Consider the following 72,089-nt stretch of genomic DNA (forward strand, 5'->3'; position numbering starts at 1 on the left):
GCCACCAACTACTGGGTTTGTGGACTGCTACCACATGCCACTGAACAATCTATCCCATTCATCCCTTTACCGTTCTCCGTTCATGGGTCTTGCCTTACCTGGATGATGCTCCTCCAAGTAAATTACAGAGACAATGTCACTTCTGGAGAAACAATTGGTCGTTTCTACACCGAGTTCTGGCTGAACAAAAGAGGAAGAACAACAGCTCCGTTCTGTCCTCACTCCACCAGTGTGACATTCCTAATAAATGTCCCTTCCAAAGAGCAAGTGGAAATCCAAGTTTTCAACAATCCTGTCAGAACCACGTTTGCTACCTCAAGAAAAGAACTGCTGCAAGGCTGACCGTGGCCCGGTCTGTGATGAATGTCCTAGGCCTTGTAAGCATCAAAGGCCATGGGACTAAAAATGTGGTACACAGCACGTGCAATATCACAAGGACTCTGAACACTGCCGACCCTCCAGCATTTGTGACCTCACCCAACATGTACTTTAACTGCGGAACCAAGGCCTACACCTGGCTCCCACAGGGCTGGGGAGGCACGTGCTACATTGCCTTTGTCCTACCACCAACCTACACAGCCCCTGCAGAGCATCATCGAGAAAGGCGTTCCAAAGACACTGACCAAGCAGACTTTGCTGCATCACAATTCCTCAACGCAGCGAAAGGGCTCGTTCCGCTATGGGGACCAATGGCAAACATCCGAGCTACTAGGCACTGACTCAGGCAGTTGAAACTGCCCTGAACATCACGGCTGGCATACTTGCCAACAACACTGCCGAGCCTTAGGCAGTCCGTCTGGTGGCTCTACAAAATCGTATGGTCCTAGACGTGGTACTAGCGGACCGCGGAGGAGCATGTTGCTTCATCGGAGCCAGCTTTGCACATACGTCCCTGTCACATCACCTTCTGTTTTTAAAGCTACTGAACATCTCCACAGACTGTCTTTAGAAATCCATCAAGGAACAGAGACTTGGACACTTGGAAATTGGCTTTGGAGCATCTTAAGGGAGTGGGGTTGAAAGGTATTAATGATCCACTTGATCCCAGTGCTGGCAATATGTGGTTGTTGTTTATCTGTACACTGTATACCACCTCTGTGTTCCCTTTTTATAAGCACCTTGCGCCCTAAGACTATGGGCACTCAGCTGACAAAAATGAGAGTACTACATGAACAAGAGATACAGGACATTATGGGGATCAAAATCAACTGACAACTGGCTAGTCATGTTCAAAGGACAGACTGTGAAACCTGGGCCGATGATCGTGAACATTACCTGCGCCATCTTGCCGATTGGTCCTTTTCTACACACACATAGGCTGCAGCCATTTTGATCGACCGCAACCATTTTGTGTTCTGTTGTTCACCCCTGTTTCACCTGCACTTCTACAAGTATCTGTATGACCTTCTGACCGACGTGGTATGTGTGCTAAAGGCCATAATTGAGCAGCCATGCCCATGTTTGATGTTAGCTTAAGAACGACAATCTATTGCCGCCGCAAACATCTCCATTCCTTGTTCCTCCCCATCCCTGTGCATGTAACCAAAGATTGCTGATACCAAAAGGTCCTGCACTAAACCTGGTTTATTGCACCCCAAAGAATGCACTTCCCGATGGACAATGGAACTTGTTTTCCTATCAACAGTAAAAGACGTTAAACCCTGACCAGTCTCACATGTTCCCGACCCTGAGGCAAAGGCCAGCTGCCTGATAAACATCATATGTCCGACTGTTTATGATTGGGAGGGTACGAAACAACTTGTCCGAAATGCATGGCATCTTGTCCAGTGCGGGGTACCAAGCTTACGTGATACTGCTCATAAAGATTGTATTGTTGAAACACTGTATAAAAGTAGCCTGTTGAAGAGTTGAAGTTAGAACACCTCCCTGAGAGACATCCCGGTGTCTGCGGTAGACGTGCTCTCCTCTAGAGAAATAAACCTCGTCTCAAAGGGTGCTGCTTTTCATCACCCCTACCCCCAACTCATCTGTTTGGATAATGAATTCTGTGGAGCACTTAGGACTTTAAAGAATTGGTGAGGTGCACATGGCCTGCTGCAGGTCATCAAATGCCTTTTGACAGCTAACTGTCCACTGAACTTTCTTTGGCATTCATTTAGAAGTTAAGTCATTCAGGGGTGTCCCAATGGAACCATCCCCCTCGACAAATCTGTAGTACCCAGTCAGGCCCAAGAAAGCTCTGACCTGAGTGTGGGTAGTTGGAACAACCCAGTCCATGATGGTCTGGATTTTGTTCTCCAATGGTTGAACCTGACCTCCACCTACAAGGTGGCCCAGGTACACAACCTATCTGGCACTTAGTAGCCTTGATAGCTAGGCCTGCCTTCTTCAGGGTCTCTAAAACATTTCTCAGGTGGACCAGGTGATTCTCCCAGGTGGAGCTAAAGACAGCAATGTCATCTAGATATGATGCACAGTAGTCTTCCAAACCTGTTATGGCTGTGTTCACCAACCTTTGAAAAGTGGCAGGTGCATTCTTCAGGTCAAAGGGCATTGCCACAAATTGATAGTGCCCACAAGGTGTTCAAAATGCTGTCTTTGGCTTTGTATCATCAGCTAGTCTGATCTGCCAGTAGCCAACTGTGGGATCAAATGTGCTCAGAAAAGTGGCTGAGGCCAAAGTATCTATAAGCTCATCTGCACTTGGGATTGGATGGGCATCAGTCCTAGTGACTGCATTGAGACCTCTGTAGTCAACATAAAACCTCATCTTTCTCTTAACACCCTGGGTGTGAGGTTTTGGTACCTAGACCACTGGACTAGCCCAAGGGATATCTGAGAGTTCAATAACTCCCAAATCCAACATTTTCTGGACTACTTTCCTGATACAGTCCCTGACATGATCAGGTTGCCTGTAAATCTTTTGTTTAACAGGCAGACTGTCCACAGTGTCTACTTCATGAAAGCACCAGGTGGTCTGACTAGGAGTCAGAGAGAACATATATCTGAATGACTGAGCACTTGTCTGCAATCAGTCTGCTGCTGAGCAGTGAGGCTGCCTGCCAAGTCTACACCATCCACAGACCAATCATCAGGGTTCTCTGAGAACAGGTCAGGGAGAGGGTCACTCTCCTCCTCCTGTCGCTCATCAGTAGCCATAAGCAAGCTTATGTTTGCCCTGTTAACATATGGTTTCAGTCTTTTGACATGAAGCACCCTATGGGGGCTCCTCGGAGTTCCTAGGTCCACCAAATGGGTAAATTCTCCCTGCTGTTCACCAATAGTGTGGGGTCCACTCCACTTGTCTAGGAGAGCTGTTGTGACCACAGGCTCCATCACCCATATTTTCTATCCTGGCTGGTAAACAGTCAGTACAGCCATTTGGTCATGCCAGGCTTTCTGTAATTCCTGGCTAGCCTCAAGGTTTTTAGTTGCCTTTTTCATACACTCAGCCATCCTGGAGTGGAGACCAAGTACATAGTCCACTAGGTCCTGTTTAGGGAGTTTGAGAGGTAACTCCCATCCCTTCTTCACTAGATGCAATGGGCCTCTTACAGGATGCCCAAAAAGAAGTTCAACAGGGCTGTAGCCAACCCCTTTCTGGGGAACCTCAATGCATGCAAATGAAAGGCAGGGTAGTACGATGTGCCATCTCCGCCTAAGCTTTTCTGGGAAGCCCTTGATCGTACCCTTTAAGGTTTTGTTGAATATTTCAACTAAACCATTGCATTGTGAGTGATAGGGTGTTGTGAATTTGTAATTCACTCCACACTCCTTCCACATTGCAGTTAAGTAGCTCGACATAACGTTTGCAACTGTGTCAGATACTACCTCCTTAGGGAAACCCAATCTTGAGAACACTCCCAAGAGGGCACTTGCCACCACAGATGCTATAGTGGTCCCAAGGGGAATTGCCTCTGGGTACCCAGTGGCCTGATCCACCACCACTAGGATAAACCTGTGCTCAGATACTGTCTGAGGATCCATTGGTCCAACAATGTCAAGCCCCACTCTCTCAAAGGGAACCATCACCACAGGTAGTGGTATTAGGGGGGCCTTTGATGTGCCACCTGCCTTACGACTGGCTTGACAGGTGACACAGGAGCGACAAAACTCCTTTGTGTCTTCAGACATGTGGGGCCAATGAAAGTGAGGGACAATTCTGTCCCAAGTCTTGTTTTGGCCCAGGTGTCCTGCTTAGGGAATATCATGGTCTAGTGTCAATAGTAAGCCCCTGAACCTCAAAGGTATGACCAACCTCCTGGCTGCACCAGGCTTGGGGTCTCTACCCTCTGAATACAGGAGTCCATTATCCTAATAAATCTTATGGGTGCCACTAGCATTCCCAGCGGCATCAGCAGCAGCTTGCTGTCTGAGGGCTTCAAGAGAAGGGCAGTTCAGCTGTTCCTGACTCAGATCTGCCCTGGAAGGGCCCTCTGTCAACTCAACCTGATCAGGCTCAAGCTCCTCTAGGACAGTTCCTTCTTCAGGAGACAATCATCTCCCTTAAGAGACTGCTCATCACTCTGAGTCAGGGGGGGTGGGGGCACTGCCTTAACCCTACTGCTCCTTTTCTTGGAAGGCATCTGATCCATTATTCCAGAATCCAAGGCCTGTTCAGTTTTAGACATTTTGGCCTGTGACCTAGCCACAGCAAACACATGTGCAGAGATTCCTAACATTTCTGCATGGGTCCTTAACTCCACTTCAGACCAGGCTAAAGTCTCTAGATCATTGCCAAGCCAGCATTCTATAGGGAGATCTGCACTTACCACAACTTTCCTAAAGCCATTTACCCCTCCCCGGGTGAAATTTACAACTGCCAGGGCATGGTTGGTCCTGACATTCCTAGCATTGGTCACTTGGTAAAGTTCACGAAGTATGATCTGTCCAGGGTCCTCAAGGTCTTGTGTCACCATAGTGACACTTGACCAAGTGTCCCTGTAGGCCAAAGCCTCTTTTGCATTGATCAAAGGCTACTGTCTGTACTTGAGCATGTTACTGGGACTCACAGAGGAGGACATATCCATGCCTCTATCACAGATCAGAACTGCACGAGTTGGTATCCTGACTAGGCCAGAGTCCATGTCAGGACCCAGGGTTAACACTACTTTAATCCTCTGCTGAGTACCACCACTTGGAGCTGAACTACGGGGAACATTTGCCTTAGGGGCAATGGTGGCTGGAGTTGATTCTTTTGACTTGTTACAGTCACTATTCCAATGGCTATTCTGTTAACAGATTTTACACCGTGGTTTATTTTGGCCTTTCCTTTTGGAAGATTGGGAATCCCCACCATCATTAGATTTTTGGGGGCCTTGTGAAGACTTCTGGTCTTTAACCTTCTCCCCACCCTATTTAGGACCTTGCTTTTTCTGGTCACCACCTTTGTTATGTACCTTCGGCTTCACCCTGGTTCTGACCCATTTTTCTGTCTTCTTTCCCAATCCTTGGGGAGAGGTCAGATCAGAGTCTACCAGGTGCTGATGCAACAGCTGATTCTGACAGTTATTATGGATCTGCTCCCTCATGATCAAGTTATTAAATCGTGTATAATCACACACTTTACTGCCCAGTAACCAGCCCTCCAGAGCCTTAGTAGCATAATCTACAAAGTCAACACAGTCCTGAGTCTGTGTCTTTTGGGTATCTCTGAACTGTGTTCTTTACTGCTCAGTGGTTAGGCCAACCCCATCTATTAGCGTACGCTTCAGGACTTTGTAATTATCAGTAGCCTCTTCTCTGACAATGAGTAGCTTGTCTCTACCTTTGTCTGCAAAGGAGAGCCACAAGATTGCTGCCCTCTGCTCCTGGGGTACCTTCTGTACTTTGCAGGCCCTCCCCAGTGCAGTTATCAATTTGTGGATGTCATCCCCACTCTGGTAGGGAGGGACAATCTTGCTCAAGTTTTTATGGTCATAAGACCTATCCCTACCACTAGGGACATTTATGCCACCATGGGACTCTAGTCACATCTTTTGTCATTCTCTTTCAAGCTCTAGAGACTCCCTTTTTAAGGCTACTTTATGTTTTCTTATCTCCAGTTGGGCTTCTTCGAAGCTCAGCTGATTGTCTCTCTTCTCCTGGGAGGTGTCCCTCCTATGAAAAGAGACAGAGGTTGTTACATTCTCATACCACATTATATTCTGCTCCTTTAATTCTGGTGGAATGTTGGCAACTCCTTAGTGTGCATCAGAATGTAGATAGTCAGTTGAAGTCATGCTGTTCATTAGGTGATATCTTAGGGTCTATTTTTCCTACAAATAAACTACAAGTTTACTTCTAATTTTCTATGATTCTTCATTACAAAAGTGGCGACGAGGGAGAAAACAACCCATCTTGACCCTGAGATATTTTTCATATAAATTCCAAGAATTTTTTTTTTTTTTAAAAAGAAGAAGAGGAACCAAAAGACATTTCGAAGAAGATCCCATACTTATCACTGTCTTCAATGCCATCTGTGATTCCTGTTAAAAATGCCGTGTTTATAATACTAATTATCGACCATTCACATGCAACGGACTTAATCCACACACCGTGAATCCGTTACAATGCATGTTCAAGAGTAAATACAGCACGAGCATTGAAACGAATGCATAACAGAGCTGACTGGCATTTTTCAAGTTAAGCGCTCGCTCACAGCAAGATTAACGCAGCGCACTCACCGGCCATTGTTCTTCTTCGATAGTCACTCGCGCGGTGCATTGTGGTCAACTCGCAATGCATTCTGGGGCGCGCTTCTCCAAAAAAAAACTTTATTAAGCTTCTTACGGCGAACGAACAGTAATTTCATGTTGTACTCTAATAACTTCATTTTCTCTTTAAATTCAACGCAGACAACGATGATTTCTCTTTAAATTCGACACAGACAACGGTGACTACTTTTTATTTGTTAATTTATTTTTTTTAAGTTACTCTACATACTATTTAATGTGCTAATTGTTTAATTATTGTTGCACTTTCTTGTACATTAATCATTATTAACTTTATAATTAGCATGGAAACTAATAATATTTTAGCCCCACCAAAATTTTTACAGGATCCTCGTGTACCTCCTATGAATTGGGAAGATTGGCGCGAATCTTTTGAAACATACCTAGAAGCCATTGGTGGAGAAGTGTTTCTTGCTTCACGAAAATTAGCATTACTTAAACATAGTCTTGGTGTTGAAGGTAGGAAGGTATTAAAAACATTACCAATCCTACCTAGTGTTATTTCCAAAGTATGTGAGGGCGGGGATGAAGACCTCAGTGAGGAAGAGGTTGTGTTTGATTGTTCAAAGCTTGAATCATATTCATCTGATGAATATCTTGATGCACTGAAAGCTTTAGAGGAAAATTTTGGTAAAAAAAACAGTATTGTTGTAGAAAGACATAAATTCTTTTCAAGAGCACTGTTAGTCAGTGAGACAGTAGAACAATATGTTACTGCTTTAAGAAGGTTAGCAGTTACTTGTAAATTTAAGGACTTACATGAAGAAATCATAAGAGATCCGTTCATTAACAGAACCAACAATGTCAAAATTCAAGAGAAGTTACTAGATTTAAAAGACCCATCTCTCCATAAAACTATTTCTGTTGCTAGAAGGGTTGAGAATAATTCTCGTTATGTTAAGGAGTTAAACAGTGTACATAGTATAGACCGTAAATTTTCTGATAGCAAAGACTCCAGTGATGTATGTACTGTAACTAATAAGTCAAAAACTTTTGACAGTAGATATAATGTCAGACGTGATATCAAGGTTAAACTTCGAACCTTTTCTACTAGTAACAAAAGCACTTTGTCATATAACAAACCATCCTCTAGTAAAACAATAAGTTCTAGCAAACAGTTTTGTTTTAGATGTGGTAATACTAAGCATACTACTGATAATTCTTGGTGTCCTGCATCAAATATTACTTGCTTCAAGTGTAATAAGACTGGTCATTTTGCAAAAATGTGTAGATCTGGCAATCCTAATGCTTGGAAAAATTCTGTCAATCTTATTGATGAATCTATTTATTCTAATAGTGATAGTGACATTGAAGTTATGGCAATTTGGAATAATGAAGTTAACCAGATTTCTGAGGAAATTCAACCTCCTAAATGTGAAGTCACCATCAACAACCACAAGTTATTTCTCTGGGCTGATTCTTGTTCATTATATACTATCATTGACAAGATCATGTGGGAAACTTGTGGTAAACCAGATCTAGTTTGTTCACAAAGAACTCCTGTGGGTTACTTAGGTATTAAATTGCCTGTGATTGGATGTTTTACATCTGAAATCATTTTTAAGGATAGGAATACCCTAGGAACTGTGTATGTTGTGGAAAAAGGCAGAGCTTTGCTAGGATGGAAAGAACTATGGAATTTAGGGATGACTCTTGATCCTAATCATCCAGATCAAATTTTATTATCTCCCAATTGGCATAAAAAACATTCCGAGGAAGTTTTAGTAACCCAAGATGACAATGCAGGTTTAGAATGGCATAAAAAATTCCCTGATTTATTTAGCTCTAAATTGGGTTGTCTCAAAAAATTTGAGCATCGTATAAACCTCAAACCTGATTGTGTACCTATTGTCCATAAGCTTCGCAATGTTCCTTTGGTGTTAAGATCTCAACTCAAGGTAGAACTTGATCGCCTTTGTCATCAAGACATTATTGAACCAATCAAAGCATCGGATTGGCTTAGTCCAGTGGTTTTGGCACGAAAACCTAATGGAAAATTGCGCATGTGTGTGGATTTGAGAGATTTAAACAAAAATATTTGGGTGGATCGCTACCCTTTACCCAAAATCAACGAAATGGTTGCATCTGTTAAAGAGGCTAAATATTTCTCGTCAATTGATTTATCTAATGTCTATCATCAGATAAAATTACATCCTGAGTCTCGCCATCTGACATCTTTTATCACTCCTGAGGGGGCATTTCAATTTTTGAGAATGCCTTTTGGTTTATCCTCTGCGCCCATTGATAAAAGCATCAATTAACTAACCTAATAACAATAATTATCAAAACTGATTCACCTATCAACCCTGGCCTCGACACATATTTAAGAACCTACTTGAAGTTATCTCTGTAGCCATGATGGCCAGAACAAGAATGCATGAATCACTACCATCTAGCCATAGAGGTAAGTACTAGGCCACAAAGAGGCAACCAATCATAGACCTATATTTAAACAGTGCATTTGTTTGTAACTGATTTCAGGTTTCCTGGAAGGAAAAATAACCACCAACAAACAGATTTGCGATCTGGTGGAAGCACAAAATCAACATTGGATGACTTCAAGAACACTAGAAACTCCAACTAAGGGGCAGCACTCACCTTTCTGGACCTTGAGCAGTTTTGACACTGTGTACTCACACCCTGGCTTAAAAGATGAAGGAAAAGAGGAATGCATAATACATCCCTAAAATGGTTTCAGTCCTGCCTCAAAGACATAATTCAAATTATTTCTGCAACACACATAGAATAGGAAAGGTGGCTCTTCCTGCACAAATAAATCATGCGTGCAATGGAGGTACCCTTATACCAAGGGGCTTCTTTCTGCTTTATTTTGCCTCTTTCTATTCGTTTCTGATCTATATTATGCTTTTTTCTGCATTTGCTGACCTTAATTTTGCCTCTGTCTACTCGTTTCTGAGCTCTATTTTTCCTCTTTCTGCTCGTTGCTGACCTTTAATTTGCCCCTTCTGCTCGTTTGTGACCTATATTCCACCTCTTTCTTTTCGTTTCTTACCTTTGTTTTGCCTATTTCTACTCATTTTGCACCCTTATCTTGCCTCTTTATGCTTGTTTCTGGGCTTTGTTTTGCTTCTTTCTTCTCTGCCTTACTGTGGGAGGCATCATTGCTGCTGCATGGGGGGAGCTGCTTGAAAGGCAGCTGCTCCCTCTGTGCAGGAGCAATTTGTTTCATCTCATTCCCTGCCAGACGTTTGCGGGCAGGGAAAAGAATGAAACCTCTGCTTCCAGTGGCATGAGCACTTTGACAACTCAAGCCCTCTTGAACCGGAGTGTTTGCTTTACCTTAGGGGTTGCCAGTAAGTAGTTATAGTTAGGACCATGTTTCTATAGGAAAAACATTTTTGACTTGTCCATATCTTTGGCACAATTTTACGAATCTCCACGAAATATTCCCAAAACAAGTGTTACAGTAAGTCGTGTTTTGCATGAGGAGTCACATGGTGATCCGCCAAGTGAGGGCAGAGAAAAAAGGGTGTCAAAAAATGTTAACTTCTATAGATAATTTTGAACATGACTACAGTCTGCACTGCTGGACGGAATTACACTTGGCAGAAAGCTAGCTCTTGGTCCACAAATACTGCTTTTTGTTATTTGGTGTAAATCTGTTCAATATTTTTTAAGATAATAAATTAAATCCAGGACACGGACCTTCCACGACTCCACGTGGCAGGAGCCATTGTTCTGATTGGCTGATCACAACAACCAGTGGGATATATATATATATTCACTGAAAAAACCATAGGTTATAGACCATATATAGTTAGGAATTCGCATTTACAAAACCTTATTTTACTCACACAAAACCATTGAAATTCCATATATAGTTAGTTGTACTAACTATATATCGCGCACCCGCAATCCACTGCTGATGATGTCACATATTACATCATTCATGACATGGTCAGTGACATCACTGATGACATCACTGATGACATCTCAAATGACATCACTGATGACATCTCAAATGACATCACTGATGACATCACTGATGACATCTCATTTGACATTACTGATCACATCACTGATGATATCATTCATGTGATAATACGATGAACCTCTTCAGACTCTAATATAACCTTAGATACAATCAGTGAAAACAGACACTCACAGACTGTCACTCATCCATGGAGTTACTCACACACCTAGTCAGTCATGCAAAGAATCAATCACACCTCCATTTCCTCAACTATACAGTTATACAAACTTTACTTATTCAAACATATACTAACACATATTTACTCTCTTATACAATCCCTGATACAAGTTCACAATGATCCATACAGCCACTCACACATTCACTGGCTCTTATGCACAGTTATTTATATATGGCAACTCTCACATGTACTGTGTTTTACATATGTACTTACTTTGACATGTAGCACTGAGATATCCATTCACTCACCAGTACACTCATGCACACAGTCAACCGCCCATACAGATGTTTCCACATGCACTTTTGAAACCATACATCTAGTGAATCAACTGCTCACACATCTATGCACAGAGTCACACACCTCCCAGCCACTCACACATATACTCAGTCTCCCATACAAATACTTGGGCAACCAATCAATAACCCATATAGTTACTCATATAGCTACTTATCAACACATGCAACAGTTTACAGAACAACAGACATAATGATGCACAAATTAAGACAGTTTAGTCACTAACCCATGCACTCAGTGAGACACATTTAATCACTCACTCATACAGTCAGTCATGCACCTACTAAATCCTTCATCCAGACACTTATACATCCACTCATTCTTCAATATGTAAGACATATTTTAACTTTACAGAAACATACAGTCACTGGATGTTGTCATCAGTGATGTCATCAGTGATGTCATTTGAGATGTCATCAGTGATGTCATCAGTGATGTCACTGACCATGTCATGAATGATGTAATATGTGACATCATCAGCAGTGGATTGCGGGTGCGCGATATATAGTTAGTGCAACTAACTATATATGGAATTTCAATGGTTTTGTGTGAGTAAAATAAGGTTTTGTAAATGCGAATTCCTAACTATATATGGTCTATAACCTATGGTTTTTTCAGTGAATTTTCAAGGTTTTGTAAATGCTAATTCCTAACTATATATGGTCTATAACCTATGGTTTTTTCAGTGAATTTTCAAGGTTTTGTAAATGCTAATTCCTAACTATATATGGTCTATAACCTATGGTTTTTTCAGTGACTATATATATATATACATACATATATAAACATATATCATCTGTATATCTATATAAATACAAACATAAATGCATGCATACATATACTTATATGCATACAGATGCATGTTATTTACATGAAAGTTGAAAAAACACTAATAAAAGCAAAGCTAAAAAGCCACCTCATTACAAATAGAATGGCTTTAACTTAAACGAGGGCGAGATCTATTGCATTTTCAATGCTTGTTTACTTTGGTTCCATCAAGAAGGCATTCAGATGTGTCACACATTTGCCATAAATTCTGAATGTTAGCACTCTAGTTGCACATTAGATCACTGTAGTAAAGCTACTGCTCACCAGGGACGTCTGCTGCTGGTATTCAAAGTGCATGTTTCAGTCTGCATGTCAGAATTTTTTTCATGAAATAGAAGAGGATTTGAGAAGTCACTCAAAATGATCCCTAATTTTTCTTTCTGAAGCACTAATCATACTTTATATGGCAAAATTAACCCCCTCATGTTGTTCCTTTTTAAATTGAGTGTTTTCAGACTTACCACTTCATTCCAATCAAGATGGCTTCTGGTGTGCCATACTTTTGTCATAAGTAAGACTGTTAGCGCTCTAGTTGTTCTTTAGAACACTCTGGGACATTCTGTCATTGGGCTATACTTGGGCTACATCTGGGTGATATTTGGGCTACATTTGGGCTCTTTTGTCTCTGGTGGCCATTTTGGGAGACTGCATGTCAGAATGTTTTAATGAAATAGAAAAGGATTTGAGAAGTCACTCAAAATGTGCCCTAATTTTTCATTCTGCAGCACTAATCATACTTTCTATGGCAAAATATACCCCCTCATGTTGTTTCTTTTTAAATTAAATGTTTTAAGAGTTACCACTTTATTCCAATCAAGATGGCTTCAGCTGTGCCATACCTTTGTAATAAGTAGGACTGTTAGCGCTCTAGTTGTTCTTTAGAACACTCTGGGACATTCTGTCATTGGGCTATACTTGGGCTACATCTGGGTGATATTTGGGCTACATTTGGGCTCTTTTGTCTCTGGTGGCCATTTTGGGAGACTGCATGTCAGAATTTTTTAATGAAATAGAAGAGGATTTGAAAAGTCACTCAAAATGTGCCCTAATTTTTCTTTCTGCAGCACTAATAATACCTTCTATTGCATAATATACCCCCTCATTTTGTTCCTTTTTAAATTAAATGTTTTAAGAGTTACCACTTTATTCCCATCACGATGGCTCCAGGTGTGCTGTACCTTTGTAATAAGTAGGACTGTTAGCGCTCTAGTTGTTCTTTAGAACACTCTGGGACATTCTGTCATTGGGCTATACTTGGGCTACATCTGGGTGATATTTGGGCTACATGTGGGCTCTTTTGTCTCTGGTGGCCATTTTGGGGGACTGCATGTCAGAATGTTTTAATGAAATAGAAAAGGATTTGAGAAGTCACTCAAAATGTGCCCTAATTTTTCATTCTGCAGCACTAATCATACTTTCTATGGCAAAATATACCCCCTCATGTTGTTTCTTTTTAAATTAAATGTTTTAAGAGTTACCACTTTATTCCAATCAAGATGGCTTCAGGTGTGCCATACCTTTGTAATAAGTAGGACTGTTAGCGCTCTAGTTGTTCTTTAGAACACTCTGGGACATTCTGTCATTGGGCTATACTTGGGCTACATCTGGGTGATATTTGGGCTACATTTGGGCTCTTTTGTCTCTGGTGGCCATTTTGGGAGACTGCATGTCAGAATGTTTTAATGAAATAGAAAAGGATTTGAGAAGTCACTCAAAATGTGCCCTAATTTTTCATTCTGCAGCACTAATCATACTTTCTATGGCGAAATAAACCCCCTCATGTTGTTTCTTTTTAAATTAAATGTTTTAAGAGTTACCACTTTATTCCAATCAAGATGGCTTCAGGTGTGCCATACCTTTGTAATAGAAAAGGGGGTGGTGATGAACAGAGTGTCTGAGTTAAACAGACCACTCTTACCCAGTCCAAAGATCAGGGCTTGATCCATCACCGTTATTTATCTCACTGCCCCATCCCAGCTCAGAACCTGGCTATATGCAAATCAGTCTATCCCTGGCCCAGTGCATCATGGGAACAGGGCAGACTAAACTACCAAGCCAATTCTTCACCAGAAAGGAGACAAGCTACCGGGGACCGGTTTCTGGCATTTCAGCCTTCTTCGGCCCGGCTTGCTTGAATCCTGATGGAGCAGTGAGAAAGGGACTCATGTCTGAGTATACCCTGCCACACCTATAGTGGCCAAAAACGATTTAGAAAAGGGGGTGGTGATGAACAGAGTGTCTGAGTTAAACAGACCACTCTTACCCAGTCCAAAGATCAGGGCTTGATCCATCACTGTTATTTATCTCACTGCCCCATCCCAGCTCAGAACCTGGCTATATGCAAATCAGTCTGTCCCTGGCCCAGTGCATCATGGGAACAGGGCAGACTAAACTACCAAGCCAATTCTTCACCAGAAAGGAGACAAGCTACCGGGGACCGGTTTCTGGCATTTCAGCCTTCTTCGGCCCGGCTTGCTTGAATCCTGATGGAGCAGTGAGAAAGGGACTCATGTCTGAGTATACCCTGCCACACCTATAGTGGCCAAAAACGATTTAGAAAAGGGGGTGGTGATGAACAGAGTGTCTTAGTTAAACAGACCACTCTTACCCAGTCCAAAGATCAGGGCTTGATCCATCACCGTTATTTATCTCACTGCCCCATCCCAGCTCAGAACCTGGCTATATGCAAATCAGTCTGTCCCTGGCCCAGTGCATCATGGGAACAGGGCAGACTAAACTACCAAGCCAATTATTCACCAGAAAGGAGACAAGCTACCGGGGACCGGTTTCTGGCATTTCAGCCTTCTTCGGCCCGGCTTGCTTGAATCCTGATGGAGCAGTGAGAAAGGGACTCATGTCTGAGTATACCCTGCCACACCTATAGTGGCCAAAAACGATTTAGAAAAGGGGGTGGTGATGAACAGAGTGTCTGAGTTAAACAGACCACTCTTACCCAGTCCAAAGATCAGGGCTTGATCCATCACCGTTATTTATCTCACTGCCCCATCCCAGCTCAGAACCTGGCTATATGCAAATCAGTCTGTCCCTGGCCCAGTGCATCATGGGAACAGGGCAGACTAAACTACCAAGCCAATTCTTCACCAGAAAGGAGACAAGCTACCGGGGACCGGTTTCTGGCATTTCAGCCTTCTTCGGCCCGGCTTGCTTGAATCCTGATGGAGCAGTGAGAAAGGGACTCATGTCTGAGTATACCCTGCCACACCTATAGTGGCCAAAAACGATTTAGAAAAGGGGGTGGTGATGAACAGAGTGTCTGAGTTAAACAGACCACTCTTACCCAGTCCAAAGATCAGGGCTTGATCCATCACCGTTATTTATCTCACTGCCCCATCCCAGCTCAGAACCTGGCTATATGCAAATCAGTCTGTCCCTGGCCCAGTGCATCATGGGAACAGGGCAGACTAAACTACCAAGCCAATTCTTCACCAGAAAGGAGACAAGCTACCGGGGACCGGTTTCTGGCATTTCAGCCTTCTTCGGCCCGGCTTGCTTGAATCTTGATGGAGCAGTGAGAAAGGGACTCATGTCTGAGTATACCCTGCCACACCTATAGTGGCCAAAAATGATTTAGAAAAGGGGGTGGTGATGAACAGAGTGTCTGAGTTAAACAGACCACTCTTACCCAGTCCAAAGATCAGGGCTTGATCCATCACCGTTATTTATCTCACTGCCCCATCCCAGCTCAGAACCTGGCTATATGCAAATCAGTCTGTCCCTGGCCCAGTGCATCATGGGAACAGGGCAGACTAAACTACCAAGCCAATTCTTCACCAGAAAGGAGACAAGCTACCGGGGACCGGTTTCTGGCATTTCAGCCTTCTTCGGCCCGGCTTGCTTGAATCCTGATGGAGCAGTGAGAAAGGGACTCATGTCTGAGTATACCCTGCCACACCTATAGTGGCCAAAAACGATTTAGAAAAGGGGGTGGTGATGAACAGAGTGTCTGAGTTAAACAGACCACTCTTACCCAGTCCAAAGATCAGGGCTTGATCCATCACCGTTATTTATCTCACTGCCCCATCCCAGCTCAGAACCTGGCTATATGCAAATCAGTCTGTCCCTGGCCCAGTGCATCATGGGAACAGGGCAGACTAAACTACCAAGCCAATTCTTCACCAGAAAGGAGACAAGCTACCGGGGACCGGTTTCTGGCATTTCAGCCTTCTTCGGCCCGGCTTGCTTGAATCCTGATGGAGCAGTGAGAAAGGGACTCATGTCTGAGTATACCCTGCCACACCTATAGTGGCCAAAAACGATTTAGAAAAGGGGGTGGTGATGAACAGAGTGTCTGAGTTAAACAGACCACTCTTACCCAGTCCAAAGATCAGGGCTTGATCCATCACCGTTATTTATCTCACTGCCCCATCCCAGCTCAGAACCTGGCTATATGCAAATCAGTCTGTCCCTGGCCCAGTGCATCATGGGAACAGGGCAGACTAAACTACCAAGCCAATTCTTCACCAGAAAGGAGACAAGCTACCGGGGACCGGTTTCTGGCATTTCAGCCTTCTTCGGCCCGGCTTGCTTGAATCCTGATGGAGCAGTGAGAAAGGGACTCATGTCTGAGTATACCCTGCCACACCTATAGTGGCCAAAAACGATTTAGAAAAGGGGGTGGTGATGAACAGAGTGTCTGAGTTAAACAGACCACTCTTACCCAGTCCAAAGATCAGGGCTTGATCCATCACCGTTATTTATCTCACTGCCCCATCCCAGCTCAGAACCTGGCTATATGCAAATCAGTCTGTCCCTGGCCCAGTGCATCATGGGAACAGGGCAGACTAAACTACCAAGCCAATTCTTCACCAGAAAGGAGACAAGCTACCGGGGACCGGTTTCTGGCATTTCAGCCTTCTTCGGCCCGGCTTGCTTGAATCCTGATGGAGCAGTGAGAAAGGGACTCATGTCTGAGTATACCCTGCCACACCTATAGTGGCCAAAAACGATTTAGAAAAGGGGGTGGTGATGAACAGAGTGTCTGAGTTAAACAGACCACTCTTACCCAGTCCAAAGATCAGGGCTTGATCCATCACCGTTATTTATCTCACTGCCCCATCCCAGCTCAGAACCTGGCTATATGCAAATCAGTCTGTCCCTGGCCCAGTGCATCATGGGAACAGGGCAGACTAAACTACCAAGCCAATTCTTCCCCAGAAAGGAGACAAGCTACCGGGGACCGGTTTCTGGCATTTCAGCCTTCTTCGGCCCGGCTTGCTTGAATCCTGATGGAGCAGTGAGAAAGGGACTCATGTCTGAGTATACCCTGCCACACCTATAGTGGCCAAAAACGATTTAGAAAAGGGGGTGGTGATGAACAGAGTGTCTGAGTTAAACAGACCACTCTTACCCAGTCCAAAGATCAGGGCTTGATCCATCACCGTTATTTATCTCACTGCCCCATCCCAGCTCAGAACCTGGCTATATGCAAATCAGTCTGTCCCTGGCCCAGTGCATCATGGGAACAGGGCAGACTAAACTACCAAGCCAATTCTTCACCAGAAAGGAGACAAGCTACCGGGGACCGGTTTCTGGCATTTCAGCCTTCTTCGGCCCGGCTTGCTTGAATCCTGATGGAGCAGTGAGAAAGGGACTCATGTCTGAGTATACCCTGCCACACCTATAGTGGCCAAAAACGATTTAGAAAAGGGGGTGGTGATGAACAGAGTGTCTGAGTTAAACAGACCACTCTTACCCAGTCCAAAGATCAGGGCTTGATCCATCACCGTTATTTATCTCACTGCCCCATCCCAGCTCAGAACCTGGCTATATGCAAATCAGTCTGTCCCTGGCCCAGTGCATCATGGGAACAGGGCAGACTAAACTACCAAGCCAATTCTTCACCAGAAAGGAGACAAGCTACCGGGGACCAGTTTCTGGCATTTCAGCCTTCTTCGGCCCGGCTTGCTTGAATCCTGATGGAGCAGTGAGAAAGGGACTCATGTCTGAGTATACCCTGCCACACCTATAGTGGCCAAAAACGATTTAGAAAAGGGGGTGGTGATGAACAGAGTGTCTGAGTTAAACAGACCACTCTTACCCAGTCCAAAGATCAGGGCTTGATCCATCACCGTTATTTATCTCACTGCCCCATCCCAGCTCAGAACCTGGCTATATGCAAAAGATGCAAATGCCAGAAACCGGTCCCCGGTAGCTTGTTTCCTTCCCAGTGTAAGAATTGGCTTTTGTAGTTTGGTTTGCCCTGTTCCCATCATGCACTGGGACAGGAACAGACTAATTTGCATACAGCCAGGTTCTGAAACTGGGATGGTGCAGTGAGCTAAAAAACGGTGTTGGATCTAGCCCTGATCTCTTGACTGGGTGAGAGTATTCTGTTTAATTCAGAGACTCTGTCCCTCACCACCCCTTGTTGTAAATATTTTTGTCCACCCTAAGCGTGGAAGGGTATACTCAGATGTGAGTCCCTTGCTCATTGCACCATCAGGATTCAAGCAAGCCGGGCCGAAGACGGCTGAAATGCCAGAAACCGGTCCCTGGTAGCTTGTTTCCTTCCCAGTGTAAGAATTGGCTTTTGTAGTTTGGTTTGCCCTGTTCCCATCATGCACTGGGACAGGAACAGACTAATTTGCATACAGCCAGGTTCTGAAACTGGGATGGTGCAGTGAGCTAAAAAACGGTGTTGGATCTAGCCCTGATCTCTTGACTGGGTGAGAGTATTCTGTTTAATTCAGAGACTCTGTCCCTCACCACCCCTTGTTGTAAATATTTTTGTCCACCCTAAGCGTGGAAGGGTATACTCAGATGTGAGTCCCTTGCTCATTGCACCATCAGGATTCAAGCAAGCCGGGCCGAAGACGGCTGAAATGCCAGAAACCGGTCCCCGGTAGCTTGTTTCCTTCCCAGTGTAAGAATTGGCTTTTGTAGTTTGGTTTGCCCTGTTCCCATCATGCACTGGGACAGGAACAGACTAATTTGCATACAGCCAGGTTCTGAAACTGGGATGGTGCAGTGAGCTAAAAAACGGTGTTGGATCTAGCCCTGATCTCTTGACTGGGTGAGAGTATTCTGTTTAATTCAGAGACTCTGTCCCTCACCACCCCTTGTTGTAAATATTTTTGTCCACCCTAAGCGTTTAAGGGTATACTCAGATGTGAGTCCCTTGCTCATTGCACCATCAGGATTCAAGCAAGCCGGGCCGAAGACGGCTGAAATGCCAGAAACCGGTCCCCGGTAGCTTGTTTCCTTCCCAGTGTAAGAATTGGCTTTTGTAGTTTGGTTTGCCCTGTTCCCATCATGCACTGGGACAGGAACAGACTAATTTGCATACAGCCAGGTTCTGAAACTGGGATGGTGCAGTGAGCTAAAAAACGGTGTTGGATCTAGCCCTGATCTCTTGACTGGGTGAGAGTATTCTGTTTAATTCAGAGACTCTGTCCCTCACCACCCCTTGTTGTAAATATTTTTGTCCACCCTAAGCGTGGAAGGGTATACTCAGATGTGAGTCCCTTGCTCATTGCACCATCAGGATTCAAGCAAGCCGGGCCGAAGACGGCTGAAATGCCAGAAACCGGTCCCCGGTAGCTTGTTTCCTTCCCAGTGTAAGAATTGGCTTTTGTAGTTTGGTTTGCCCTGTTCCCATCATGCACTGGGACAGGAACAGACTAATTTGCATACAGCCAGGTTCTGAAACTGGGATGGTGCAGTGAGCTAAAAAACGTTGTTGGATCTAGCCCTGATCTCTTGACTGGGTGAGAGTATTCTGTTTAATTCAGAGACTCTGTCCCTCACCACCCCTTGAAGTATTTCAGGGTTCCCAAGGCCTACACGCTCCAGAGATTACCCACATACACCAAAGAACTGTTGGCACGGAAGCTGTAAAAGGCAAAGAACAGGTTTATTAAAACCCCATGGGGTGGTGGTACACTCAAACAGCACCCTTCGGTATTGCAAGAGGTATCACACCGAACACCGGTGTGACCCCGTTTATATACAATTTTGGGGCAATAAAAGATAGGCGGCACAAGTTAAGACACAGTTTTTAGAGACATACATGGTCATCTTTTGGAATACTGCCAGCTCATTGGAGGGTTTCAAACCCACTGGTCAGTTAGTGGCACATTCCTGAAGGTATACGGGTCAGTGAGAACTGCGCATGTGTGGCTTGACCAGTACTAAAAATAGTCTGTTGCTGGGCAGATGTGAGTGGTCAGTGGAACGGACAAAGGACTAAAGGGCACGTCGGCCACGAGGCCGCTCATGATCTAAGATGGCCGCCACAGTATTCAAAATGGCGTTTATCGTATACAGCCAAGTTAAGGAGGACAACGTGTAGATTCAGCTAATCGCTAACACGGACGGGCCAATTACAACAGACGACCCTTTTAGCGTTTAGCTGAATCTACCTCATAATGAACATAGTCTGGATGTTCGTCCTCGATGTCAATTAGCATAATTTGTGTCACCTCCTTATGTAGCATCGTTTTATCGTAGGCAAGAGCTCGTCTCGATGGCAAACAGGCCGATAGGCACATTGAACATAATGCAGGACCACATTGGATACACAGGCAGATAAAAAACATTGCTCCCACAAGTATACAGAGAATTGTCAACAGTTTCCAGCCCCAAGTTGCAATCATGGACCAGAACCATCCAGAAAGTGTCCAAGTTCCATTGTCCGGGTGTATTTCGGCAGCTATTTTATGCAGCTTTGAAATCGCATCATACACAGATGGAGAATTATCAGGCACGTAAACACAGCAGCTGCTTCCGATGATCCTACATGCCCCCCCACGATCAGCCAAAACAACATCCAGTACCATCCGGTTTTGGAGGGTGACAATTCTGGAAATCTGCAGTTCTTCGGTAATATTCCCCAGGGCAATAGCAGTGTCATTCGCAACAGCCTCGACAACACGTGTCAGGCGTCTGATCTTCCGACTGTTCAGTGCGGCCCCCACAAAGGAGAATAGTCCCAGATTAAAATCCACATATTGTTGCAACGCAGTGTCCGTTTGATCAATGTCCTCTAGTGCAACAGTTCGCTTAACTCTGTTTAAAACAAAGTCATGGTACAGAGTATAGTCGTTGTGATACATCGGAGGGGCAATGAATACAGGAGGTAGCACAAACGATACATAACATGTGCCCAACCACCCCACTGGAAGCTGATGGTACCCCTTCGCTCCACAGATGAAGTAGGTGTTTCGGGATGCAACAAATGAAATGCCATTCGGGCTATCAAACGTGAGAGTAACGTTACATTCACTTTTCCCCACAGCAATCGTGCCCTTATTCCGGATACATAGATCGGCTTTCGTGGCAATGACATTTATAACATGAGCACTGGATACATTCACGTTTCGCTGATTGCTGTATATTCGTGGGGCAGATACATTGTCGGGCCTATACTCCTCCCATTCAAACCGTGTACCCTCAGCCCGTGGAAACCCATCCTTGTCATGGGGACATTCTTTATTTAGGCGAAAAAGCACCCCCCCTTTTGTTGGCCATCTCAAGGTAAAGAGGAGGGTGTACCAGGCGTTGCAAGACCCATTATGCGAAAACGGGAGTGGAATAAGTGGGGTGCCCCCTCTCTTCTGGTGCCCAGGCAACATTCCACACACCCAGCAATTAGAGGTATTGGTCATATTATGTGTGTGGTGAAGAATCTGAATGAAGCTGTTATTTAAATACGTTTGACGGTGGCGTTCTTCATGAAAAGGCAGAGTAAAGTGAAAATGTTCAGACGGTGCCGGGGTAGTCGGCAGCAAATGTTCACGTACAGGCACCACAAGTTCGACTACCCAGGCAATAACAGCTATCACCACAATCGTGAAAACAAAAAGAAAGGCACCCAGTATTTTCTTATCACGCGATACCATTGATGCCATAGTTCAAGAAAGTTCAGTGCTCACAGTTTCTCACAAATAGTCTCTGATACACATACGTGTATACCTAAAAAAAAAGAAAAATGCGGTGCTGAACTCCGAGGTAGCCGTTGTTTTCTTCTCCGGGCCAAGACGGGTGTCGCTACTCTGGCAGAACTGATCCCCCCCCCTTGGAATTCCCGGTTTCCGTTTCACAAACCTGGAGCGGTTACCAACCAGTCTAAAAAAGGAACAAAAATCTTCTTTATCGCGGTCGTAGATTGTAGCGCTCTCTTCCAGCAGCAGATTGGTCCGGGAAGGCTCCCTCTACTTCGGCCGACGTCACAGCTGGGCTCTTTTCTTTCTCCAAGATCTCTTTATAATCAGTAAGCACAGCAGGAGTCACCAGATCCGGAGAGACTCGACGACAGTGAGTCGAATGCACCCACCGCTTCCTGTTGGTCACTCGTACGGCGGTGCGGGTTGCCAGAAGGACCTGCTCGGGGCCCTTCCACCTGGGCTCCAAACTGCTTGCTCTTTCAAACGAACGGATCATCACATGATCCCCAGGACGAAGATCGTGGCCTTCTCCAGTAGAGTTGTCAGGGAGCGCTTCTCGAACCTGTTGATGAATGGAGAGCAAATCATTTGTTAATCGTGCCAAATAATCATTCATCATAACACAAGGCACATCATGTATCAATCGCGGCTTGGGCACTCCCCAGATATTCATGGGGCGGCCAAACACCACCTCATAAGGTGTAAGGCCAGTTCGTGAATGGGGCACTGATCTAAGAGACAGTAGTGCTAGCGGCAACGCATCTGGCCACTTCAATGATGTAGACGCCACAATTTTGGCCAGTTTAAGCTTCAACGTGGCATTGTACCGCTCGACCAAACCTGCCGACTGAGGGTGGAATACAGCGTGGAACTTTTGCTGAATCCCTAACCCCTTCAGTACATATTCCACAATCTTTCCGACAAAATGGGGCCCATTATCGCTCCACAAAAATTTGCAAACTCCAAAGCGAGGAAAGAATTCCTTAAGCAACACCTTAGCTGTTGTCAAAGCCGTATTGTCTTTCGTGGGGTAGGCCTCAACCCATTTGCTAAAGGCACACACCACCACTAAGACGTACTTCAGGTTATTGCAACGCTCGAGTTGAATGTAATCCATTTGAAGGACTTCAAACGGTGCAGAAGGTGGAACGAACCCTCCTTTCGGAGTATAGGCCCCCTTTCCAGGATTGTGTTGCAAACATACCAGGCAGGTCTGCACTACTCTCTTTGCAGTGTTCGCAATCTCGGGATGTTCCCAAACTCGTGTTAAAAGCTGAGTGATTGCAAGAGCTCCGACATGCGCCAGTCCATGTGTCATCTGGACCATCGCCTGTAAGTAAGCCGCAGGCAATTTCCACTTCTCCATGTCTTTACTTCTCCAACATCCCTCATCATCTAGCACCCCATCTGCTGCCCAAGCCGCAAGCTCAGATTCTGTAGCTGAATTTTGTATATCCCGTATCTCTGCTCTAGCATCACTCCATCGTTCAGCCTGTGATTGTACCACATACATGGGGGAGCTAGTTCGGGACATAGCCGTTTGCCTTGCTATGCTGTCTGCAAAGGCATTTCCTTGGCCCACCTTATCCGTAATTTTCTTATGGGCACTGCACTTCACTATTGCTACTTTTTTAGGGCCAAGCAGCGCATTTAGGAGATCACGCACTAACTCTCCGTGCATAATGTGCTCCCCATGTGACGTCAGAAACCCGCGTTCCCTCCAAAGAAGCCCGAAGTCATGGGCCACTCCAAAGGCGTACCGGCTGTCTGTGTATATGTTCACACATAGGCCAGCACTCAATTCGCAGGCTCTTGTTAAAGCTATCAGCTCTGCTGCCTGAGCCGATTTTTGTGGTATTCTAGCTGTTTCTACCACCGTCTTAAGTGTCGTGATCGCATATGCTGCGGAAGTCGTGCCATCTGGCAGCCTCAAACACGATCCATCAACCCACAGTTCCCCATCCACATCTGGAAGTGGCACATCCTGTAAGTCAACACGACCCTTTGTCTGTTCCTCAGTCAGGAAAACACAATCATGATGTTTTTCTTCCTGACCCTCCTCGGCCGGATAGGGCAATAAAGTCGCGGGGTTCAAAGTAGCGCATCTCTTCAATGTTATGTGTGGCGCTAAAAGTGTCAGCTCATATCCTGTAAGTCGTGCACTCGTGAGGTATTGGGTCTTTGTTTGGTTTAACAGGGCGTCTACTGCGTGAGGAACCAACACCAGCAATTTGTGTGATAACACTATGCCCTCACTCTGTCGTATGGCTACTGCTGTTGCCGCTACTGCTCGAAAACACCCAGGCAGCCCTCGTGCTACAGGATCCAAAATGGCAGAGAAGTATGCACATGGTCTCTGCTTATCCCCGTGTAACTGCACTAACACTGACAACGCGCACCCATCATTCTCGTGCACGTACAATGTGAAAAGTTTCGTGTAGTCTGGTGTTCCTAACACGGGTGCAGAACAAAGGGCCTGTCTCAACTGTTCAAAGGCTTTCTGACATTCGTCTGTCCACTCAAGAGGCATCGGTGTAGTTTTGGACAATAATGCTAGCAGAGGTTTTATGATATGTGAGAAACCCATGATCCATTGTCTACAAAAAGATGTCAACCCTATAAAGGCACGCACATCTCTCTGCGTGCGGGGGACTGGTGTATCTAAAATCGCCTGAATTCGATCAGATGTTAATGCCCTCCCCTCCTTAGACAACAGATGACCGAGGTAGGTCACCTGGGGTCTACAGTATTGAAGCTTTTTCTTGGAGACCTTGTGATTGTTTTGTGCCAAAAAGGACAGCAACGCAAGCGTGCTTTGTTCACATTGTGTATAGGAGTCAGCAGCAAGCAAAAGGTCATCCACGTACTGGATGAGCGCAACGCCAGACTGCAATTCGAAGGAATCTAGTTGTCGTTTTAAAGCCTGGCTGTAGATGCTAGGGCTCTCAGTATAGCCTTGGGGAACACGACAAAATCTATACGATTTATTATTGAGCGTAAAACCAAACAGATATCTGCTATCTGGGTGAACAGGGATAGAAAAGAACGCATTCTTTAGATCGATAACGCTAAAAGTGGTGGCTGTCGGTGGAACCAAAGTAAGCAAAGTTGTGATATCAGACACCACTGGGTATTGGGGAATGACAATTTTATTTATTTCACGCAAATCAATAATAAATCGATAGATCTTGCCATCTGAGTCTCTCTTAAGAATTGGTAGAATAGGGCTGTTACAGACATTATAAGGGACCTCCTCCACTACCCCTGCAGAAATCAAATCCTGAACAATATGTGTTAGTGCAATTTCGCCTTCCTTCGAGATCTTATACTGTGGCACTCGTGGTAGAGGGGCCCCCTCCTTAACAGTGATATGTATTGGTGGAATACGCATCTCTCCCACATCCGTATCTGATGTCGCCCACAACGTGTGCGGCAGAGAGGCCAAAGCGGGAATGTCTAAAATGACACAAAATCTGTCACGTTCAGGACAATCATCAGGATCAGGGTAGTTGTCATTCAGAATAACCCGCACTCCTTCTGGAGCGCAGCGTATTGTTGCTCGAAAATATTTAAGCAAATCAATGCCCAAGATATTATCTGGGGTATGGGGCGATAACAAAAATTGGCCAAAACTAAAGTACTTGTCAATGCATAGTGCAAGGGGCTTGGACAAAGGGCTAGGGGAGGGTGTGCCATCAAACCCTACACACGTAATCATTTCGCCAGACAGGGGAGCCCTCGGAACCAAGTGTTTCGACAGAGCGCTACGAGTAGCTCCTGTGTCGACTAGAAACTGATCAGTAGAACCCAAAATACCCGCTGTTACATATGGACCTTGCTGATCTACTGGCACTTCGACTGATTCCTTACCCCATCCTACGCAATCCTATGCATGCACATAATCCTGATGTTCCACATTCTCTCCTTCCAAAATCTGATATTGATTCCGTCTATCAAACGTATTTCGTTCGTCCTGGCCACGGCCCCTCTCCTCAACCTGTCTACGATCACCTCCGCCACCTCTCGCTCCAGTATAACCTCCTCTTGACCTTCCACTGCCTCGACCACGCTGACTACGCTGTTCACGAAGTACCGGACAATCATCGGCCCAATGCCCAAACTCCTTACAATAAGCACACTGATCCTCCGCAATGTCCGTACGACCATACGACGCATTTCCTCCACCTCGTCTACCTCTATCATTCCCTCTACTCTGTGTTCCCCGAACCTGTGCCAACATCACCTTCGTTTTCAATTCCTTCGTCTTTTTCTCTACATTCTCTTTAGCCTCCACTTCCTGCCGCTCATAATACTGAGCCATAGTTAACAAGGACGCAGGGGTCGCCGTGGCCCAGGAACTCTCACTCGACTTCAATCGCTTTGCAATCTCTGGTAGGAGATTAGCCACGTACTTATCTACAAACAAATGCCGACCCGTATCGTCAGTTAAAGATTGACCACTGTAATCATGAAATGCCTCCTCAAAGCGTGTAAAGAAATCTGAAACCGTTTCATCATGTTTCTGCTTGCACGACGTTAACATGGTCCAATCAATCTTTTTGGCGGGAACAAGCGTTTTCAATTTACGCAAAATAGCTGCCGGGAGTTCTAGAATTAGCTGACAAGGCTTGCATGCTGGTGCCCTGTCTAAATCTGCAGCATTTATTTCTTTCCATGTCCCTCCCAATATTGTCTCATCATTATTTTTACGAATCTGCCGCCACATGTCAGGTGGTAATATCAACCCAAAAAACAAATCTATATCTACAAGAGTCATCACACAAGACGATATAGCCCCCTCTACCCCCTCATAGAATGCCGCTGGGTTCTTTCGGAGATCAGGTAAAGAATTTTTAAGTGCCATGACATCTGCTCTATTCCATGGTGTATACACCCAATTATACACAAAATATCCCTTCGCATCCTTTGACGATTTATCATCATCCGTACCTTCCCCTTTTGGTGGAACATACAAAGGCGCGGCTTCACGCATAGGCATAACATGCAACGCAGAGCTCTTATCTGAACCACGAAGAGAACACTCCTTAACCGCCCCGTCGTTTCCCGGCTCGGACTCCTTTTTCCTCCGTTTCAGTTCCTGTCGTAAAGAAATTGTCTCATCCCGCAGCGCGATCAACTGCTTGAACAGGTCGTCCACATCTGTAAGATCAAAATCACCTTTAGCTAAATTCTCACGATATACCGACAAAGCTTTAGGTTCTAACGTTTCAGAAACTTCACGATATGCATTTACAACTTCATCCGCTAAAGTGGACAAGAAATACATTAATTCAAGATCCGACCACCCCTGTTTCTCCGCTACCAACTGTTCCTGAGTAACACAATGCTTATTCACTTTACGAGCCCAACTGCGCAAATGAGCGGACCTCTCCGCAGTAAACCTGAGAGCCGATACCCCTTTCTGGCTCACTTGAATCTGCCCATCATCCTCGGAATCCGCAGCCGGAGCCGTCGGTGAAACGTACGGAGGCGGTGACCGATCTAACAAAGAAAAATCATCAATTTCATTATTAAGGACAGGATAAAGCGGTCGGCGAATAGGAAACTGACCAGTCATTTGCAATTTACGTTCCCGTTCCTCCCTCTCTTTCTTCTCCTGAGCCTCCTTCTCCTCAAGCTGTAAAGCCTTATCCCGAGCAGCCTTACGCTGCTCTTTGTCCGCCAAGGCAACCTCACGCTTCATTCGTTCACGCACCGCTTTCTCCCACATTCGTACACAATCAAACATATTTTGTCTAGACCTACGTTGAAACATACATTGCTCGACAAATTGGATTTTACTCAAATCGTATGACCCGTGTAGGGGCCATTGCAATTCGGGATCGGCCTTAGTGTACTTATGCCATAATTTACTGTACATAATAGGTGGAAGGCCGTGCTTGATATACATGTCCCTATTTGGCGTTCCCTCTGGGGGAGCTGGCTGTGATTCCGCTAACCTAATTGATGCATCATCTCCTAAGCAACACATTCCCCGGAGTTTGCTGAAAACAGGCATGTTCAAAAAGTATCACGAAAGCGTGACACCAAACCAAAGGGCACTTACAGTTCTTCACACAATTGTGCCGTTCAAAGGAAAAACAAGGTTAGAGAAACATCTCTACATGCCTGCCTATGTGAAGTGCACTACACATATAAGTTCAAAGGTCACAAATTCAAAATGTTAGCTAACTCAGATCAAAGTTCACAAAATTCAGCGAGCGTCCGAAGACTACCTCACTGATCACAAATCTCAAGACTTCAGTAAGCGTCTGAAGACTACCTTACCGAACACAAAGCTTACCAATTCTCAAAAGTCCAGATTCCAACTGCCAAGGTCTTGTAAGCCAAATCAGCCAAACGGCACTTTCTCAGTGAAGCAGACACTCGAAAACTCAGTCGGAGACCGGCGCCACCTGGAAGGTCAGATCGGAAGGAAAGGAAAAAACACCTTGGCAGCCAAGACTCGGGTCACTCGTGGCAGTGCGCGTCCATGGCGAGTTTCCAAGCCTTCGTCACGACCTCTCCTTCGGGCATCCGAGTCGCCGATGAGTCCCTTCGTGGTCGCCAATTGAAGTATTTCAGGGTTCCCAAGGCCTACACGCTCCAGAGATTACCCACATACACCAAAGAACTGTTGGCACGGAAGCTGTAAAAGGCAAAGAACAGGTTTATTAAAACCCCATGGGGTGGTGGTACACTCAAACAGCACCCTTCGGTATTGCAAGAGGTATCACACCGAACACCGGTGTGACCCCGTTTATATACAATTTTGGGGCAATAAAAGATAGGCGGCACAAGTTAAGACACAGTTTTTAGAGACATACATGGTCATCTTTTGGAATACTGCCAGCTCATTGGAGGGTTTCAAACCCACTGGTCAGTTAGTGGCACATTCCTGAAGGTATACGGGTCAGTGAGAACTGCGCATGTGTGGCTTGACCAGTACTAAAAATAGTCTGTTGCTGGGCAGATGTGAGTGGTCAGTGGAACGGACAAAGGACTAAAGGGCACGTCGGCCACGAGGCCGCTCATGATCTAAGATGGCCGCCACAGTATTCAAAATGGCGTTTATCGTATACAGCCAAGTTAAGGAGGACAACGTGTAGATTCAGCTAATCGCTAACACGGACGGGCCAATTACAACACCCTTGTTGTAAATATTTTTGTCCACCCTAAGCGTGGAAGGGTATACTCAGATGTGAGTCCCTTGCTCATTGCACCATCAGGATTCAAGCAAGCCGGGCCGAAGACGGCTGAAATGCCAGAAACCGGTCCCCGGTAGCTTGTTTCCTTCCCAGTGTAAGAATTGGCTTTTGTAGTTTGGTTTGCCCTGTTCCCATCATGCACTGGGACAGGAACAGACTAATTTGCATACAGCCAGGTTCTGAAACTGGGATGGTGCAGTGAGCTAAAAAACGGTGTTGGATCTAGCCCTGATCTCTTGACTGGGTGAGAGTATTCTGTTTAATTCAGAGACTCTGTCCCTCACCACCCCTTGTTGTAAATATTTTTGTCCACCCTAAGCGTGGAAGGGTATACTCAGATGTGAGTCCCTTGCTCATTGCACCATCAGGATTCAAGCAAGCCGGGCCGAAGACGGCTGAAATGCCAGAAACCGGTCCCCGGTAGCTTGTTTCCTTCCCAGTGTAAGAATTGGCTTTTGTAGTTTGGTTTGCCCTGTTCCCATCATGCACTGGGACAGGAACAGACTAATTTGCATACAGCCAGGTTCTGAAACTGGGATGGTGCAGTGAGCTAAAAAACGGTGTTGGATCTAGCCCTGATCTCTTGACTGGGTGAGAGTATTCTGTTTAATTCAGAGACTCTGTCCCTCACCACCCCTTGTTGTAAATATTTTTGTCCACCCTAAGCGTGGAAGGGTATACTCAGATGTGAGTCCCTTGCTCATTGCACCATCAGGATTCAAGCAAGCCGGGCCGAAGACGGCTGAAATGCCAGAAACCGGTCCCCGGTAGCTTGTTTCCTTCCCAGTGTAAGAATTGGCTTTTGTAGTTTGGTTTGCCCTGTTCCCATCATGCACTGGGACAGGAACAGACTAATTTGCATACAGCCAGGTTCTGAAACTGGGATGGTGCAGTGAGCTAAAAAACGGTGTTGGATCTAGCCCTGATCTCTTGACTGGGTGAGAGTATTCTGTTTAATTCAGAGACTCTGTCCCTCACCACCCCTTGTTGTAAATATTTTTGTCCACCCTAAGCGTGGAAGGGTATACTCAGATGTGAGTCCCTTGCTCATTGCACCATCAGGATTCAAGCAAGCCGGGCCGAAGACGGCTGAAATGCCAGAAACCGGTCCCCGGTAGCTTGTTTCCTTCCCAGTGTAAGAATTGGCTTTTGTAGTTTGGTTTGCCCTGTTCCCATCATGCACTGGGACAGGAACAGACTAATTTGCATACAGCCAGGTTCTGAAACTGGGATGGTGCAGTGAGCTAAAAAACGGTGTTGGATCTAGCCCTGATCTCTTGACTGGGTGAGAGTATTCTGTTTAATTCAGAGACTCTGTCCCTCACCACCCCTTGTTGTAAATATTTTTGTCCACCCTAAGCGTGGAAGGGTATACTCAGATGTGAGTCCCTTGCTCATTGCACCATCAGGATTCAAGCAAGCCGGGCCGAAGACGGCTGAAATGCCAGAAACCGGTCCCCGGTAGCTTGTTTCCTTCCCAGTGTAAGAATTGGCTTTTGTAGTTTGGTTTGCCCTGTTCCCATCATGCACTGGGACAGGAACAGACTAATTTGCATACAGCCAGGTTCTGAAACTGGGATGGTGCAGTGAGCTAAAAAACGGTGTTGGATCTAGCCCTGATCTCTTGACTGGGTGAGAGTATTCTGTTTAATTCAGAGACTCTGTCCCTCACCACCCCTTGTTGTAAATATACCTTTGTAATAAGTAGGACTGTTAGCGCTCTAGTTGTTCTTTAGAACACTCTAGGAGGCTGCAGTAGAACACAAAGGAATCAGTCCTTGTTGGATGTACATGTTTTACTGAGAATGTCAGACTTCATTTTCACATGACTGAGAAAGATAATGTGAATTTACAGAAAATATGCTTTCAGTTTAGCTTATAGATCCCCTTCCAAACCACTGTGGGAAAATCATGAGATATTAGTTTTCTTTCAAACAATATTCATGATATCACAGCAGAAGGTTTTTTCACATGGTAAAATCACCTTAGAACCCACCACAATTCCTAAAACGAGTATGGTACCATCAACAAATGATTTATAATGTAACTAAAGTCCTAAAACCCTCTATTAACTACAATGCTTTTTAATGAGGTGCTATCATGTATATTGGTCCCAAGATGGCTGCCAACACTTCTTGGATGAAGTGCTGACAGCCAATCAGATCAGATGTGTGGTTAGGCTCCGCCCAGATATATATCTTTATTTGAACCTAAATTACTCAAAATCCACTGGAGCACATATATTGAGACCTAGCAAAGGCACATCGGGCTAACAGTCCCTACAATTTTGCCAAGTTTCGTGCAAATCCATTCAGCCGTTCGAGCTAAAAGTGAGGCCAACCGCCCTATGGAAATTAACATGGGAAAAACACGTTTTGGGACCCCCCTTTTTTCTCGGCCCCCCCCTTGATGAAACCCCCCCAAATTGTCAGGGGCTGCTCAGAAACAAAATGTTCCATTTTCCTGAAAATTTCAGCCAATTCCGTCCACAAACGCCAAAGTTATTAGACATAGAATTTTCAAAAATCCCATAGAGAAAAAATCCTAACTATATATACCTACTGGCGACCGCCAGTAGGTAATATATATATATATATATATTCACTGAAAAAACCATAGGTTATAGACCATATATAGTTAGGAATTCGCATTTACAAAACCTTATTTTACTCACACAAAACCATTGAAATTCCATATATAGTTAGTTGCACTAACTATATATCGCGCACCCGCAATCCACTGCTGATGATGTCACATATTACATCATTCATGACATGGTCAGTGACATCACTGATGACATCACTGATGACATCTCAAATGACATCACTGATGACATCTCAAATGACATCACTGATGACATCACTGATGACATCTCATTTGACATTACTGATCACATCACTGATGATATCATTCATGTGATAATACGATGAACCTCTTCAGACTCTAATATAACCTTAGATACAATCAGTGTAAACAGACACTCACAGACTGTCACTCATCCATGGAGTTACTCACACACCTAGTCAGTCATGCAAAGAATCAATCACACCTCCATTTCCTCAACTATACAGTTATACAAACTTTACTTATTCAAACATATACTAACACATATTTACTCTCTTATACAATCCCTGATACAAGTTCACAATGATCCATACAGCCACTCACACATTCACTGGCTCTTATGCACAGTTATTTATATATGTCAACTCTCACATGTACTGTGTTTTACATATGTACTTACTTTGACATGTAGCACTGAGATATCCATTCACTCACCAATACACTCATGCACACAGTCAACCGCCCATACAGCTGTTTCCACATGCACTTTTGAAACCATACATCTAGTGAATCAACTGCTCACACATCTATGCACAGAGTCATACACCTCCCAGCCACCCACACACACACTCAGTCTCCCATACAAATACTTGGGCAACCAATCAATAACCCATATAGTTACTCATATAGCTACTTATCAACACATGCAACAGTTTACAGAACAACAGACATAATGATGCACAAATTAAGACAGTTTAGTCACTAACCCATGCACTCAGTGAGACACATTTAATCACTCACTCATACAGTCAGTCATGCACCTACTAAATCCTTCATCCAGACACTTATACATCCACTCATTCTTCAATATGTAAGACATATTTTAACTTTACAGAAACATACAGTCACTGGATGTTGTCATCAGTGATGTCATCAGTGATGTCATTTGAGATGTCATCAGTGATGTCATCAGTGATGTCACTGACCATGTCATGAATGATGTAATATGTGACATCATCAGCAGTGGATTGCGGGTGCGCGATATATAGTTAGTGCAACTAACTATATATGGAATTTCAATGGTTTTGTGTGAGTAAAATAAGGTTTTGTAAATGCGAATTCCTAACTATATATGGTCTATAACCTATGTTTTTTTCAGTGAATTTTCAAGGTTTTGTAAATGCTAATTCCTAACTATATATGGTCTATAACCTATGGTTTTTTCAGTGAATTTTCAAGGTTTTGTAAATGCTAATTCCTAACTATATATGGTCTATAGCCTATGGTTTTTTCAGTGAATATATATATATACATACATATATAAACATATATCATCTGTATATCTATATAAATACAAACATAAATGCATGCATACATATACTTATATGCATTTTAGGGTTGTTAGGGCGTTTTCGTGTGTATTATGTTGCTTTTTTAGGGCTTTTGGGTCAATTACGTCGGGTTCCCGGAGCCTAGGGCTGAGGGGCCGGTTCAGTTTCGTGCGTATTGGTGTTGGCAAGGTTTTGAGGGATTTTGGCGGTTTTTGGTCGAGATTTGGCCGTTTTATGGCTTTTTTTTGTGTTTGCGGGGGGCGCGTATTCGGGTTGAAATTCGTCCCCGTTCCAGTAGATGGATTGGGCTGATTTTTGGTGAGATGTTAGGGAATCGCTGGAACTAGTGTCCAGCCAAGTTTGAAGCGGATCGGAGCAGTGGAAGTGCTTTAAAGAGCAATTTTTGTGCGGAGTAGCGAATTGTCATGTTATTCAATGGGAGTTTTTGGTGCGCATGGAGAAGGTGAATTTGGGGTGTTCCAGTTGCGCTAGAGGGACGGGGCTTGGGTGAGCTGTAGGGAGAGTGGATCGGCAGGTGTGCCGAATTTTTGGGATTTGTTGGCCGAAGGGAAGGGTGTGCTTGGGCAAAGTCGATTTGGTGAAAACGGTGCGTTATTTACATGAAAGTTGAAAAAACACTAATAAAAGCAAGGCTAAAAAGCCACCTCATTACAAACAGAATGGCTTTAACTTAAACGAGGGCGAGATCTATTGCATTTTCAATGCTTGTTTACTTTGGTTCCATCAAGAAGGCATTCAGATGTGTCACACATTTGCCATAAATTCCGAATGTTAGCACTCTAGTTGCACATTAGATCACTGTAGTAAAGCTACTGCTCACCAGGGACGTCTGCTGCTGGTATTCAAAGTGCATGTTTCAGTCTGCATGTCAGAATTTTTTTAATGAAATAGAAGAGGATTTGAGAAGTCACCCAAAATGATCCCTAATTTTTCTTTCTGAAGCACTAATCATACTTTCTATGGCAAAATTAACCCCCTCATGTTGTTCCTTTTTAAATTGAGTGTTTTCAGACTTACCACTTCATTCCAATCAAGATGGCTTCTGGTGTGCCATACTTTTGTCATAAGTAAGACTGTTAGCGCTCTAGTTGTTCTTTAGAACACTCTGGGACATTCTGTCATTGGGCTATACTTGGGGTACATCTGGGTGATATTTGGGCTACATTTAGGCTCTTTTGTCTCTGGTGGCCATCTTGGGAGACTATGTCAGAATTTTTTAATGAAATTGAAGAGGGTTTGAGAAGTCACTCAAAATGTGCCCTAATTTTTCTTTCTGCAGCACTAATCATAATTCATATGGTAAAATATACCCCCTCATTTTGTTCCTTTTTAAATTAAATGTTTTAAGAGTTACCACTTTATTCCAATCAAGATGGCTTCAGGTGTGCCATACCTTTGTAATAAGTAGGACTGTTAGCGCTCTAGTTGTTCTTTAGAACACTCTGGGACATTCTGTCATTGGGCTATACTTGGGCTACATCTGGGTGATATTTGGGCTACATTTGGGCTCTTTTGTCTCTGGTGGCCATTTTGGGAGACTGCATGTCAGAATGTTTTAATGAAATAGAAGAGGATTTGAGAAGTCACTCAAAATGTGCCCTAATTTTTCATTCTGCAGCACTAATCATACTTTCTATGGCAAAATATACCCCCTCATGTTGTTTCTTTTTAAATTAAATGTTTTAAGAGTTACCACTTTATTCCAATCAAGATGGCTTCAGGTGTGCCATACCTTTGTAATAAGTAGGACTGTTAGCGCTCTAGTTGTTCTTTAGAACACTATGGGACATTCTGTCATTGGGCTATACTTGGGCTACATCTGGGTGATATTTGGGCTACATTTGGGCTCTTTTGTCTCTGGTGGCCATTTTGGGAGACTGCATGTCAGAATGTTTTAATGAAATAGAAAAGGATTTGAGAAGTCACTCAAAATGTGCCCTAATTTTTCATTCTGCAGCACTAATCATACTTTCTATGGCAAAATATACCCCCTCATGTTGTTTCTTTTTAAATTAAATGTTTTAAGAGTTACCACTTTATTCCAATCAAGATGGCTTCAGGTGTGCCATACCTTTGTAATAAGTAGGACTGTTAGCGCTCTAGTTGTTCTTTAGAACACTCTAGGAGGCTGCAGTAGAACACAAAGGAATCAACTGACAGTCTCTGTCCTTGTTGGATGTACATGTTTTACTGAGAATGTCAGACTTCATTTTCACATGACTGAGAAAGATAATGTGAATTTACAGAAAATATGCTTTCAGTTTAGCTTATAGATCCCCTTCCAAACCACTGTGGGAAAATCATGAGATATTAGTTTTCTTTCAAACAATATTCATGATATCACAGCAGAAGGTTTTTTCACATGGTAAAATCACCTTAGAACCCACCACAATTCGTAAAACGAGTATGGTACCATCAACAAATGATTTATAATGTAACTAAAGTCCTAAAACCCTCTATTAACTACAATGCTTTTTAATGAGGTGCTATCATGTATATTGGTCCCAAGATGGCTGCCAACACTTCTTGGATGAAGTGCTGACAGCCAATCAGATCAGATGTGTGGTTAGGCTCCGCCCAGATATATATATTTTTTTGAACCTAAATTACTCAAAATCCACTGGAGCACATATATTGAGACCTAGCAAAGGCACATCGGGCTAACAGTCCCTACAATTTTGCCAAGTTTCGTGCAAATCCATTCAGCCGTTCGAGCTAAAAGTGAGGCCAACCGCCCTATGGAAATTAACATGGGAAAAACGCGTTTTGGGACCCCCCTTTTTTCTCGGCCCCCCCTTGATGAAACCCCCCCAAATTGTCAGGGGCTGCTCAGAAATAAAAATGTTCCATTTTCCTGAAGATTTCAGCCAATTCCGTCCACAAACGCCAAAGTTATTAGACATAGAATTTTCAAAAATCCCATAGAGAAAAAATCCTAACTATATATACCTACTGGCGACCGCCAGTAGGTAATATATATATATATATATATATATATATATATATATATATATATATATATCCCACTATATATACATATATATATATTCACTGAAAAAACCATAGGTTATAGACCATATATAGTTAGGAATTAGCATTTACAAAACCATATTTTACTCACACAAAACCATTGAAATTTCATATATAGTTAGTTGCCCTAACTATATATCGCGCACCCGCAATCCACTGCTGATGATGTCACATATTACATCATTCATGACATGGTCAGTGACATCACTGATGACATCACTGATGACATCTCAAATGACATCACTGATGACATCACTGATGACAACACCCAGTGACTGTATGTTTCTGTAAAGTTAAATATGTCTTACATATTGAAGAATGAGTGGATGTATAAGTGTTTCGATGAAGGATTTAGTAGGTGCATGACTGACTGTATGAGAGAATGATTAAATGTGTGTCACTGAGTGCATGGGTTAGTGACTAAACTGTCTTATTTTGTGCATCATTATATATGTTGTTCTGTAAACTGCTGCATGTGTTGATCAGTAGCTATAAGCGTAACTATATGGGTTATTGATTGTTTGCCCAAGTATTTGTATGGGAGACTGAGTATGTGTGTGAGTTGATGGAAGGTGTATGACTCTGTGCATAGATGTGTGAGCAGTTGATTCACTATATGTATGGGTTCAAAAGTGCATGTGGAAACAGCTGCATGGGCAGTTGACTGTGTGCATGAGTGTATTGCTGAGTGAATGGATATCTCAGTGCTACATGTCAAAGTAAGTACATATGTAAAACACAGTACATGTGAGAGTAGACATATATAAATAACTGTGCAGAAGAGCCAGTGAATGTTTGAGTGGCTGCATGGATCATTGAAAACTTGTATCAGTGATTGTATAAGAGAGTACAAATATGTTAGAATATGTTTGAATTACTATGGTGTGTATAACTGTATAGTTGAGGAAATGGAGGTGTAATTGATTCTTTGCATGACTGAGTAGGTGCATGAGTAACTCCATGGATGAGTGACAATCTGTGAGTGTCTGTTTACACTGAGTGTATCTAAGGTTATATTAGAGTCTGTAGAGGTTCATCGTATTAACACATGAATGATGTCATCAGTGATGTCATCAGTGATGTCATTTGAGATGTCATCAGTGATGTCATCAGTGATGTCACTGACCATGTCATGAATGATGTAATATGTGACATCATCAGCAGTGGATTGCGGGTGCGCGATATATAGTTAGGGCAACTAACTATATATGAAATTTCAATGGTTTTGTGTGAGTAAAATATAGTTTTGTAAAGGCTAATTCCTAACTATATATGGTCTATAACCTATGGTTTTTTCAGTGAATTTTCAAGGTTTTGTAAATGCAAATTCCTAACTATATATGGTCTATAACCTATGGTTTTTTCAGTGAATTTCATTGGTTTTTTAAAAGCTAATATCTATAGCTGTAAAATATATTCTTTATTACGTGACGTATCACATAGCCCGTGAGACGCCTCATGACGCATCGCATAACCGTGACGTATCGTCTCTGCAGCGCAAGCAAAACCCGTAACGTAAGCGCGCCGGAGCACACTTACAGATATATATATATTTTTTTAACCTTAATTAGAGAAAATCCACACATGCACATATCTTGAGGCCTTGCAAAGGCACATCAAACAAACAGTCCCTACAATTTTGCCAAGTTTGGTGGAAATCTACTCCTTTAAATTTTATTTTACTGTTTCTCTTGATTTTCCCCTTGTTACGCTTACCGGAACGCTACCCGGTATGCAAACAAACGCTCCAAAAACACAAGATGTCGGACTCCCGTTACGCTGCCGGTTAGCTGCCCGTTTTTTTTGCCCCGCGGGGAACTTTAATAGCCCCCTCATCAATCCTAGGGGTTCAGGAGGGGTCTACCTTACCCCTTTCCTTCATTTACACCTTTTTTTTTTCCACCTCTTGTCTCTCGATCCCACCGAGAGACAAGATGGTGGCCGCTCCGGACTGTTTACAATGTTAACAGCCAATCAGCTTCTCCTCAGACTCCCGTTACGCTGCCGGTTAGCTGCCCGGTTAGCTGCCCGGTTCGCGTACCAAGACGCGTCTCTACGGCGAAAAAATCGCATTTTTTTTTTTTTTTTTTTTGCCCCGCGGGGCACTTTAATATCCCCCTCATCAATCCTAGGGGGTCAGAAGGGGTCTACCTTGCCCCCTTTCCTTCATTTCCCCCTTTGTTTTGGCCTCCTCTTGTCTCTCGATCCTACCGAGAGACAAGATGGCGGCCGCTCCGGACTGTTTAGAATGTTGACAGACACCGGAGAGCCAATCAGCTTCGCTTCGCAAAGCTCCGTTACGCGAAAAGTACGTGAACCGGAGCGCTGCCCGGAGCGCTGTTACAGATATATATCTTGTTTTGAACATTAATTTCTCAAAATCCACTGGAGCACATATATTGAGACCTAGCAAAGGCACATCGGGCTAACAGTCCCTACAATTTTGCCAAGTTTCGTGCAAATCCATTCAGCCGTTCGAGCTAAAAGTGAGGCCAACCGCCCTATGGAAAAATGAATGGGAAAAACGCGTTTTGGGACCCCCCTTTTTTCTCGGCCCCCCCTTGACGACCCCCCCCCAAATTTTCAGGGGCTGCTCAGAAACAAAATGTGCCATTTTCCTGAAAATTTCAGCCGATTCCGTCCACAAACACCAAAGTTATTAGACATAGAATTTTCAAAAATCCCATAGAGAAAAAATCCTAACTATATATACCTACTGGCTATCGCCAGTAGGTAATATATATATATATATATATATATATATATATATATATATATATATATATATATATATATATATATATATATATATATATATATATATATATATATATATATATATAAATATATATATATACATATATATATATATATATATATATATATATATATATATATATATATATATATATATATATATATATATATATATATATATATATATATATATATATATATATATTACCTACTGGCGGTCGCCAGTAGGTATATATAGTTAGGATTTTTTCCCTATGGCATTTCTGAAAATTCTATGTCTAATAACTTTGGCGTTTGTGGACGGAATCGGCTGAAATTTTCAGGAAAATGGCACATTTTGTTTCTGAGCAGCTCCTGGAAATTTGGGGGGGGGTCGTCAAGGGGGGGCCGAGAAAAAAGGGGGGTCCCAAAACGCGTTTTTCCCATGTTAATTTCCATAGGGCGGTTGGACTCACTTTTAGCCCGAACGGCTGAATGGATTTTCACGAAACTTGGCAAAATTGTACGGACTGTTAGCCCGATGTGCCTTTGCTAGGTTTCAATATATGTGCTTCAGTGGATTTTGAGAAATTAACGTTTAAATCAAGATATATATCTGTAACAGCGCTCCGGGCAGCGATCCGGTTAGCGAACTTTTCGCGTATCGGAACTTTGCGATGCGAAGCTGATTGGCCCTCCGGTGTCTGTCAACATTCTAAACAGTCTGGAGCGGCCGCCATCTTATCTCTCGGTAGGATCGAGAGAGAAGAAGAGGTGAAAAACGAAGGGGGAATTTAATGAAAGGGGGCAAGGTATACCCCTCTTGACCCCCTAGGATTGTTGTTGGGGTTATTAAAGGGTCCCGTGGGGAAAATAAAAAAATGATTTTTACGGTAGAAGCGCTTCACGGGCCGCGAACTGGGCCGCAAACTGGTAGCGAAACGGGAATTCGCCATTTTGTGCTTCGTTTTAATTGTTTAGAGACAAAAATTATCGCCGCACATTGGCCACAATGCATGAATATCGCTGAAAAGTCAGCGATATTCATGCATTATCCAGCAAATGCTCTTAGCCATGTTATCCACCTTCCATTGGATAACATGGCTAAAAACTGCTCTGTGCGTGAGCTTTTTTTTTTTTTTTTTGCTGCCTGACGTTTGTTAACGTTCGATTCGATGGAAATCAGGAAGTGTTGACCACCATTTTGTTACTGCGAGTAAATATTTTGTTATAAATGAATCCTTATTGATAAACATTGTCTGCGCCATCTTGCGTTTTTGTCCAATGCCACAATTTTGTCGTGCACGGCAGCCATTTTAGATGCCTTGACCAGGGCCACTCTCTGCACGCCGCCGATCCTCAGCATGGCTCCCCACCCTCGCAAGCATCTCCCCCACGCACTGGTCACCCCCGCTCTTTCTCTCATGCATGGGCCATATACTTCCCCCCATCTGCGCTGCTCTTCTCTGAGAATCACACCCTCTGCCCGCCCGACACCTCCCTTTCACCCTATTCACTACCGCACCCTCTGACACTCCTCTTCCTCTGTGTCCGATTGTCCAGGCCGGACCTAGGCTATCACCTAGCCCTGCGGATGTAGTTTATGGCCCCAGATGTAGAGTATCCAGACATGCCAACCTTCCCGATTCAGGCGTGAGACTACTGATTTCAGTGCTAGTCTCCCGCCTCCCGATTCCTGCAAGCAAAAACCCGGGGGCATATTACCAACAACTAGCGATAATTTTTGTCTCTAACTTGTTTAGAGACAAAAATTATCGCCGCACATCGGCGAATTTTATCGCACATAAACCTTGCTATTAGCAAGGTTTATCGCAAATGCGATAAAAAACGGCCGCAATGCATGAATATCGTTGAAAAGTCAGCGATATTCATGCATTATCCAGCAAATGCTCTTAGCCATGTTATCCACTTCCCATTGGATAACATGGCTAAAACTGCTCAGGGCAGGTGTTAGGTTTTGGAGATATTCGCGCTTAGCGCGAATATCTCCAAAAGTTGGTAATAGGAGATAGCGATGGTTAGGGACTGTTTCCAGTCGCTAAAATCTTGGCACGCCCACTTTGCATGTCATTAGTGATAAATATCACTGATATGCAAAGCGGGGCCAAGATGGTCGCTATCTCCTTTTAGCTGTCACTAACTGGTGTTAGCGACAGCTTGGTAATAGGGAGATAATTTTATCTCTTTTTTTTTTGGCTTTTAAAGCCAAAAAAGCGGAAATAACCCCCCTTGATAATATGCCCCATGATTTCTCGGGGGTTTCAGCTGACAGGGCTTGGTATTGTGTTACGTGCTAATTCTTCCAGGAAACGTCAGAGGGTCGATGCAGGGGTTCTAGAAGGGGTGATAAACCATTTAAGCCTCATGAACAAGCGCATGGTCTTTTAAAGATTTATGAAGTACTCGGGGCGGCGGTGTGTGTGTGCCCTCTTTCAGGAGCGGGCGGGGGGGGCACTGCCAGCAACTTGCCAGGCCAGGCAGTGTTCAACACGTGCATCACCCTTTCTCTGCCTGCTATTGCGCTCCATGCTTCGGAAAGGTAAGAAAAAGAACGTGCATTTGAGTTTGAAATGTCTGATCTTGTAGCAGTACACTTGCAAAGCCCACACATGACAATAATCCGATTCAAGGCCCCATTCACCCGATTCTTTAAACATATATAGCACTCCAACAAAGTTAGATTTTAAAACTTTATTAACATTTAACTATAATGAACGGAACAAAAACTGTAAAAACATTTAAACATTTTTCACCCAAAAAAGCAACAATGGTCAGAAGCTGTCTTTTGTGCGAATAGTCCCAAGGCAGCACAACGTGCAGAGTTCTGGACGGCACCCAGGTGATGTCGCCTGGGTGCCGCACTGGTTTTTGGGATCCTACAATGCTGCTCCGAAAATTGGCGTGGGGCGTCCCGGGTGGTGCGGGGGGAGGCCTCGTCAGTAGCGGTCTGTTGTGCGAATAGTCCCAAGGCAGCAGAACGCGCTGAGATGTGGATGGCACCCAGGTGATGTCCAGTAAACTGCCGCACTGGTTTTGGTATCCTACAATGCTGCTCCGAAAATTTGCGTGCGGCGGCCTGGGGGGGGGGGGGGGCGCGTGGGGGAGGCGGCGTGAACGGGCCTCCCCAGGTGGCGGCCATCCAGCTGAGTTGCGCCCGCTCTTGCGGCTACAGCGTCTCGCTCACCATGTTGTTGAGTCGCTCCCACTCTTGCAGTGCAGCGATAGGCGCCTGCCACATGACTCTTAAAATGGCGGACGGCTCTTCGGTTTTGGGCCTGGTCCACTGAAATGGCCCTGGGACACCTCGGAACTCGGACGCTTGCCTGCTAGGGCTTGGGCTCCATTCTCGAAAAGCGTCCCCTCAGCCGTGAAGATTCTACAAAAGTCTTGGGGGCCCCCGACTCCCGCAGGCTTCCGGTGGGGAGCGGCTGCCATGATTGCTCGCGGAATGACCACGACGGAGCCACGAGATGGTGGTGCTCTCATGCTGACGCCAGCTTCAGTCTGAATGATCCAGAAACAAGGTGGGGCTTTCATCGTTTGGGAAAAAAAAATGTTCTAAACCAATGAAAAGTGTTATTTTTAGGTCATATGACCAAGCCTTCCATCTTTAGGAAACCAAAAGTAAAATGATCCAATGAAAAGTTTTATAAACAAGTCACATGACCTGTTATGCGGCATAGGGCTACAAAAAGCGTAGAAAATCCGTTGGCACGTGAGGCGGCGTCAGTAGCGGACCGATGTGCGAATAGGCCGAAGGCAGCACAACGCGCTGAGATCCGGATGGCACCGAGGTGGTGTCAAGCAAATTGCCGCACTGGTGTGGCCATCCTACAATGCTGCGCCGAAAGACGGCGTGTCCAGCTGAGTTCCGGTCACTCTTGCGGTACAGTGAGTCGAACGTGCCGAGATCCGGATGGCACCGAGGTTGTGTCCAGCAAGTTGCCGCACTGGTGTGGCCATCCTACAATGCTGTGCCGAAAGTCGGCGTGGGGTGCCCCGTTGGCTTATGAGGTGATGTCAGTAGTGGACCGATGTGTGAATAGGTCGGAACCAGCACAAGGCGTCAAGATCCGAATGGCAAGTCCTGGATATTGAGTGCCATAGTTGAGAGTTCTGAGCAGTGCTTGTAAGACTATCTGAAGCTTATTTGCACCTGCTGCAGCTTCACTGTTGCCCAAGGTGGTGTCCAGCAAATTGCTGCAGTGGTGTGGCCATCCTACAATGCTGCGCCGAAAGACGGCGTGTCCAGCTGAGTTCCGGTCACTCTTGCGGTACAGTGAGTCGAACGCGCCGAGATCCGGATGGCACCGAGGTTGTGTCCAGCAAGTTGCCGCACTGGTGTGGCCATCCTACAATGCTGCGCCGAAAGACGGCGTGACCAGCTGAGTTCCGGTCACTCTTGCGGTACAGTGACTCGAACGCTCCGAGATCTGGATGGCACCGAGGTGGTGTCCAGCAAGTTGCCGCACTGGTGTGGCCATCCTACAATGCTGCGCCGAAAGTCAGTGTGGGGTGCCCCGTTGGCTTATGAGGTGATGTCAGTAGTGGACCGATGTGTGAATAGGTCGGAAGCAGCACAAGGCGCCCTGCACTGTTGAGCTTTTTTCAATGCCTGTTTTTTGTTGTTTCCCCTCCATCAAAAACAAAAAAAAAATATAAAACTGTGCAAAAATACAAAAAAATGTTTAGAAAAGCAGTGCTTGTAAGACTGTCTGAAGCTCTTTTGCACCTGCTGCAGCTTCACTATTGCCCTGGTGTGGACAAAGATCGCCCATGACTTAGGCTGATTGAGAGTTTGTAGAAAAATGGCTTCAGATTTTCCACATATTACTCTTCAACATTCTTCCTAAATGTAACAATGTGAGACTCACTAGGAGAACGGCTGTTTATCTTTCCTTTCAAAATGCTGCCAACAATATTTTCTGAATGGAAGACACCATCTTGTAGCATAAAGGGCCGAAAGGGGTTCTGGTCTGGCCGATTGTTGGTGGAGACATTTTGACTATATCTTGGACCTGCCCGGCCTCGCCCAAAATGGCGCCGGTATAAATGGGACTCGTAACTCCTTGCCCGCAAATGTATATCTAGAAAATTTTATTGTAAGTGGCCCTGTCTTATTTTAATTACAAAATGTACGTCCACCGATTCCGCAACTGTTAGACACCTTAGTTCTTGCAACCTAATGGCTCGCTCGTTACGTTCCTCTACAGTGTAAATGTCTCCTCATCATATACGATTTCAGTTTGCTCCGTGGCCGGCCCAGGTGGTTATAGGCCCGTATTTGTATACTGACATTTTCACAATAAAGGTTTTTAAATCAAACACGGTAGTAGTATTTGCATTGGTAAAGTTTTTACTTTTAGTCACTGTTTTCAAATCAGTAAAAGGCAAGTGAAATAAAGCAGTCCAATTACATGACGGATAAAAGGTATAATATGTAGGAACGTAGTAAAGATAAATGGTCAAGGGCAGTTGTGTTTTCCACTCCTGCAACATAAAGTGATCGATAAGAATCTGATAATCAGGCGTATCGGCGACTAAGACAGCAGGCCCAGTCTCTTTTACTCAACGGCTCCGTCATGGAACGAAGAAACGCCCTTTTTCTCGAAAAAGGAATATATTTTACTTGCAGGACAGTTGTAAATTTTCCGGGAAAGTACATTAGCCTGGAATATTATAACATATATGTTTTAAAAAAAATAATGTTCGAAAAAAATAAAAAGCGTAATTTTTAGGTCATATGACCAAGCTTTTCATCATTAAAATAACAAAAGTAAAATGAACCAATGAAAAGTTTTATTAACAAGTCACATGACCTGTTATGCTTACGTTACGCGCTGCGCGCCGCGCCCCGGATCACTTCCGGGTGCGCTAACGCGGCGTGTCATATAACGCATTACGCGACAACGTAGGTCAAGAATATAGTCAAAATGTCTCCACCAACCAGCGTTCGGAACACAACCCCTTTCAGCAGTCCAAAAAGTTCTGTTAAATGACAACAGAGGGGACAGGCAACAAGAACCATCAGTCAAAGAGGGGAGGGCAAGTTCTTCTCTTCCGGGTCATGTTGGGGCGCTACCGGAACTGATCGAATTGGTAGTCTACAGTGTTTCTGGATGTTTCAGACTAAAGCTGGCGTCAGCATGAGAGCACTACCATCTCGTAGCTCCGTCGTGGCCATTCCACGAGCAATCATGGCAGCCGCTCCCCACCAGAAGCCTGCGGGAGTCGGGGGCCCCCAAGACTTTTGTAGAATCTTCACGGCTGAGGGGACGCTTTCGAGAATGGGACCCAAGCCCTATCAGGGAAGCGTCCGAGTTCCAAGGTGTCCCAGGGCCATTTTAGTGGACCAGGCCCAAAACCGAAGAGCCGGCCGCCATTTTGAGAGTCCTGTGGCAGCCGCCTATCGCTGCACCGCAAGAGCGGGAGCAACTTAACTACATGGTGAGCGAGACGCTGTAGTCGCAAGAGCGGGCGGTAAACAGCTGAATGGCGGAAGAGGCACAGTGTAGCAAAAGCGGGCGGAATGGCAACTAAAACGGTAAAGGGGCGCCCCACTACAGCGTGTCTTCAGGTCAAACAGATTGTGGGACAAAGTCCAGAATAGAAGAGTCATCAAAAGGCAAAAAGTTCCGCCGGACCCCGGGAGCTGGCCGCCTATGTCGGGGGCGATCTCAGGCTACACCAGTGCTATAAGACTTGGGGAGGGGGTCGGAGTCAAGCGTCTTCTCCGAGTCCGTGTCATCACACCGCCCCTCGGGGGCCTCCGTCAAGCGGTTTAGGGAGGTACCATATAACATTGTTTTCAAATGCAGTCAGGTCCACAAACGACCCTCACTTACTTTGAGAATAGTGAAGCTGCAGTAGGTGGAAATAAGCTTCAGACAGTCTTACAAGCACTGCTTTTGTAAACATTTTTTGTTTTTTTTGTATTTTTGCACATTTTTTTTTTGTTTTTGATGGAGGGGAAACAACAAAGCACAGGCATTGAAAAAGGCTCAAACTCAGAACTCTGAACTATGGCACCCAATATCCAGGACTTTCCATCCGGATCTTGGCGCCTTGTGCTGCTTCCGACCTATTCACACATCGGTCCACTACTGACATCATCTTATAAACCAACGTTATGTAAATAGTTATTTAATAAAATGTTTTACCCTGTTTCTTTGCTGGTGTGTTGTCTATATTTTTAATATTTGCATAGGGTTTGTCGTTATTTTGGGCGGGATGGGTGACGGAGCCGAGCTGTCTTGCAGCCCTCATGAAATCAATCAAATGGAGAGACAAGCAGGCAGGACGGATTACAACGGGGGTAAAGGCCTGCGTTAACTACTCTTCACTATCTGCAAAGAGAGAGTACTACTAAGAGAAAAGAGGGGAGGGGGGCAGCGTTCAAAGCACATCAGCGTGCATAAATACGAAAATGTTTTTATCTATCACGTACTTGACATTTTAAAGCTTTTCATATTTGCTATTAAAAAACCAATGAAATTCACAGAAAAAACCATAGGTTATAGTGGATATATAGTTAGGAATTTGCATTTACAAAACCTTGAAAATTCAATGAAAAAACCATTGGTTTTAGGCCATATATAGTTAGGAATTTGCATTTACAAAACCTTGAAAATTCAATGAAAAAACCATTGGTTTTAGGCCATATATAGTTAGGGATTTGCATTTACAAAACCTTATTTTACTCGCATAAAACCATTGAAATTCCATATATAGTTATAAGCGCTAACTATATATCGCGCACCCGCAATCCACTGCTGATGATGTCACATATTACATCATTCATGACATGGTTAGTGACATCACTGATGACATCACTGATGACATCTCAAATGACATCACTGATGACATCACTGAAAACATCTCATTTGACATGACTGATAACATCACTGATGATATCATTCATGTGATAATACCATGAACCTCTTCAGACTCTAATATAACCTTAGATACAATCAGTGTAAACAGACAGTCACAGACTGTCACTCATCCATGGAGTTACTCACACACCTAGTCAGTTATGCCAAAAATCAATCACACCTCCATTTTCTCAACTATACAGTTATACACACCTTACTTATTCAAACATATACTAACACATATTTACTTTACTCTCTTATACAATCCCTGATACAAGTTCACAATGATCCATACAGCCACTCACACATTCACTGGCTCTTATGCACAGTTATTTATATATGTCAACTCTCACAGGTACTGTGTTTTACATATGTACTTACTTTGACATGTAGCACTGAGATATCCATTCATTCACCAATACACTCATGCACACAGTCAACTGCCCATACAGCTGTTTCCACATGCACTTTTGAACCCATACATCTAGTGAATCAACTGCTCACACATCTATGCACAGAGTCATACACCTCCCAGCCACCCACACACACACTCATCTCCCATACAAATACTTGGGCAACCAATCAATAACCCATATAGTTACTCATATAGCTACTGATCAACACATGCAGCAGTTTACAGAACAACAGACATAATGATGCACAAATTAAGACAGTTTAGTCACTAACCCATGCACTCAGTGAGACACATTTAATCACTCACTCATACAGTCAGATATGCACCTACTAAATCCTTCATCCAGACACTTATACATCCACTCATTCTTCAATATGTAAGACATATTTTAACTTTACAGAAACATACAGTCACTGGATGTTGTCATCAGTGATGTCATCAGTGATGTCATTTGAGATGTCATCAGTGATGTCATCAGTGATGTCACTAACCATGTCATGAATGATGTAATATGTGACATCATCAGCAGTGGATTGCGGGTGCGCGATATATAGTTAGCGCTTATAACTATCTATGGAATTTCAATGGTTTTATGCGAGTAAAATAAGGTTTTGTAAATGCAAATCCCTAACTATATATGGCCTAAAACCAATGGTTTTTTCATTGAATTTTCAAGGTTTTGTAAATGCAAATTCCTAACTATATATGGCCTAAAACCAATGGTTTTTTCATTGAATTTTCAAGGTTTTGTAAATGCAAATTCCTAACTATATATCCACTATAACCTATGGTTTTTTCTGTGAATATATATATATATATATATATTACCTACTGGCGTGTCGCCAGTAGGTATATATAGTTAGGATTTTTTCCCTATGGGATTTTTGAAAATTCTATGTCTAATAACTTTGGCGTTTGTGGACGGAATCGGCTGAAATTTTCAGGAAAATGGCACAGTTTGTTTCTGAGCAGCCCCTGAAAATTTGGGGGGGGGTCGTCAAGGGGGGGCTGAGAAAAAAGGGGGGTCCCAAAACGCGTTTTTCCCATTCATTTTTCCATAGGGCGGTTGGCCTCACTTTTAGCTAGAACGGCTGAATGGATTTGCACGAAACTTGGCAAAATTGTAGGGACTGTTAGCCCGATGTGCCTTTGCTAGGTCTCAATATATGTGCTCCAGTGGATTTTGAGAAATTAACGTTCAAAACAAGATATATATCTGTAACAGCGCTCCGGGCTGCGCTCCGGTCCGCTTACTTTTCGCGAAACGGAACTTTGCGATGCGAAGCTGATTGGCTCCCCGGTGTCTGTCAACATTCTAAACAGTCCGGAGCGGCCGCCATCTTATCTCTCAGTAGGATCGAGAGAGAAGAAGAGGTGAAAAACGAAGGGGGAATTTAATGAAAGGGGGCAAGGTATACCCCTCTTGACCCCCTACGAATGTTGTTGGGGTTATTAAAGGGTCCCGTGGGGAAAATAAAAAAAAAATTATTTTTCACGGTAGAAGCGCTTCCCGGGCCGCGAACTGGGCCGCAAACTGGTAGCGAAACGGGAATTCGCCATTTTGTGCTTCGTTTTAATTAAATTACTAGGTATAAGGGGGTGCGGGAGACGTATCCTAATCCCTTATGTTTTCTGAGGGTGGCTGAGGAGGCTCATATATGTTGATATATGTCTTCCAGCGGCTGTGCGTGCGCCATCTTGTCTCTCGGTAGGATCGAGAGAGAAAAAGAGGTGGAAAACGAAGGGGGAATTTAATGAAAGGGGGCAAGGTATTCCCCTCTTGACCCCCTAGGAATGATGTTGGGGTTATTAAAGGGTCCCGTGGGGAAAAAAAAATTGATTTTTCACGGTAGAAGCGCTTCCCGGGCCGCAAACTGGTAGCGAAACGGGAATTCGCCATTTTGTGTTTTGTTTTAATTAAATTACTAGGTATAAGGGGGTGCGGGAGACGTATCCTGATCCCTTATGTTTTCTGAGGGTGGCTGAGGAGGCTCATATATGTTGATACATGTCTTCCAGCGGCTGTGCGTGAGCTTTTTTTTTTTTTTGCTGCGTGACGTCTGTTAACGTTCGATTCGATGGAAATCAGGAAGTGTTGACCGCCAATTTGTCAGTGCGATAAAATATTTTGTTATAAATGAATCCTTATTGATAAACATTGTCTGCGCCATCTTGCCTTTTTTCCAATGCCACAATTTTGTCGTGCACGGCAGCCATTTTAGATGCCAGGCCGGTCCCAGGCTATCACCTAGCCCTGCGGATGTAGTTTATGGCCCCAGCTGTAGAGAATCCAGACATGCCAACCCTCCCGATTCAGGCGTGAGACTACTGATTTCAGTGCTAGTCTCCCGCCTCCCGATTTCTGCAAGCAAAAACCCGGGGGCATATTACCAACAACTAGCGATAATTTTTGTCTCTAACTTGTTTAGAGACAAAAATTATCGCCGCACATCGGCGATTTTTATCGCAGATAAACCTTGCTATTAGCAAGGTTCATCGCAAATGCGATAAAAAACGGCCGCAATGCATGAATATCGCTGAAAAGTCAGCGATATTCATGCATTATCGAGCAAATGCTCTTAGCCATGTTATCCACCTCCCATTGGATAACATGGCTAAGAACTGCTCAGGGCAGGTGTTAGCTTTTGGAGATATTCGCGCTTAGCGCGAATATCTCCAAAAGTTGGTAATAGGAGATAGCGATGTTAGGGACTGTTTCCAGTCGCTAACATCTTGGCACGCCCACTTTGCATGTCATTAGTGATAAATATCACTGACATGCAAAGCGGGGCCCAAGATGGTCGCTATCTCCTTTTAGCTGTCACTAACTGGTGTTAGCGACAGCTTGGTAATAGGGAGATAATTTTATCTCCGCTTTCTTGGCTTTTAAAGCCAAAAAAGCGGAGATAAACCCCCTTGATAATATGCCCCACGATTCCTCGGGGGTTTCAGGTGACAGGGCTTGGTATTGTGTTACGTGGTAATTCTTCCAGGAAACGTCAGAGGGTCGATGCAGGGGTTCTAGAAGGGGTGATAAACCATTTAAGCCTCATGAACAAGCGCATGGTCTTTTAAAGATCTGTGAAGTACTCGGGCGGCGGTGTGTGTGTGTCCTCTTTCAGGAGCGGGCGGGGGGGGGGGCACTGCCAGCAACTTGCCAGGCCAGGCAGTGTTCAACACTTGCATCACCCTTTCTCTGCCTGCTATTGCGCTCCATGCTTCGGAAAGGTAAGAAAAAGAACGTGCATTTGAGTTTGAAATGTCCGATCCTGTAGCAGTACACTTGCAAAGCCCACACATGACAATAACCCGATTCAAGGCCCCATTCACCCGATTTTTTAAAAATATATAGCACTCCAACAAAGTAGGATTATAAAACTTTATTAACTTTTAAATATAACGAACGCAACAAAAACTGTAAATACATTTAAACATTTTTTGACAAAAAAAAGCAACAATGGTCAGAAGCTGTCTTTTGTGCGAATAGTCCCAAGGCAGCACAACGTGCTGAGTTCTGGACGGCACCCAGGTGATGTCACCTGGGTGCCGCACTGGTTTTTGGTTTCCTACAATGCAGCTCAGAAAAACAGCGTGGGGCGTCCCGGGTGGTGCGGGGGGAGGCCTTGTCAGTAGCGGTCTGTTGTGCGAATAGTCCCAAGGCAGCAGAACGCGCTGAGATGTGGATGGCACCCAGGTGCTGTCCAGTAAACTGCCGCACTGGTTTTGGTATCCTACAATGCTGCTCCGAAAATTGGCGTGGGGCGGCCCGGGGGGGGGGGGGGCGTGGGGGAGGCTGCATGAACGGGCCTCCCCAGGTGGCGGCCATCCAGCTGAGTTGCGCCCGCTCTTGCAGCTACAGCGTCTCGCTCACCATGTAGTTGACTTCCGCCCACTCTTGCAGTGCAGCGATAGGCGGCTGCCACAGGACTCTTAAAATGGCGGACGGCTCTTCGGTTTTGGGCCTGGTCCACTAAAATGGCCCTGGGACACCTTGGAACTCGGACGCTTGCCTGCTAGGGCTTGGGCTCCATTCTCGAAAGCGTCCCCTCAGCCGTGAAGATTCTACAAAAGTCTTGGGGGCCCTCGAATCCTGCAGGCTTCCGGTGGGGAGCGGCTGCCATGATTGCTCGCGGAATGACCACGACGGAGCCACGAGATGGTGGTGCTCTCATGCTGACGCCAGCTTCAGTCTGAAACATCCAGAAACAAGGTGGGGCTTTCATCGTTTGGGAAAAAAAATGTTCTAAACCAATGAAAAGTGTTATTTTTAGGTCATATGACCAAGCCTTCCATCTTTAGGAAACCAAAAGTAAAATGAACCAATGAAAAGTTTTATAAACAAGTCACATGACCTGTTATGCGGCATAGGGCTACAAAAAGCGTAGAAAATCCGTTGGCACGTGAGGCGGCGTCAGTAGCGGACCGATGTGCGAATAGGCCGAAGGCAGCACAACGCGCCGAGATCCGGATGGCACCGAGTTAGTGTCCAGCAAGTTGCTGCACTGGTGTGGCTATCCTACAATGCTGCGCCGAAAGTCGGCGTGGGGCGCCCCATTGGCCTGTGAGGTTGCGTCAGTCAGTGGGGGCTGTGCGTCTCCCCCAAGATGGAGGCTCCTCGGCTGCAGTGGGGCGCCCTTTATCTTTTCACTCGCCGTCCAACTGAGTTGCGTCCGCACTTGCGGCTACAGTAGGCCGAAGGCAGCACAACGCGCCGAGATCCGGATGGCACCGAGGTGGTGTCCAGCAAGTTGCCGCACTGGTGTGGCCATCCTACAATGCTGCGCCGAAAGACAGCGTGTCCAGCTGAGTTGCGGTCACTCTTGCGGTACAGTGACTCGAACGCGCAGAGATCCGGATGGCACCGAGGTGGTGTCCAGCAAATTGCCGCACTGGTGTGGCCATCCTACAATGCTGCGCCGAAAGACGGCGTGTCCAGCTGAGTTTCTCCCGCTCTTGCAGTACAGTGACTCGAACGCGCCGAGATCCGGATGGCACCGAGGTGGTGTCCAGCAAGTTGCCGCACTGGTGTGGCCATCCTACAATGCTGCGCCGAAAGTCGGCGTGGGGTGCCCCGTTGGCTTATGAGGTGATGTCAGTAGTGGACCGATGTGTGAATAGGTCGGAACCAGCACAAGGCGCCAAGATCCGAATGGCAAGTCCTGGATGTTGAGTGCCATAGTTGAGAGTTCTGAGCAGTGCTTGTAAGACTGTCTGAAGCTTATTTGCACCTGCTGCAGCTTCACTATTGCCCTGGTGTGGCCAAAGATCGCACATGACATAGGCGGCCGGCTCCCGAGGTCCGGCGGAACTTTTTTCCTTTTCCTTTTTGCTTCTTGTCCCACAATCCGTTTCAACTGAAGACACGACCAGGTCCCTGAATGTGTGCAGGGGGACGTTATTGATTGAATCAAAATGGTGGCTTCACACAAAGCTGACTCAAGCGTTGCTGTTGATGCTATACAGACAAAAATTGGTTTTCAGTTTGTACATTCTTCAGGATTTTTTTTTCCATCCAAGGCTGATTGAGAGTTTGTAGATAAATGGCTTCAGATTTTCCACATACTACTCTTCAACATTCTTCCTAAATGTAACAATGTGAGACTCACTAGGAGAACGGCTGTTTATCTTTCCTTTCAAAATGCTGCCAACAATATTTTCTGAATGGAAGACACCATCTTGTAGCATAAAGGGCCGAAATGGGTTCTGGTCTGGCCGATGGTTGGTGGAGACATTTTGACTATATCTTGGACCTGCCCGGCCTCGCCCAAAATGGCGCCGGTATAAATGGGACTCGTAACTCCTTGTTGTGTACTGGTTGAACAACTTTGATATCACGAGATATGAATGCAGTTTTGATGCTCATGGCGGGCGGGGACGAGAATTGATTGAATATTTTGACATCCCTATTGATATTAAGTTCTGATGTGTTATTGATTACTGTAGTATTGAAAGTTTGAATTAACGTCACCCATGGTACTTGCCCGCAAATGTATATCTAGATGATTTTTTTGTAAGTGGCCCTGTCGTAATTTAATTACAAAATGTACGTCCACCGATTCCGCAACTGTTAGACACCTTAGTTCTTGCAACCTAATGGCCCGCTCGTTACGTTCCTCTATAATGTAAATGTCTCCTCATCATATACGATTTCAGTTTGCTCCGTGGCCGGCCCACGTGGTTATAGGCCCGTATTTGTATACTGACATTTTCACAATAAAGGTTTTTAAAACAAAACATGGTAGTAGTATTTACATTGGTAAAGTTTTTACTTTTAGTCACTGTTTTCGAATCAGTAAAAGGCAAGTGAAATAAAGCAGTCCAATTACATGACGGATAAAAGGTATAATACGTAGGAACGCAGTAAAAAATAAATGGTCAAGGGCAGTTGTGTTTTCCACTCCTGCAACATAAAGTGATCGATAAGAATCTGATAATCAGGCGTATCGGCGACTAAGACAGCAGGCCGAGTCTCTTTTACTCAACGGCTCCGTCATGGAACGAAGAAACGCCCTTTTTCTCGAAAAAGGAATATATTTTACTTTCAGGACAGTTGTAAATTTTCCGGGAAAGTACATTAGCCTGGAATATTATAATATATATGTTTAAAAAAAAAAAGTTCGAAATCAATGAAAAGCGTATTTTTTAGGTCATATGACCAAGCTTTTCATTATTAAAATAACAAAAGTAAAATGAACCAATAAAAAGTTTTATTAACAAGTCACATGACCTGTTATGCTTACGTTACGCGCTGCGCGCCGCGCCCCGGACCACTTCCGGGTGCGCTAACGCGGCGTGTCATATAACGCATTACGCGACAACGTAGGTCAAGAATATAGTCAAAATGTCTCCACCAACCAGCGTTCGGAACACAACCCCTTTCAGCAGTCCAAAAAGTTCTGTTAAATGACAACAGAGGGGACAGGCAACAAGAACCATCAGTCAAAGAGGGGAGGGCAAGTTCTTCTCTACCGGGTCATGTTGGGGCTATACCGGAACTGATCGAATTGGTAGTCTACAGTGTTTCTGGATGTTTCAGACTAAAGCTGGCGTCAGCATGAGAGCACTACCATCTCGTAGGTCCGTCGTGGCCATTCCACGAGCAAACATGGCAGCCGCTCCCCACCAGAAGCCTGCGGGAGTCGGGGGCCCCCAAGACTTTTGTAGAATCTTCACGGCTGAGGGGACGCTTTCGAGAATGGGACCCAAGCCCTATCAGGGAAGCGTCCGAGTTCCAAGGTGTCCCAGGGCCATTTTAGTGGACCACGCCCAAATCTGAAGAGCCGGCCGCCATTTTGAGAGTCCTGTGGCAGTCGCTTATCGTTGCATCGCAAGAGCGGGAGCAACTCAACTACATGGTGAGCGAGACGCTGTAGTCGCAAGAGCGGGCGGTAAACAGCTGAATGGCGGAAGAGGCACAGTGTAGCAAAAGCGGGCGGAATGGCAACTAAAACGGTAAAGGGGCGCCCCACTACAGCGTGTCTTCAGGTCAAACGGATTGTGGGACAAGGTCCAGAATAGAAGAGTCATCAAAAGGCAAAAAGTTCCGCCGGACCCCGGGAGCCGGCCGCCTATGTCGGGGGCGATCTCAGGCTAAACCGGTGCTATAAGACTTGGGGAGGGGGTCGGAGCCAAGCGTCTTCTCCGAGTCCGTGCCATCACACCGCCCCTCGGGGGCCTCCGTCAAGCGGTTTAGGGAGGTACCATATCACATTGTTTTCAAATGCAGTCAGGTCCACAAACGACCCTCACTTACTTTGAGAATAGTGAAGCTGCAGTAGGTGGAAATAAGCTTCAGACAGTGTTACAAGCGCTGCTCAGAACTCTGAACTATGGCACCCAACATCCAGAACTTATGCCATTTGAGAATGGCAGTGACATCGAAGCAACTCAGGGACCAAAACCATTAACGTACTTTCACGTATGAAAATCTTACTTGGGAGGGGGCAGGAGCGAACCACCCCCTCCCAGTCCGCGCCACCACACCGTATGTTGAAAATCTGAAGCCATCGTTCTACAAACTCAACCAACCTTGGATGGAAAAATCTAGAAAAATGTACAAACTGAAAACCAGTTTTGGTCTGCATAGCATCAGTAGCAACGCTTGATATCAGAGTGCATGAGTTTCATGCTCGATCGATTGAGCTAGCCGGATCGGGCAATAAAAAGTATAAAATAGTTATGTAAATAGTTATTTAATAAAATGTTTTACCCTGTTTCTTTGCTGGTGTGTTGTATATATTTTTAATATTTGCATAGGGTTTGTCGTTATTTTGGGCGGGGTGGGTGACGGAGCCGAGCTGTCTTGCAGCCCTCATGGTGTGGAGCTCAGTTCATCTCACTATTTTCGTATTTCTCATGAAGGGTTGTTCCTAATATTTCTATTTTAGCGAGGTCAAAAAGAGATCCAATTAGTGGCCTACTGATTTTGCTCGATTAATTTTATTTTTTTACACGATTTTTCACGATTTTTCACTATCTGCAAAGACTAAACAGAGTATTGCGACTTTGTGCTTGTTTGTAAATAGAGAATGAACCAAAGAGAATCAATTGTAAAACAGTAAATGCTTGGATAACAATCAATCACATGGAGAGACAAGCAGGCACGACGGATTACAACGGGGGTAAAGGCCTGCGTTAACTACTCTTCACTATCTGCAAAGAGAGAGTACTACTAAGAGAAAAGAGGGGGGGGGCAGCGTTCAAAGCACATCAGCGTGCATAAACACGAAAAAGTTTTTACCTATCACGTACTTGACATTTGACAGCTTTTGATATTTGCTATTAAAAAACCATTGAAATTCACAGAAAAAACCATAGGTTTTAGGCCATATATAGTTAGGAATTTGCATTTACAAAACCTTGAAAATTCACTGAAAAAACCATTGGTTATAGACCATATATAGTTAGGGATTAGCCTTTTCAAAACCTTATTTTACTCACACAAAACCATTGAAATTTCATATATAGTTAGTTGCACTAACTATATATTGCGCACCCGCAATCCACTGCTGATGATGTCACATATTACATCATTCATGACATGGTTAGTGACATCACTGATGACATCACTGATGACATCTCAAATGACATCACTGATGACATCTCAAATGACATCACTGATGACATCTCAAATGACATCACTGATAAAATCACTGATAACATCTCATTTGACATGACTGATCACATCACTGATGATATCATTCATGTGATAATACCATGAACCTCTTCAGACTCTAATATAACCTTAGATACAATCAGTGTAAACAGACAGTCACAGACTGTCACTCATCCATGGAGTTACTCACACACCTAGTCAGTTATGCAAAAAATCAATCACACCTCCATTTTCTCAATTATACAGTTATACACACCTTACTTATTCAAACATATACTAACACATATTTACTCTCTTATACAATCCCTGATACATGTTCACAATGATCCATACAGCCACTCACACATTCACTGGCTCTTATGCACAGTTATTTATATATGTCAACTCTCACATGTACTGTGTTTTACATATGTACTTACTTTGACATGTAGCACTGAGATATCCATTCACTCACTAATACACTCATGCACAGTCAACCGCACATACAGCTGTTTCCACATGCACTTTTGAACCCATACATATAGTGAATCAACTACTCACACATCTATGTACAGAGTCACACACCTCCCAGCCACCCATACACACACACTCAGTTTCCCATACAAATACTTGGACAACCAATGAATAACCCATACAGTTACTTATATAGCTACTGATCAACATATGCAGCAGTTTGTAGAACAACAGATATAATGATGCACAAATTAAAACAGTTTAGTCACTAACCCATGCACTCAGTGAGACACATTTAATCACTCACTCATACAGTCAGTCATGCGCCTACTAAATCCTTCATCCAGAAACTTATACATCAACTCATTCTTCAATATTTAAGACATATTTTAACTTTACAGAAACATACAGTCACTGGATGTTGACATCAGTGATGTCATTTGAGATGTCATCAGTGATGTCATCAGTGATGTAACTAACCATGTCATGAATGATGTAATATGTGACATCATCAGCAGTGGATTGCGGGTGCGCGATATATAGTTAGTGCAACTAACTATATATGAAATTTCAATGGTTTTGTGTGAGTAAAATAAGGTTTTGAAAAGGCTAATCCCTAACTATATATGGTCTATAACCAATGGTTTTTTCAGTGAATATATATACATATATATATATATCCCACTGGTAATATTACCTACTGGCGTGTCGCCAGTAGGTATATATAGTTAGGATTTTTTCCCTATGGGATTTTTGAAAATTCTATGTATAATAACTTTGGCGTTTGTGGACGGAATCGGCTGAAATTTTCAGGAAAATGGCACATTTTGTTTCTGAGCAGCCCCTGAAAAATTGGGGGGGTTTCCTCAAGGGGGGGCCGAGAAAAAAGGGGGGTCCCAAAACGCTTTTTCCCCATGTTAATTTCCATAGGGCGGTTGGCCTCACTTTTAGCTCGAACGGCTGAATGGATTTGCACGAAACTTGGCAAAATTGTAGGGACTGTTAGCCCGATGTGCCTTTGCTAGGTCTCAATATATGTGCTCCAGTGGATTTTGAGAAATTAACGTTCAAAACAAGATATATATCTGTAACAGCGCTCCGGGCTGCGCTCCGGTCCGCTTACTTTTCGCGAAACTGAACTTTGCGATGCGAAGCTGATTGGCTCCCCGGTGTCTGTCAACATTCTAAACAGTCTGGAGCGGCCGCCATCTTATCTCTCGGTAGGATCGAGAGAGAAGAAGAGGTGAAAAACGAAGGGGGAATTTAATGAAAGGGGGCAAGGTATACCCCTCTTGACCCCCTAGGAATGTTGTTGGGGTTATTAAAGGGTCCCGTGGGGAAAATAAAAAAAAAATTATTTTTCACGGTAGAAGCGCTTCCCGGGCCGCGAACTGGGCCGCAAACTGGTAGCGAAACGGGAATTCGCCATTTTGTGCTTCGTTTTAATTAAATTACTAGGTATCAGGGGGTGCGGGAGACGTATCCTAATCCCTTATGTTTTCTGAGGATGGCTGAGGAGGCTCATATATGTTGATATATGTCTTCCAGCGGCTGTGCGTGCGCCATCTTGTCTCTCGGTAGGATCAAGAGAGAAGAAGAGGTGAAAAACGAAGGGGGAATTTAATGAAAGGCGGCAAGGTATTCCCCTCTTGACCCCCTAGGAATGATGTTGGGGTTATTAAAGGGTCCCGTGGGGAAAAAAAAATTGATTTTTCACGGTAGAAGCGCTTCCCGGGCCGCAAACTGGTAGCGAAACGGGAATTCGCCATTTTGTGTTTTGTTTTAATTAAATTACTAGGTATAAGGGGGTGCGGGAGACGTATCCTGATCCCTTATGTTTTCTGAGGGTGGCTGAGGAGGCTCATATATGTTGATACATGTCTTCCAGCGGCTGTGCGTGAGCTTTTTTTTTTTTTTGCTGCGTGACGTCTGTTAACGTTCGATTCGATGGAAATCAGGAAGTGTTGACCGCCAATTTGTCAGTGCGATAAAATATTTTGTTATAAATGAATCCTTATTGATAAACATTGTCTGTGCCATCTTGCCTTTTTTCCAATGCCACAATTTTGTCGTGCACGGCAGCCATTTTAGATGCCAGGCCGGTCCCAGGCTATCACCTAGCCCTGCGGATGTAGTTTATGGCCCCAGCTGTAGAGAATCCAGACATGCCAACCCTCCCGATTCAGGTGTGAGACTACTGATTTCAGTGCTAGTCTCCCGCCTCCCGATTTCTGCAAGCAAAAACCCGGGGGCATATTACCAACAACTAGCGATAATTTTTGTCTCTAACTTGTTTAGAGACAAAAATTATCGCCGCACATCGGCGATTTTTATCGCAGATAAACCTTGCTATTAGCAAGGTTTATCGCAAATGCGATAAAAAACGGCCGCAATGCATGAATATCGCTGAAAAGTCAGCGATATTCATGCATTATCGAGCAAATGCTCTTAGCCATGTTATCCACCTCCCATTGGATAACATGGCTAAGAACTGCTCAGGGCAGGTGTTAGCTTTTGGAGATATTCGCGCTTAGCGCGAATATCTCCAAAAGTTGGTAATAGGAGATAGCGATGTTAGGGACTGTTTCCAGTCGCTAACATCTTGGCACGCCCACTTTGCATGTCATTAGTGATAAATATCACTGACATGCAAAGCGGGGCCCAAGATGGTCGCTATCTCCTTTTAGCTGTCACTAACTGGTGTTAGCGACAGCTTGGTAATAGGGAGATAATTTTATCTCCGCTTTCTTGGCTTTTAAAGATAAACCCCCTTGATAATATGCCCCACGATTCCTCGGGGGTTTCAGGTGACAGGGCTTGGTATTGTGTTACGTGGTAATTCTTCCAGGAAACGTCAGAGGGTCGATGCAGGGGTTCTAGAAGGGGTGATAAACCATTTAAGCCTCATGAACAAGCGCATGGTCTTTTAAAGATCTGTGAAGTACTCGGGGCGGCGGTGTGTGTGTGTCCTCTTTCAGGAGCGGGCGGGGGGGGCACTGCCAGCAACTTGCCAGGCCAGGCAGTGTTCAACACTTGCATCACCCTTTCTCTGCCTGCTATTGCGCTCCATGCTTCGGAAAGGTAAGAAAAAGAACGTGCATTTGAGTTTGAAATGTCCGATCCTGTAGCAGTACACGTGCAAAGCCCACACATGACAATAACCCGATTCAAGGCCCCATTCACCCGATTTTTTAAAAATATATAGCACTCCAACAAAGTAGGATTATAAAACTTTATTAACTTTTAAATATAACAAACGCAACAAAAACTGTAAATACATTTAAACATTTTTTGTCAAAAAAAAGCAACAATGGTCAGAAGCTGTCTTTTGTGCGAATAGTCCCAAGGCAGCACAACGTGCTGAGTTCTGGACGGCACCCAGGTGATGTCACCTGGGTGCCGCACTGGTTTTTGGTTTCCTACAATGCAGCTCAGAAAAACAGCGTGGGGCGTCCCGGGTGGTGCGGGGGGAGGCCTCGTCAGTAGCGGTCTGTTGTGCGAATAGTCCCAAGGCAGCAGAACGCGCTGAGATGTGGATGGCACCCAGGAGATGTCCAGTAAACTGCCGCACTGGTTTTGGTATCCTACAATGCTGCTCCGAAAATTGGCGTGGGGCGGCCCGGGGGGGGGCGTGGGGGAGGCGGCGTGAACGGGCCTCCCCAGGTGGCGGCCATCCAGCTGAGTTGCGCCCGCTCTTGCGGCTACAGCGTCTCGCTCACCATGTAGTTGACTTCCGCCCACTCTTGCAGTGCAGCGATAGGCGGCTGCCACAGGACTCTTAAAATGGCGGACGGCTCTTCGGTTTTGGGCCTGGTCCACTAAAATGGCCCTGGGACACCTTGGAACTCGGACGCTTGCCTGCTAGGGCTTGGGCTCCATTCTCGAAAGCGTCCCCTCAGCCGTGAAGATTCTACAAAAGTCTTGGGGGCCCTCGACTCCTGCAGGCTTCCGGTGGGGAGCGGCTGCCATGATTGCTCGCGGAATGACCACGACGGAGCCACGAGATGGTGGTGCTCTCATGCTGACGCCAGCTTCAGTCTGAAACATCAAGAAACAAGGTGGGGCTTTCATCGTTTGGGAAAAAAAATGTTCTAAACCAATGAAAAGTGTTATTTTTAGGTCATATGACCAAGCCTTCCATCTTTAGGAAACCAAAAGTAAAATGAACCAATGAAAAGTTTTATAAACAAGTCACATGACCTGTTATGCGGCATAGGGCTACAAAAAGCGTAGAAAATCCGTTGGCACGTGAGGCGGCGTCAGTAGCGGACCGATGTGCGAATAGGCCGAAGGCAGCACAACGCGCCGAGATCCGGATGGCACCGAGTTAGTGTCCAGCAAGTTGCTACACTGGTGTGGCTATCCTACAATGTTGCGCCGAAAGTCGGCGTGGGGCGCCCCATTGGCCTGTGAGGTCGCGTCAGTCAGTGGGGGCTGTGCGTCTCCCCCAAGATGGAGGCTCCTCGGCTGCAGTGGGGCGCCCTTTATCTTTTCACTCGCCGTCCAACTGAGTTGCGTCCGCACTTGCGGCTACAGTAGGCCGAAGGCAGCACAACGCGCCGAGATCCGGATGGCACCGAGGTGGTGTCCAGCAAGTTGCCGCACTGGTGTGGCCATCCTACAATGCTGCGCCGAAAGACGGCGTGTCCAGCTGAGTTGCGGTCACTCTTGCGGTACAGTGACTCGAACGCGCAGAGATCCGTATGGCACCGAGGTGGTGTCCAGCAAATTGCCGCACTGGTGTGGCCATCCTACAATGCTGCGCCGAAAGACGGCGTGTCCAGCTGAGTTTCTCCCGCTCTTGCGGTACAGTGACTCAACGCGCCGAGATCCGGATGGCACCGAGGTGGTGTCCAGCAAGTTGCCGCACTGGTGTGGCCATCCTACAATGCTGCGCCGAAAGTCGGCGTGGGGTGCCCCGTTGGCTTATGAGGTGATGTCAGTAGTGGACCGATGTGTGAATAGGTCGGAACCAGCACAAGGCGCCAATGGCAATGGCAAGTCCTGGATGTTGAGTGCCATAGTTGAGAGTTCTGAGCAGTGCTTGTAAGACTGTCTGAAGCTTATTTGCACCTGCTGCAGCTTCACTATTGCCCTGGTGTGGCCAAAGATCGCACATGACATAGGCGGCCGGCTCCCGAGGTCCGGCGGAACTTTTTTCCTTTTCCTTTTTGCTTCTTGTCCCACAATCCGTTTCAACTGAAGACACGACCAGGTCCCTGAATGTGTGCAGGGGGACGTTATTGATTGAATCAAAATGGCGGCTTCACACAAAGCTGACTCAAGCGTTGCTGTTGATGCTATACAGACAAAAATTGGTTTTCAGTTTGTACATTCTTCAGGATTTTTTTTTCCATCCAAGGCTGATTGAGAGTTTGTAGATAAATGGCTTCAGATTTTCCACATACTACTCTTCAACATTCTTCCTAAATGTAACAATGTGAGACTCACTAGGAGAACGGCTGTTTATCTTTCCTTTCAAAATGCTGCCAACAATATTTTCTGAATGGAAGACACCATCTTGTAGCATAAAGGGCCGAAATGGGTTCTGGTCTGGCCGATGGTTGGTGGAGACATTTTGACTATATCTTGGACCTGCCCGGCCTCGCCCAAAATGGCGCCGGTATAAATGGGACTCGTAACTCCTTGTTGTGTACTGGTTGAACAACTTTGATATCACGAGATATGAATGCAGTTTTGATGCTCATGGCGGGCGGGGACGAGAATTGATTGAATATTTTGACATCCCTTTTGATATTAAGTTCTGATGTGGTATTGATTACTGTAGTATTGAAAGTTTGAATTAACGTCACCCATGGTACTTGCCCGCAAATGTATATCTAGATGATTTTTTTGTAAGTGGCCCTGTCGTAATTTAATTACAAAATGTACGTCCACCGATTCCGCAACTGTTAGACACCTTAGTTCTTGCAACCTAATGGCCCGCTCGTTACGTTCCTCTATAATGTAAATGTCTCCTCATCATATACGATTTCAGTTTGCTCCGTGGCCGGCCCACGTGGTTATAGGCCCGTATTTGTATACTGACATTTTCACAATAAAGGTTTTTAAAGCAAAACATGGTAGTAGTATTTACATTGGTAAAGTTTTTACTTTTAGTCACTGTTTTCGAATCAGTAAAAGGCAAGTGAAATAAAGCAGTCCAATTACATGACGGATAAAAGGTATAATACGTAGGAACGCAGTAAAGATAAATGGTCAAGGGCAGTTGTGTTTTCCACTCCTGCAACATAAAGTGATCGATAAGAATCTGATAATCAGGCGTATCGGCGACTAAGACAGCAGGCCGGGTCTCTTTTACTCAACGGCTCCGTCATGGAACGAAGAAACGCCCTTTTTCTCGAAAAAGGAATATATTTTACTTTCAGGACAGTTGTAAATTTTCCGGGAAAGTACATTAGCCTGGAATATTATAATATATATGTTTAAAAAAAAAAAGTTCGAAATCAATAAAAAGCGTATTTTTTAGGTCATATGACCAAGCTTTTCATTATTATAATAACAAAAGTAAAATGAACCAATAAAAAGTTTTATTAACAAGTCACATGACCTGTTATGCTTACGTTACGCGCTGCGCGCCGCGCCCCGGACCACTTCCGGGTGCGCTAACGCGGCGTGTCATATAACGCATTACGCGACAACGTAGGTCAAGAATATAGTCAAAATGTCTCCACCAACCAGCGTTCGGAACACAACCCCTTTCAGCAGTCCAAAAAGTTCTGTTAAATGACAACAGAGGGGACAGGCAACAAGAACCATCAGTCAAAGAGGGGAGGGCAAGTTCTACTCTACCGGGTCATGTTGGGGCTATACCGGAACTGATCGAATTGGTAGTCTACAGTGTTTCTGGATGTTTCAGACTAAAGCTGGCGTCAGCATGAGAGCACTACCATCTCGTAGGTCCGTCGTGGCCATTCCACGAGCAAACATGGCAGCCGCTCCCCACCAGAAGCCTGCGGGAGTCGGGGGCCCCCAAGACTTTTGTAGAATCTTCACGGCTGAGGGGACGCTTTCGAGAATGGGACCCAAGCCCTATCAGGGAAGCGTCCGAGTTCCAAGGTGTCCCAGGGCCATTTTAGTGGACCACGCCCAAATCTGAAGAGCCGGCCGCCATTTTGAGAGTCCTGTGGCAGTCGCTTATCGTTGCATCGCAAGAGCGGGAGCAACTCAACTACATGGTGAGCGAGACGCTGTAGTCGCAAAAGCGGGCGGTAAACAGCTGAATGGCGGAAGAGGCACAGTGTAGCAAAAGCGGGCGGAATGGCAACTAAAACGGTAAAGGGGCGCCCCACTACAGCGTGTCTTCAGGTCAAACGGATTGTGGGACAAGGTCCAGAATAGAAGAGTCATCAAAAGGCAAAAAGTTCCGCCGGACCCCGGGAGCCGGCCGCCTATGTCGGGGGCGATCTCAGGCTAAACCGGTGCTATAAGACTTGGGGAGGGGGTCGGAGCCAAGCGTCTTCTCCGAGTCCGTGCCATCACACCGCCCCTCGGGGGCCTCCGTCAAGCGGTTTAGGGAGGTACCATATCACATTGTTTTCAAATGCAGTCAGGTCCACAAACGACCCTCACTTACTTTGAGAATAGTGAAGCTGCAGTAGGTGGAAATAAGCTTCAGACAGTGTTACAAGCGCTGCTCAGAACTCTGAACTATGGCACCCAACATCCAGAACTTATGCCATTTGAGAATGGCAGTGACATCGAAGCAACTCAGGGACCAAAACCATTAACGTACTATCACGTATGAAAATCTTACTTGGGGAGGGGGCAGGAGCGAACCGCCCCCTCCCAGTCCGCGCCACCACACCGTATGTTGAAAATCTGAAGCCATCGTTCTACAAACTCAACCAACCTTGGATGGAAAAATCTAGAAAAATGTACAAACTGAAAACCAGTTTTGGTCTGCATAGCATCAGTAGCAACGCTTGCTATCAGAGTGCATGAGTTTCATGCTCGATCGATTGAGCTAGCCGGATCGGGCAATAAAAAGTATAAAATAGTTATGTAAATAGTTATTTAATAAAATGTTTTACCCTGTTTCTTTGCTGGTGTGTTGTATATATTTTTAATATTTGCATAGGGTTTGTCGTTATTTTGGGCGGGGTGGGTGACGGAGCCGAGCTGTCTTGCAGCCCTCATGGTGTGGAGCTCAGTTCATCTCACTATTTTCGTATTTCTCATGAAGGGTTGTTCCTAATATTTCTATTTTAGCGAGGTCAAAAAGAGATCCAATTAGTGGCCTACTGATTTTGCTCGATTAATTTTATTTTTTACACGATTTTTCACGATTTTTCACTATCTGCAAAGACTAAACAGAGTATTGCGACTTTGTGCTTGTTTGTAAATAGAGAATGAACCAAAGAGAATCAATTGTAAAACAGTAAATGCTTGGATAACAATCAATCAAATGGAGAGACAAGCAGGCACGACGGATTACAACGGGGGTAAAGGCCTGCGTTAACTACTCTTCACTATCTGCAAAGAGAGAGTACTACTAAGAGAAAAGAGGGGGGGGGGGCAGCGTTCAAAGCACATCAGCGTGCATAAACACGAAAAAGTTTTTACCTATCACGTACTTGACATTTGACAGCTTTTGATATTTGCTATTAAAAAACCATTGAAATTCACAGAAAAAACCATAGGTTTTAGGCCATATATAGTTAGGAATTTGCATTTACAAAACCTTGAAAATTCACTGAAAAAAACCATTGGTTATAGACCATATATAGTTAGGGATTAGCCTTTTCAAAACCTTATTTTACTCACACAAAACCATTGAAATTTCATATATAGTTAGTTGCACTAACTATATATCGCGCACCCGCAATCCACTGCTGATGATGTCACATATTACATCATTCATGACATGGTTAGTGACATCACTGATGACATCACTGATGACATCTCAAATGACATCACTGATGACATCTCAAATGACATCACTGATGACATCTCAAATGACATCACTGATAAAATCACTGATAACATCTCATTTGACATGACTGATCACATCACTGATGATATCATTCATGGGATAATACCATGAACCTCTTCAGACTCTAATATAACCTTAGATACAATCAGTGTAAACAGACAGTCACAGACTGTCACTCATCCATGGAGTTACTCACACACCTAGTCAGTTATGCAAAAAATCAATCACACCTCCATTTTCTCAATTATACAGTTATACACACCTTACTTATTCAAACATATACTAACACATATTTATTCTCTTATACAATCCCTGATACATGTTCACAATGATCCATACAGCCACTCACACATTCACTGGCTCTTATGCACAGTTATTTATATATGTCAACTCTCACATGTACTGTGTTTTACATATGTACTTACTTTGACATGTAGCACTGAGATATCCATTCACTCACTAATACACTCATGCACAGTCAACCGCACATACAGCTGTTTCCACATGCACTTTTGAACCCATACATATAGTGAATCAACTACTCACACATCTATGTACAGAGTCACACACCTCCCAGCCACCCATACACACACACTCAGTTTCCCATACAAATACTTGGACAACCAATGAATAACCCATACAGTTACTCATATAGCTACTGATCAACATATGCAGCAGTTTGTAGAACAACAGATATAATGATGCACAAATTAAAACAGTTTAGTCACTAACCCATGCACTCAGTGAGACACATTTAATCACTCACTCATACAGTCAGTCATGCACCTACTAAATCCTTCATCCAGACACTTATACATCCACTCATTCTTCAATATGTAAGACATATTTTAACTTTACAGAAACATACAGTCACTGGATGTTGTCATCAATGATGTCATCAGTGATGTCATTTGAGATGTCATCAGTGATGTCATCAGTGATGTCACTAACCATGTCATGAATGATGTAATATGTGACATCATCAGCAGTGGATTGCGGGTGCGCGATATATAGTTAGTGCAACTAACTATATATGAAATTTCAATGGTTTTGTGTGAGTAAAATAAGGTTTTGAAAAGGCTAATCCCTAACTATATATGGTCTATAACCAATGGTTTTTTCAGTGAATATATATATATATATATATATATATATATATATATATATATATATATATATATATATATATATATATATATCGCCACTTGTGCCCCGCCGCTGCGCCAGCTATCAATGATCAGCCAACTCCAACAAGGACACGGAAGACCCAGAGTGCAGGTGAGTTTTTTTATTTTTTCGCACACCACGCCAGGATAACGTTTCGCTCTACACAGAGGGCTTGGTCACATATATATATACACACACTGATTAGCACACTAATGCATTCACTCACAAACCCCCTGAGAAACTCACGCACCCAGTCACCGACCCACTCAGACACTCATTTATCCACTTACATACCCACTCACTCACTCACCCACTCAGAGGGTCATGCACTGACCTACAGACCCACTAAGAAACGTACACATCCACTCACAGACTCACTTAAAGATTCTTCTAACCACCTCCAGACTCACACTAACATTGACACACCTGTTGAGAGAGCTACTCAGACACTTATTTACCCACTCACAGACCCACTCAGACACTCACACACCCACTCACAGACTTAGTTAGAGAGTCATGCATCCAGTCATAGGCCTACTCAAACACTCACACACCCACTCATAGACCTACTCAGAGATGTATACAGCTACTCACAGACCCACTCAGGGACTCATGCATCTACTCACAGGTCTACTCAGTCACTCATGTACTCAATCACAGACCCACTCAGAGATGCATGCACACACTTACAAACCCACTTAAAGGGTTCATGCACCCACTCACATGACCAATCAGACATTGGTTCACCTGCTCAGAGACACTCTTAGACAGTCACACACCCACTCAGAGATGCACTTAGATAGTTCTGCACCCATTCACTGACCTATTCACAGACTCACACATCCATTCACACACTCACTCAGAGACTCATGCACCCATTTACAGACCTACTCAGAAACTCATGCACCCACTCACAGACCGACTGAGATTCATGCACTCACTCAGAAACCCACTCAGACACTCATGCACCCACTCACAGTCCCAATCAGAAACATATGCACTCTGTTAGGGTTTGGTGCACCTATTCAGACAGTTATGCATTCACACATTGATGTAGAGAGACACCGATGCAGCTATTGTCACGCCCATTGAGACAGTGTTTGTCTACTAAAAGTGTAAGTCTGAAACTGATATATGTACTCATAGACCCACTCAGAGTTATGTTCCATTTTGCACAGATACTTGTATACTCAGAAAAGTACTCACAAACTTATGGATGTATAGAGTTCAATTCATAGTTATATATATTAGATGTGTTGTTGTGCATTGAAGTCTTGATCTTTCAAAATGAAGTAATATTTACTATTGGGCTCTTTCATTGTGTGTGTGTGACCGTTGTTTATAAGACCAGATGCAGACTTTCAGTTTGCTGGGAAACACCCTGTTGTCTTTATCTGTAAAGTGAACTCCATCACTTCAATGATTTCCATGCATGTCGAACCGCAGATAGTTGTTGTAACTAGACCCTATTTTATGGTCTCTAAGGAACGCAGAAATAGCTTTATTAACATGACTTTGTCAATCTGTGGACAGAATTGATTTGACGACTTCCATTTCTTCCTTTGGCATATGCTGCAGTACACCAAGACAGTATAAGGGAAAAGTGCCATTATTTGCCCAAGGTGTTCTTTATTGCAATTTCCAAATCAACCCCAGATAGAGTTCCTAGGTCATTGCCACCACAGTGCACAATTAGGACGTCTAGATGTTGGGAATCTGCAATACTCTTAACCAAAGGCTGTGGATAAATGTTACACAAGTTATGCTATTGTGGATTACATAAGTTATGCTATTGTGGATAAGTTTATGTTTTCAAACATTCAAGCGCACCTGCTATGGTTGGAGTTGACGCTGGTATGCTCTGGTTAGAAAGTGTATGACCTTTTGACTTACTGAGTATTTGAAAAGACGTTGTTATGGCAACTAATGGAAAGCAGTGTTGGGGAAAGCTTCCTTTAACATTGCAAGTTGAATGGACTAAGTGCAGAAGTTTAGAGCATGTATAAATTTGGAAGTATCATTTCTCTAAGTATTGCATGTAGAGGAAATATAGTAGTAGTATTATTGCAAATAGATTTACATGCAAATAACCAAAAATATATACTTCCTCAGAAGAACAGATGCTTCTAAGTATATCAATGACTCTAACCGTGTCATTCTGAAGATGTGGAAGGCAAATATGGATCTTCAATTATAGCAGACAACTCCGTAGCTGTTTCTCAATATGTGCCTTGATATATAACAAAATCAGAGAAGACAGAGACAAAATAGATGTGGGAAGAGATTTATCCAGAAAAGAGTCTAACCACGAAATTAAACAGATTCAGTTTAAAAATGTTTTTCCACAGAGAAATAGGTTCTTTTAAATGTTCCAACAGGTAGAACAGGTAGAACTAAAATAGTTTCTTCACCAAGTCACAATGAGTTGTATGGGTAAGCCTAGGGCTTGTGAGCAGTAAAACTAGAGTACTAAAGTCTTTCCCAGGTGTTAGACCTGGGGGTCTCTAGTTGGCAGGGGTAGGTATCACCGTCCAAATAGGGACACTTGCTTCTAGTCAGGGTAAGGAGGAAACCCTCTGAGATAAACCCTGCTCACCCTCAAGGTAGCTTGGCACCCAATCAAGGCTAATCAGAAGGCAATGTGTAAAGTATTTGTACCAACACTCACAGTAACACAGTGAAAACACCCCAAACTGACTCCACAACAGTTTAGAAAAATAAAGGTATTTAATCTAAACTACACAAGACCAAAATGACAAAAATCCAACATACTCAGTTCAAGAATATGGTTGCGAAAGAGTTCTTAAGGTTGCGATAAAAATAATCCACAGTTGCGTGAAAAGTTCACAGTTGCGTCACGTTTAGCCAACAGTACCTTTAGTTGCGACAAAGTTCCAAAAGCAGAATCTGGTGCGGTGGAAAACAAGCTATGCGTTGCTCCTGGGACCTTGGGGAGGCATTTGCGACAGCCCCGCTGCAGCAGCGGGAATGTTGCGACGAATACGGTCTGTAAGGGGAGGAAGACCACTTGTATGGATTCCGATGCGTAGGTTCTCTGGTGCTAAGAATATCTCAAACCACCTGTTCTGGCCACACTGCTTCATCTGGTGGGTTTTGGGTAGTTGCAATTAAAAGCTCATCCATCAAGGGAAGCAATGGGCTACCCGGATCCAAAGAAAGATGCCTTTCTTTCCTGTCTATCTCTTTTGAAATGGCCCCCACAGCTTTAAAAAAAAAAAGAGTTAATGGTAGAATTTTCTGAGCCAGATGGGGATTTTACGGCAGGTGCCTTCATCTTGCCCATTGTCCCCCAATTCGGAAAAGCCTCCCACACTCAAAAGACAAAATAAGGTCTGTGTCTCCCGGTGTGTCTCACAATTGAAGCTTCTGCCGTACTTAGCAAAGTGTCCTGGCCAGGTCATTCAAGCCAAGAATATGAGTACCTAGGTCCGTCAACTGCAACCCGCAATAAGCATCCAAGAAACCAAGAGAGTAGGCCCAGCCCATCCAGGATCGTCCGCGGATGGGTGGAGAAGGGCCCACCCTTGGCCTCGGCTTTGCCCGGGAGCACCCTGCATGCCTGCGTGCGTCCCGTGTTGCTGGATCCCTGTGGAACAGATAAAGCACATCCGGACGCAAGAATTACGACACCTCGGTGGCGACAGCTGCCAATGCTGCCAGGGCTTGTAGGCTCCTCTATTCCCTCTTTCTGCAATGTCAAAATCGGGTTTACCTTGCTGTGGGAGCCCTGTGAAGTAGATAAAGAGCCTCCAGGTGCAAAAATGGCAAGACCTCAGTGGCGACAGCCGTAAATGCTGCTGGAGCTTGAAGACTTCTCTGTTCTCTCTCTCTCTGATGTTAAAATCGGGCTTCCCGCACTGCAAGAGCTCTGTGGAGCAGCAGATGAAGTGCCTCACAAGAATTATGAGACCACGGCGTGGACAGCCGTATATGTTGCTGGGGCTTGTAGGCTCCTCTGTTCCCTCTCACAAAATGTCAAAATTAGTCTTCCCGGGCATGTGAGTTGCTCTATGGGTTGGATACTAGGTGTTGGAGTGGCTGTATGGGACTATGAGTAGGGTCTGCGAATGGGTGTGTGAGTGGCTCAAAAGATCTGTAGATGCGTGAGTGGCTGTATGGATCTTGAAATGGGTGTGTGAGTGGCTGTATGGGAGTATGAGTGGGTATGCCAGCGATTCTGTGGGTATGTCAGAGGATGTGTGAGTGGCAGCATGGGCCTTTGCGAAGATGTGTTAGTGGTTTTGTGGGTGTGTAAGTTGCTGTATGGGTGTGTGAGTAACTCTGTGGATCTGTGAGTGTCTGAAAGGGTGTGTGGGTGGGGATCTGTGTAGGTGTGTCAGTAGCTGTGTGAATGACTAAGCCAAAACAGAACCTCACCTGCCCCTTTATCCAACAAGACTTCACAGTTTTGCACAAAATGTTTACCAAATCAGAGTACTTTCTACTGCTTAATTAGTAAATACTACCTAATTGAGTAATAACTAGTACATATTCTACACTACAGCTGCGTAATGGACCACAAGGAAATGTCTACAGTGAGCTTGTGGCAATGTTTTTGGGGTATTTGCATACTCAAGGCAATTAAAAGGGAGAACCATGGACTCTGATCTCAAGACAAGGAATAAGCCACTCATCACAGTCACTACAGATCAGATCATGCTCCAATAGATCAACAATGCATACACATCCATTAAGGATTTCAGATTATTTTTCAACTTGGAATATGAGAGGAAACACACATGCTTTGCCTTCGCCAAGCCCTAGAATGTAGGATCACTTGTGCTTTATAGAAGTAGAGTTTCAACTGGGGCACCTGCTGTGTTTATATTTGTAAGTGCTTCCCACTGAGGTTTAATTTCTGTTAAATGAGCATTGGCCCAGAATTGAATTTCATTTTGTCCAAGAAGAGTTCACAGTTTTGTCAAAAATGTCTACCCAACTGTAGCACTTTCTACTGGTTAATTAGTAAGTGCTACCTCATTGGGTGAATGTCTAGTGCATATTCTACACTACACCTGCATAAAGGACCACGAGGTAATGTATCTAGTGACCTTGTGTGGATGTACTTTCGACAATGTGATTAT

The sequence above is a fragment of the Lissotriton vulgaris genome, chromosome 3_2 (genome assembly GCF_964263255.1).
Source record: "Lissotriton vulgaris chromosome 3_2, aLisVul1.2, whole genome shotgun sequence".
NCBI lineage: Eukaryota > Metazoa > Chordata > Amphibia > Caudata > Salamandridae > Lissotriton > Lissotriton vulgaris.